Here is a 72089-nt window from a genome sequence, read left to right on the forward strand (position 1 = left end):
AACTTCTGAAACCATAGTCGCTATGACGACATCATGATCACTATTCCCCGACTCTATGCCAGTCCATTAATTTATAGCAAAATTTCCTTGATGATTCGTTCGTGCGTGCCATTTGGCTTCACTCCAAACAATTACGACCATTCTGAAAGTTGAACACTCTCTCACACTTCAAGTAAGGCTCCTCCAAGAACAAACGTCCACAGCGTAATACAGCTGCATGGCGGAACTGCGCAAACTCCACAAGTGGAGCTAAATTATGGGCTGTTAGTGCCCATGCCCTTTGAAAATGGAATGGATGTCTTACCTCCTTATGAATCCTCTCCCAAAGCGCTGTGTGGTTACTTCGTAATGCGTGTGCCGGAGAACGAATGCATAGGGACACGTCTGCAAAGAACCTAACCCGTCATCTTCAAATCGTAGCTGGTCCTTTGAAACCACCTGTTTCACCCTGTCGCGGGTGACTAGTCACAAATGTAGGACTGTTTGGCAGACACCTGTTTATATATCTTTGCTTCTAGATGAATAAAGCTGCATGACCTTTTTGTCTTGCCCAACTATGAGGTACATGAACATCGTGCTGTTCGGACAAACTGCAGTTCTCCACGATGCAGTACAACTGCAAGAGACAAGCTACGAATGAGCACTGCGTTTCTGCAGAAGAAAAACACTGTTGGGTGTCGATTTGCTTCCAGTACCTGCACACATGGTTACAGTCATGCTAAAGTCTTTCTTTCTTTCTTTTTTTGAGTCATCAGTCTTCTGTCTTGTTTGATGCAGTCCGCCACGAATGCCTCTCATGTAACAGCCTCTCCATCTCAGGGTAGCACTTGCAACCTATGTCCTCCGTCGTTTGTTGGAAGTATTCCAATCTCTGTCTTCCTCTACAGTTTTTGTCCTCTGATGCTCCCTCTAGCACCGTGGAAGTAATTCCCTAATGTCTTAACAGATGTATCATCTTGTCCGTTATTCTTGTCAGTGTTTTCCACGTATTCCTTTCCTCTCTGATTCTATGCGGAACCTCCTCATTCCTTCCTTATCAATGAACCTAATTGTCAACATTCGTCTGTAGCATCATATCTGAAATACCTTGATTTTCTTTCACTACGGTTTTCTCACAGTCCATGTTTCACTGCCATACAATGCTGTGCTCCGGACGTCTGCTTTTTATCTCCTTCTTTCTCTGTCTATCATTGGTTATTTTGCTGCCCACATAGTAGAAATCCTTAACATCATCTACTTCGTGACCATCACTCCTGCTGTTAAGATTCTTCCACTCTTACTAACCAATGTTCGGTCTTGTACGTATTTTATGCCACCCGTCTCTCCCTATAGCTTACCCCTATTTTTCTCAGAATTTCGAAAACCTTGCACTATTTTACATTGTCGAACACTTTTTCCATATCGACAAACCCTATGAACGTGTCTTGATCATTATGTTAAACTGCTTTGATTTGGTTAATCTCACACTGAGACAAATAGTTTAAAAGAAAGGAACGAAGTTTTTGAAATACAAAATGTACGTTTCTAACGTATAAAAGCGGGAATATAAACTGTTTACAAACAAATTGAAGGAAATTTATGTTAGAAACTGTTTTCGTTAGTTCTGAAAATTATCAACAAGTGTGAGCTGTCGTGGTTGTTTCTCCTCCTGTACGACTTGATAAATGATTTCATTCATCGAGTGATCGATGGGAAAATCGATTAGTCGTTTTACGTAGTAGTCACGCTCAATAATAATACGCTCATGTTGCACGAGTAACCGACAGTTCTGAAAATCTTCAATGAGCAGGCTTACGTGCCTACTGTGCAGAGCCCAACTAACAGGCAGTGAATCGTCCTAACTCAAGCTACCGTCAATATTAGTTTACGGGTTAACAATGGGCACCATATATTTGGATTTCATGGAAACCAAACTCACTTATCGCCCTAAAAATCCGAAAAATTCTCGACGGAAGTTTCAATAATTCAGTGTGCAGGGATCACAGAATCCTAAAAGAGTGAAGCAAAATTTCACTCCTTGTATTTGCTAATTTATTTACAATAAATCTACTAGCTACATGTCTTTTTCTTCTCCTTTGGTTTCAGTCCTCCCTCTAGAAGTGTTTCTGCTGACAAAGTTAAGGGTACACGTAAAACGTAAGTAAATTTTCAATTCTGATACTTCATTTCAATGACATGACGCAGAATTACAATCGAGGAAACAGACCAGTTTTGACCGGAATGGGAAGGGAATGACTAATAATCAATATCCATGAGTGGCATTCATTGTGAGAACTTCCGCAGTAAGACATCCTGTCGACTGTTTAGAAACTTTTTAGTTTGGTAATAGAATAAGGGGAATCTTCAGTATAAGCAAATCGTAAAATAACTTTCATGGTTACTTCAGTTGCTATAGTTCAGCAACCAGAGCGAGAATTTTGTTAATACCCCTCTAAGCTTCGCATATACACTGAGAAAAATGTTTCATGTATTCACCTCACTATCATGTTACACTTCTTACAAGAAGATGATAAAATGTGAACAATACTGGGGCTGTAATACGAAAGTGAATAAAAGGAGATCGAAAAGCGCTTTCTTTTTCACAGACAAACTATAAGCGAAGTTTAGACTCCGTAAAATTAGTTGCCAAATGAGTTAGATGTAACAGATATATAGAGAGGAAAATATTAGCTTGATGTAGTAAGATATGAATGATACCGAAAAGTCGAAAGACCGACACCTCCCAAATCGAAAACGGCTCATATGATTATTATTCAAAAGTCAGTCAATTAAGGAGAATTAACTCCGCTAAATGTTTTTGTTTAATCCATCCCTAAGCAATCGTTTGTTGAACCAGGTTAGTATGGAATATTTGATAAGCATGCAAAGCTTTTCCAACTGAATTCTACCTAGGCTGACTTCTGGCATCCATCAATAAACAAGCTGATATATCTGCTAAAGCAAAATTAAATTCCGAAAGCCCAGTGAAAATTGGCGACTTGCAGTAAATGCTAGTTAGAGCGATTTTTTTTTTCCTTCTTTGATGCGTGGAATTCTTTGTGAGCTGAATTAGAAAATTACATCAACTTCTTGAAACGAGGGGTTCATACACCCACGCTGTAAGCGCTTATGTTGTAGAAGTACACAAAAGGATCAATCATTTTATCTCACCAGGGAAAGACATCAGACACGACCAACAGATTGATATCAAATATGACAGGTCGCTTGTCGACAACCTGAAATGAAAAACTGTAAGGCATTTTAACATATTTTAATGGTTTAATGGCTCAGAATACTACGCGACTTAACTTCTCAGGTCATCAGTCGCCTAGAACTTAGAACTAAGTAAACCTAACTAACCTAAGGACATCACACACATCCATGCCCGAGGCAGGATTCGAACCTGCGACCGCAGCAGTCGCACGGTTCCGGACTGCGCGCCTAGAACCGCGAGACCACCGCGGCCGGCTAGTTCATAAGTTTCTGAAATTGGTCTCCAGGTGGGCGAACATAACAATCTGCAGTCAATGCCCGCCTCAGTTGGACCAGAGGCTCCTGTCCATTCCATGTAAACAGAACCCACACCATTATGGAGCCACCACCACTTTGCACTGTTCCTGGTTGGCGACTTGCGCAAGACTTCGTTACATGCCCACACTTTCAGATGGATGGCACTTGTCATATAAACATTTGAAGTAAATATACTCGTGGCACCAAGAACATCTAACGAAAGCCATCTTCACACAACTACCTCGTTCCTTCCAAAGATTTAGCGGGAAACACAACTGGTCTAAATTTTAAAATATTTCCATTCGAAAATTAATTTTAATGCACACCATGCATACGACATCCTCGCTTGAGAAATTAGTGCTAAAAATTGATTAAGAATTATGCTATGAATCGTTGTTGCGTCCGAGTCGTTACGCAATTCTGTCTGGATTTCCAGAAGGACAATGCAATTCTGAAAGCTCCAAATATCAAGACAGTACTACTCCTTGTTGTAGACATTCATTGTCCGGTTGGCAGTCTGTTTCTCCTCCTTACGTATTCGTAGCAGTATAGCTTGGAATTATTTTATACAGCAAGACTTAACATTTTAATTCCCTCGTAATCAGACCCATTTGACAAATGTATTTGCCTACGAAGTTATTATTCCTTATTGGTTGCCTTATCAATAGTGCTAGTCCTACTAGTTACGGTACGAAAAAGATACAAATTGAAAAGAAACTGCAGCATGCGGTAAAGAATGGAAGACAGGTTTTCTGCTCACGAGCTAACTGTCTTGGTTGCTACGGTAGAGGAGCTTACATGTAACTGTGTTTAGCTTATGGGTACGTCAGCGGCAGGGGGGGAGGAGCGATAACCTGATGACATGGTAGAAGAAACACGAGTCGATAAGAAGAGGTAGGGGATCGAGTATTCCAATCAGAATTTAGAAGAGCTTTAGAAGATTTATAATTAGATAAGGCAGAAGGGATAAATAACATTCCATCCGAATATTTAAAATCATTTTTGTCAGTGGCAACAAATGTTTTTTTTCATTTTGCTGTGCAGAATGTACGAGATTGGCGATATGCCATCAGACTTTCCGAAAAACGTCATTCACACAATTCCCAAGGTTTCAAAACCAGAAAAGTGCGAGAATTGTCGTCAGGTTTACAATTCTTGCTTCCAAACTGCTAACAAGAGTAATAAACAGAAGAAAGTAAAAGAAAAATGAGGATCTGTTAGATGATGATCAGTTTTGCCTTATGAATGATAAACCTACCAGTGAGGTAGTTCTGACGTTGCACTTGATAATGGAAGCAACGCTGTAGAAAAATTAGGACTCTTTCACACGACTGGTCGACTTGGAAAGTGGAAGACCAAGAAAGAAGTGCAGTGATTAAAAAGGTTGTAAAGCAGAGATGGAGCCTTTCCTCCATTCTGATAAATCTATTCATCGAAGAGGCAATGTCGGAAATAGAAGGAAGGTTCAAGGATTAGATTAAAATTGAAGGTGACAGATAAGAACGTTAAAATTAGCTCTGGACATTGCTATCCTCAGTGAAATGAAGAAGAATTACAGGAACTGGTGAATGGACTGAACAGTCTAAGGAGTACTGAATCGGAACTGGAAGTAAATTGAAGAAAGGCTGAAGTAATGAGAAATAGTAGCGACACACTCAACATTGTAATTGTTGATCACGAAGCAGACGAAGTTAAACAAACCTGGTACACGGGCAGCAGAATAGCTCGTAATGAACGGAGAAAGTAGGACATAAAAAACAGACTATCATTGGAAAAAAAAGAGAATATCTAGCCAAGAGAAGTCCACTGAACACAGGCTTTAACTTGAGGAAGAAGTGTGTGAGAATTTACGTTTGACGCATAGTAGTGTACAACAGTTAGACACAGAATGTGGGAAAACCGGTACAGAAGAGAATCGAAGTATTGGAGATATAGTGCTACATAAGAATGTCGGAAATTCGGTGGACTGGTATGGTAGGAAATGAGCAGAATCTGTATAGAATCGGCGAGATAACGAATATATTGTAGACACTGACAAGAAGAAGTGACAGAATGATAGCACATCTGTTAAGACATCAGGGTGTAGCTTCCATGCATGGTACTAAGCTGTAGAGAATTAAAGCTTTAAAGGAAGACACAGACTGGGGACACATACAGCAAATAATAATCGACAACATAGGATGCAAGTGCGACCCTGAGATGAAAAGGTTGGGAAAGGAGAAAAATTCGTCGGGGGCCGCATTAAACTAGTCAGAAGGCCAACGAATCTCGAAAAAAGAAAAAAAAGAGAAACATGTTCAATTTTCCTTAGCTGTCGATCCAGTCAGTCCTGATTTGGCTGCGCATCATGAACTTTATGAGTGGTTTTCTCAAAACCGCAGGGATGTTGAGCCAAAATATCCTACTGTCTTTGATATTAAGTTGACCAGAATTATTCTGTCAGAATTAGCCTAATCGGTTGGCCGCGCCTAAAGCCTCCCCCCCCCCCCCCCTCCCCCCATTCAGCTTTCAGAGATATTGGAAATTTCTCGGAAGCAGATAGCCGAAACCTGTGAAAGCGTTAAGCAAGTTTCGTAATGAAATAGTATACCGTGACTAAGTGGGAGACCAGTCATGTGGAATCTGTAACAGAGAAAGTGGCAATCCGGAGCCGCCGCAGGTATCTCAGCAAAGGGCCGAGAGGAGAGGGCGTGCGGTTTGAGCACCCATGCACTAATTGCGCTGCCCGTCCAGCCGGAGGTTCGAGGCCTCCCTCGGGCATGGGTGTGTGCATTGTTCTTAGCATAAGTTCAATTAAGTCAGTTCAACTAGTGTATGAGTTTAGGGGCCGTTGACCTCAGCAGATATGTCCCTTAGAAATTCACACACATTATCCCAGTAACGGGACTACGGCACTGTGATAGCTTGCTACGTCGGACGCGTCCTACTCCTAAAACTTGCGACATCAGGTGATAGGCTACGGAACACATAGCAATATGTCATTTTATTCTATTCAAGAGCCTTAGAAAAATTCAGTGATAAGTAATTTGCTATGCTCAAATGTAGAGCTGGAATGTGTAAAACTCGACAGAGGTCTTATACTATACATTAACGTACGTGCTGCAGCTAACCCCGAATGCTGCAAAACACGTTCTTACATGAAATACAGAATAGACCGGGGTAAAATCATGTAGTTCTGGTTTTACTAAGTATTTAAGAGAAATGTGCAATTATATTATAATAATTACGCATAGAACATCGAGTTTGAGATCTTGGTAACATCATTTAAGAGTTTCAGTGACATCCAGTAATCGTTGGAGGAGTAATAAAAGTTTTCCAAAAAAATTATTTTGCAACCTCTTACTCCATGCTGTGAGTTAGGAGGACGCAGGTCTGCGTCAAAAGTGCGCAGTGCGATTTTTACAACGACAAAACAAAAGAAAGGTTGCAAATAATTAATGGAAAAACAAATTAGGGGCTCTTTTTTCAAAAGAAAGCCACTTGAGTGTAATTATATTATAATTAGGAAAAGCGTTTAATGCATTGCAATTTCACGAACTGTAACTAGTTGACTAGCATGGATCGCTGCGCCTAACTTTCAATACAGACATAACTAAAACGAACAATGAAACAAGATACACATTCTTCTTGTAGAACAAGGAAACTAACAGACCAGAACCATTGTGAAATTAAGATACTTTAACATGATGAAATTGAAATGGGAAAACTGGAAAGATTAGAGGCTACTTGTACATATTCGCATTTGAACGATAGTTTAAGTAAATTGGTAAGACGGACAGATCGTCGCATAGCTAATAGCACTCGCAAACATTCGAGGGCATTTATAATTTAGTGTTTATACTTTTTTACAAATGTCCTTATTTTCCTTGTAATCTTCTTTATCTATTTTCTGAGATCTCGAAATGTCTGGGAGACGACTGTAGGAACTCCATCGTAACTACGACTGAAGCAATGAAGCACTTTCAATAGATAAAGAAGAAACGAAGTTTTAGCATTTCAGTTGATGTTACAACTGCGAATTCATCTGTCCTTGCAGCATCACTTCGTCTTCTGACAACTCCAATTCCAGGTCAGAGCAAATGTTCCGAAGATACACCTATGTTTCTGATTTCACAAAGACGACGGAAGAGTTTGTTTCTTTGAGAGTTTTTAGCAATAGAAAAGTCAGCTTCTTTCTACTAAGTGTAGCAAGGGCTTTCTTTTTCTTCTCGCCATCCAACGTCTTCTGTTCACCAGATTCTCCCTCCCGGAATGCCTTATGACTGCCAGAAGTGAACCAATTTGGTGAAAACCCCTACCTATGTTTCCGGTTTATTTGACCTTTTGGAACTGGAATTTAGGAAATTTGTAGCGAGAACTTATGGGACGAAACTGCTGAGGTCATCGGTCCCTAAGCTTACACACTACTTAATCTAGCTGAAAGTAACTTACGCCAAGGACAACACACACACCCATGCCCGAGGGAGGATTCGAACCTCCAACGGGGGAGACGCCCGGGCCGATACAAGGGGCCCCAGACCGCGCAGCTACCCAGCACGGCTGGAACTGGAATTATTTCCTCTGGTGATACCAAGGATACAATGGAGTTGTATGTTGCCTGTTTATGTGTGTGTATGTTGGTAGCGTGACAGACTGCATTAATAACTCCGACAGCGCTGTACGCCCTCTATAAGAAACTCTGTGTGGCTGGTCGGACTCGCAGTTGGAGGTGAATAGCTAGCGGTGATGCAGGTTAGATGTCTGCGCGAGCGGACGGTCTCGACGTGTGTCAGTCGTGGAAATTTTACTTTTTTAATCATTATATAGTTTTTGGAACTGGATGTCACGAACTATTCCATAATTTTCTTGAACTCGATCTCACATTAATAAGGTAAAACTTGCTAAATACATTGTTTGTTGTGCAACAAAATCTTTCCTTTGCTAAGTAGTTAGAGCCTATAGTAGTTAGAATCTTTTATTTAGCTGGCTGTATTGGTGCTTACTGTATTGCTGTAGTCCGTGTAATGAAGTTTTTCTGTGAGGTAAATGACTTACGAAATGTATGGTTTATTGTTAGGATTTCTTCTAATTCAGGGCAATTCGTTTGTGTTAACTATTTGCAGTCAGATTGCGTTGCGCTTGTATATTATGGGTTATAAGTATCAGGTGGAGACTATTTTCAGACCTACTAGGAAAATTAGTGAATGCCTAAGATCAACAAAAGATGCTCGTCACCCCCTAGCCACCCCAAGGGTATATAAAATTCCGTGTAGTTGTGGCAGGGTTTACATAGGAACTACAAAATGAAGCATCAATACACTGTTGACGGAGCACAAAAGAAACTGTTGCTTGGGACATATCGACAAATCGGCAGTAGCGGAACATGTTTTTAAGGATGGAGATCACGAAATAAAATTTGGTGAGACAAGCGTGCTAGCGAGGACGTCTCACAACGCATTACGTCAAGGTCACCTACCTTTCTTACCTAAATTTACAACAGATATTTCCGCCACAGTGACAGTTTGATAGAAATAAAATTTCACAAGTCGAGAAATTACATTAGAAATGTTTAGAACAAAATCCTATAAATATAACAATGTCGAAAAAATTTTCGCCGGCATTGTGATGCATTCACACATTTACACACATTTCGTAACTCTTAAAGTACGATTCTTAGTTTCCAACATCCTTTTTCACAAATCAGAGTCCCTAACCACTTCTCATAATTCCTTACCTTATTACACATATACATATTCATCAACACTTCTTTAATATTTAATCATAAAAAATAAGTAGCATAATCAAATTCCTCATATAGCATCAGCTTATTGATCATAAACATACCTCAACAGCATAATACACATCGTCCTCATAATAATAACATCATAACACCTCAGTCAAATCTCAAAATCGTCGTAGCTTCCTCCAATAATTTCAAAATCTAAAAAAATTCTCTGCTCATTTCAATAATGTCATCCACCTCAGACTTACGTTCAAATCATGATCCCACACCATACACATCATTCAAAGCTCTCATAGTATGAGAATGGTTCCAAAAAATATGAACAGTTCACAAAGTACAGACAAAATACAATTGCATAAGCGTCAAGTTATCCAACTGTGTAATTGTGTAAACATGTGTCACTGACATAGTAAAAAAATGTTTGTTTCTCTGTCAAATAATCAGATAGTTGTGTAATTGTGCTGGCCAGAGTGACCGAGTGGTTCTAGGCGCTACAGTTTGGAGCTGCGTGACCGATACGGTCACAGGTTGGAATCCTGCCTCGGGTATGGATGTGTGTCATGTCCTTAGGTTAGTTAGGTTTAAGTAGTTCTAAGTTCCAGGGGACTGATGACCTCAGCAGTGAAGTCCCATAGTGCTCAGAGCCATTTGAACCATTTTTTTGTGTAATTCTGTGTTAGAGAAATATGGTACCGATGTGTAAAGTTGTATAAGCAAATACCATATTAGCTAGGGCTCCTTGTGCTTGCAACACACATGGTACACGAAGTAGTTGTGTGCCCCCCTGAGGATTAATGTAATTATACCCTCAGGCGTTACAGATTACAGCAATGGAATGAAATATACCACGGAAAATCTTTGTATCTATGTAATTCAAAAATCTTTAAAAATAAATCTTTTAAGTACACAATTAATCACTCAAATACGTGTACTGTAGCGCTAAACTGTGCGTGTTGTAAGATAATTCTGTCGAAGTGTCGTAGTTATCATCGTCTGTAAGCAAAGTTCTGCAGAAGTCAATGTACTTACCTCGTAATAAACAAAAGTGAAATGCTATGCGTATAGATTTCGTAGTTATTACGTACATTCCCGTGATCAAGAAAGAAAGCCGGCCGAAGTGGCAGCGCGGTTCTGGCGCTGCAGTCTGGAACCGCGAGACCGCTACGGTCGCAGGTTCGAATCCTGCCTCCGGCATGGATGTGTGTGATGTCCTTAGGTTAGTTAGGTTTAACTAGTTCTAAGTTCTAGGGGACTAATGACCTCAGCAGTTGAGTCCCATAGTGCTCAGAGCCATTTGAACCATTTTGATCAAGAAATCAATACTGTAAAGTATTGTTGTGCTACGGAAAAGGCTGTCTCATTGTGGCTATACCACCATAGTTACTACTAAAATGTGCTTTCCTTTCCATAAGAATTCATAAAAACTGTGCAGATATGTAACAGATACAGCGCAAAAGCAATAATATAAATTGTGCCACTCATTAGTAACGTAGTGATATAATCGTATAGCTATCAAATAAACTAACCATTGTGTCATCTGGTATCTTTCAGAAAGTACTTTAAATCCAGAATGTATTTTCAAGTAAACGAAAATGTTGCATTAAACTCTCATTAGCAGTACTGGTATATGTTCTATGTATGTGAGCCTTATAGTCATTGCGTAATCGTGCAACTAACAAGCAAAAATGTACACACACAATAATACTGTGTCGTCTGTTCACTATAAAAATGCATTCGTAATTACTGTCTAGATATGTTCCCTAGGTTCTAGACTGGATAAGTTAACTTCAAAACATTGTTGCAAGTTAACAGTTTCTAAGTGTGTCAAAGTGTACTAGTAATGTGAAGTGAAAAATTTTATAGCATAGACTAAGTTAAAAAGCACATTATCTCTCAGTAAACGGTTTTACATGTGAAATGTGGTACAATCTTTTACCCTTCCTAGTACGCAGAGTTTCAATTTCAAAGCAATTATCATGTTGTATACGTCGATAAGGAATGCTAAAATTTTTCTCGAGGTTAGCGTCTATGTTATTTTTCTCTGAGCCAGCCAGCGCACGTGGCTGCCTGCGGTGCGAATCATTGTCTGTCTGTGTGTTGGCGCGCATCATTATTAGGATTTGGAGATTTAACTTCTACAAATTCACCTTGTCGAAAGGGCCCTGCCCTGTTTGAATCCCACCAGATCTGATGAAATTCAGGTCTGTCGTTCTGTCGGTAGTTTACATAGTTTCTTTTTTGTTGGTCATGTGGTGGAGAATTTCTCCCAGAATCGTAATTGCGTAGTGGACCGTTGCATCTGAAGTTATTCTGTCTCCCTTGATAATAATTATTTTGGTTCCCATATTGTCTGTTTCTCTGATAGTGTCTGTGATAGTCATTACCGTGGAGATGTGATCTTTCCCTGTAATTGTTACTACTCTGCCAACGGTTGTCATACGGGTGGTGTCTGTTTTGGTCACGATTTAGGTTGTAAGAATAGCCTTGTCGTGTCCAGTTATTATTTCTTTCATCGTGGAATTGTGACTGATGTGACCTGTAATTGTTGTGTTCCTGTTTTCACGTCCCGCAACTCTCAATGTAAATTTCCAATTTGTGTAACAGTCCCTGAAAAGCTTCAATGTCGTCTTTGCAACGTCCTGCCAAGATAATATGTTGTAAATGTTCAGGCAATTTGATTAAGCAAATGCGGATGAGTTCTGAGGAGCTGTATGGATTTGACAGGTACTGATTCTTATGCAACATGTCTTCAAAATATTTCACAAGACTGGAAAATTCAGATTGTTCGAAATGTTTCATCATTATGATGCTATGATTTACTCGGTCTTGTGTAGCTTGAGACCAATATGCTGAGAGGAAGGCATGATAAAATTCCCCTTCACTGTGACAATCATGAATGATCGATCGCTTTCTTACAGCAGATTCATTCTCTAAGTAGCCACACATAAACTATAATCTGTGCTCCAATGACCAGTTCGGAGGAAAACAATGAGAGAATTGATGAAGCCTCGCTTGTGGATGAATGTAGTTGCCAGAATTCTTAAATGTTTTGAATTTACGTGTAGTAATGAACAGCTTATAGTCAAAATCATTATGTCAGCGAGTCGCATATCGGTCATTGTTACTTGGTTTCGGCGGTTCCATCTCAAAATTCGGTGTACCTTGCCATTTTCTTTCATAATTTCTAAATTGCCCTGTGTTATTATTTTGTGGCTGTCCCGTATTTCTATGTCCCTCTTCCCGTATTGGAGCACGAGTGTCCTCTGAAATATGTGATTCTTGTATTACCTGTGTCAACTGATCTTGTACTTCCCGGATTTATCTTTTGTACTGTGTATTGATTTGATTTTGATTTTGTTTGAATTTTCTAATTTGTTGGTACTCTTCTGTGTCAGTGAAGGCTACCGGTCTTGTGTCATTCAGATCATCATCTGCCTTTGTAGATAAGTTAGTGAACTGATCCGAAAGTTTGGCTATTTTCTCCGATAATGAACTGATTTCCTCAGTGTATTTTTCTGAATCAAGTTTCAGAGTGTCCATTTGTGTTGAAATCGCATCTACCGTGTCCTTTAAGTTTTCCTGAGGGTTTGCATGTTGCGTAACCGAAACGGTAGATGCAACTGAGTCAATTTTAGTTTGCAAGGTGCCGTAAATTTCATGAACAATGGTTTGCAGTTCTTTTATGGCTACTTCGTGATTCTGTAAACCATTTTCATGACGCGAAAAAATAGGTTGAAAATGCTCACAAATTTGTGTTTTTACGTCATTACAGACTAATTGGCATTTCGATTCGATTTTAAGTAACTCAGCTGTGAAACCTTCGCGTGTTTGTTCAAGCGTTTGTTCCATTGAGTCTAACTTTTGAAGCTGTTGCTGTGTTTGTCTCTGATTTTGTTCCATTGTGTCTAACTTTTGAAGCTTTTGTCCCATTTGTTTCTGATTTTGACCAAGCGTTGTGTCTAACTTTTGTAGCCTTCGTCCCATTTGTTGCATTAACTGTAATAACAATGCACTGGTGTCTGAAACATGTTCCTCAGTGCTATTCGGCGGTGCATTTGAACCGGCAATATTCGCATTTTGAAAACCAGAAAATGTGTCTTGACTTATTTGAGAAAACGGTGAGGACGCAAAACCTGAATATACAGTATTTGCAAGATTGTGTCCTGTCATTTCGGATTCCTGAGGCGAGCTGTTGTCGACCGATCGATCGATAATGCTTCCCTGTTCACTAATTGTTTCACTGTCTGCACCATTATTTGCAGCCTGCTCCATTTCCCTATGCACAATTACCAAATTACTACTTTGAACATTAGTTAATTCACTACACGGTGGCGCCAACACACTGCTTTCGTCTTCACTGTCATTTCTCAGTTTACTTTGGAACCTAGTATTACGTTTTTCACCCGCCATTATTGTCACAATATTTCACACGATAACACAGAAAAGCACAATTTGAAGAGCAAAATAAGAAAACACATTAACATAGCATTGAGAATAATATCTCGTTAATTGCAAGCGCTGCTGCGAAATACTTGGTGCAAATCTACATGCATTCCACAACTGTTTTGCTGTACAACGATTAAAAACTACATCTACAAAGGAAACTCTATAATTACGCGCTAGCAATAATCAATAGCTACACTAATTACACAAACTACAAGAAAAATTCAGAAGACTCCAGGGAGGTATCCTCGGCTAAAGGTCGAGATATGAAACGTCCCCTTAGAAAAATCAGTGAATTACTGTGCTGATAAACCCCTTACGTTATTTGATTTTCAAACAGCTGAGCAAAATTGAACGTACTCAGACATTTCTCTCTTTACTTATTCTGATCAACACTGAAGTGACACTCAATATTTTTTTTTATTTTTTAGCGCAACGCAATCTGACTTTCAATAATCCCTACAAAAAAATGGCCCTGACTTACAGTAACCTACACCTTTCACTTACCTTACAAAATTCTTCATTACTCGAACTATTGCGATACAGTGAGCGCCAATACTGCCAGCTAAATAAAAGATTCTAACTACTGAAGTCACTAACTACTGATAGGCATAGTTAGCAAATTAAAGATTTTGATAAAGAACAAACAATGTATTTACCTTAATAGTGTTCAAAAGTCATAATATACACTCCTGGAAATGGAAAAAAGAACACATTGACGCCGGTGTGTCAGACCCACCATACTTGCTCCGGACACTGCGAGAGGGCTGTACAAGCAATGATCACACGCACGGCACAGCGGACACACCAGGAACAGCGGTGTTGGCCGTCGAATGGCGCTAGCTGCGCAGCATTTGTGCACCGCCGCCGTCAGTGTCAGCCAGTTTGCCGTGGCATACGGAGCTCCATCGCAGTCTTTAACACTGGTAGCATGCCGCGACAGCGTGGACGTGAACCGTATGTGCAGTTGACGGACTTTGAGCGAGGGCGTATAGTGGGCATGCGGGAGGCCGGGTGGACGTACCGCCGAATTGCTCAACACGTGGGGCGTGAGGTCTCCACAGTACATCGATGTTGTCGCCAGTGGTCGGCGGAAGGTGCACCTGCCCGTCGACCTGGGACCGGACCGCAGCGACGCACGGATGCACGCCAAGACCGTAGGATCCTACGTAGTGCCGTAGGGGACCGCACCGCCTCTTCCCAGCAAATTAGGGACACTGTTGCTCATGGGGTATCGGCGAGGACCATTCGCAACCGTCTCCATGAGGCTGGGCTACGGTCCCTCACACCGTTAGGCCGTCTTCCGCTCACGCCCCAACATCGTGCAGCCCGCCTCCAGTGGTGTCGCGACAGGCGTGAATGGAGGGACGAATGGAGACGTGTCGTCTTCAGCGATGAGAGTCGCTTCTGCCTTGGTGCCAATGATGGTCGTATGCGTGTTTGGCGCCGTGCAGGTGAGCGCCACAATCAGGACTGCATACGACCGAGGCACACAGGGCCAACACCCGGCATCATGGTGTGGGGAGCGATCTCCTACACTGGCCGTACACCACTGGTGATCGTCGAGGGGACACTGAATAGTGCACGGTACATCCAAACCGTCATCGAACCCATCGTTCTACCATTTCTAGACCGGCAAGTGAACTTGCTGTTCCAACAGGACAATGCACGTCCGCATGTATCCCGTGCCACCCAACGTGCTCTAGAAGGTGTAAGTCAACTACCCTGGCCAGCAACATCTCCGGATCTGTCCCCCATTGAGCATGTTTGGGACTGGATGAAGCGTCGTCTGACGCGGTCTGCACGTCCAGCACGAACGCTGGTCCAACTGAGGCGCCAGGTGGAAATGGCATGGCAAGCCGTTCCACAGGACTACATCCAGCATCTCTACGATCGTCTCCATGGGAGAATAGCAGCCTGCATTGCTGCGAAAGGTGGATATACACTGTACTAGTGCCGACATTGTGCATGCTCTGTTGCCTGTGTCTATGTGCCTGTGGGTCTGTCAGTGTGATCATGTGATGTATCTGACCCCAGGAATGTGTCAATAAAGTTTCCCCTTCCTGGGACAATGAATTCACGGTGTTCTTATTTCAATTTCCAGGAGTGTATATATCAGTTCATGACATCCTGCCTTACAAATTTACTGTCTTTGATGGACACACGTCCAGATCATCCACTCTCAAAGCACCGCCATCTCTCTCCCCACATCCACCACTGCTGGTGGCTCACCTCCAACTGCACAACACTATGCGCTGTTTACATCCAACTGCCCACCACTACATTAGCGGCTATTCCAACAATGCCACCCAGCCACAGACCGCACACAACATAGCCAGTGATTTTCATACAGAGCGCTACGTGTCGTTACCAATATAAAAACCTAAACAGCCTACTTACAAGTGCTTAAATTATAAAAATATAGCGAAGTGATATTACGTTCAGTTTCACTCAGCAGTTTCAGAATTAAATGAAGAAGTTTCGGGATCATAGTTACTGCAATTTAAGTAAAAAAAAAAAAAAAAAAGAAGTTTCAGAGTAAGAATGGCAGAAAAGGAGGATGTGCTCGGAGAGGTGCTAGCACAGCAGTTAACAGATGGGAATGACGATGTTTGGTTTGTGAGTCGCTCAAGGACGCAGTTATCAGAGCCCGTACAAATTCCCTATCTGTACACGGCCCCCGCGCCATTTATCACGGACAATTATATAATTTTTTTTAAACTAGATGTCACATTATTAGGGTAAAATTTGTTAAATACATTGTTTACTCTGCAACAAAATCTTTCCTTTGCTAACCACATGCCTAATAGTAATTAGAGGCTACAGTAGCTAGAATCTTTTATTTAGCTGGCTGTTTTGGTGCTTGCTGTACCGCTGTAGTTTGTGTAATGAGGATTTTCTGTGAGGTAAGTGACTTATGAAATGTATGGGTTATTGTTAGGACTTATTCTAATTCAGGGCCATTCTTTGAGTTAACTATTTGCAGTTAGATTGCGTTGCGCTTGTATATTATGGGTAATAAATGAATAGAATAACTTTGAGCTGTATTTGTCAAGGAGAATTCTGTAGGTCAGTGCTGAAATGATAAAAATACAGCAAAGTGATAGTACGTTCAATTTCACTCAGCAGTTTCAGAACTAAATTAAGAAGTTTCACCATCCCAGTCACTGCAATTTAAGTAAAAAAAATATTAAATTAAGAAGTTTCGGAGTAAGAATGGCAGAAAAGGAGCATGTGCTCGGAGAGGTGCTAGCACTGCAGTTAACAGATGGGAATGACAATGTTTGGTTTGTGGGGCACTCAAGGACGCGGTTATCAGCGCCCGTACAAATTCCCTATCTGTACACTCTCCCCAAGCCGTTTTCCCAAATGACAATGAAATAATAAGGACAACACAAAGACTCAGTCCTCGGGTGGAGAAAATGCACAACCCGGCAAAGAATAGAAGCCCGGACCCTATGATCCTGAGGTATCTACGTTACACACTAGACCACAATCTGCAGACAGCAAATGGATATGAAACTCCACTGTAGAACGAGAATTTCATTCTAGCAAATGGATAGTTTAGCGAAGAAATAGTTGAAGGTCTCTAGAATAGGGAGCCGTCAGTTCCGCTACCGAATTTATCTAATTTTCAGATAATTTAGTATCACCTAACACTCAGTGGGAACTGTACAAATTCTACATCCAGAATTGAGCTAAGGAGATGCTGAAGTCTACGCTGCCTGGTTGTGTAATGGTGAACTTCTGTTTTAGCGGCCTGAAAACTTGAGGCGTACACTTTCCCCAGGCATACTTTTCCCCCAACTACCTTATACAATACATAAAGTAAAATACTAGAAAATTATTCTTAGTGAAAAAGGAGGCATAACTTCTGTTTTTCTTGGCATTTGAGACACCCGTGTAATTCAATTACATGCCTCTATTTTAATACAACTCGTTTTACTATTTAAGGAAAATATTTTGTTACATCTTTCTAATTTACTAAGTTGTGTTGGTATTTGTTTGGGAAGTCAGTCTTGAATACTGAAATCACAGTTCAACGTCTTGTTATTCTGTTGTAATCTTCATTTAATGAGATAAAATACTGACCAATTATAACTTATATTATTTCTGTACAACCATGGTTTAAGACTGTGCCATGCGACATTTATAAGTCTATTCTGTCGACACTTGCTAATAATGAGTATTGTTCGCTGTTTGCACAATTTTTTTTTTTAGAAGATATACAGTGGTCACTTTAAAATAATCTTGTATGCCGTACTCAGGAAAAAAGGGATAGATGACGGCTGGAAAAATATGTGGATGGTCTGTATAAGGGAAACAAACTTCAGGATAATACCGAAACAGAAGAAGGAGTAAGTGATGATGAGATAGGAGATATGAAGTGCGAAGAGAATTCGGCACAGGTATGAAACACCTAGGTGGAAATAACGTCCCAGGTATGAAACACCTAGGTGGAAATAACGTGCCTAGAGTAGACGACGTGCACTTAGACTTAAAAGGATCCATTTGGAGACCCAGCCATAACAAAACGTTTTCACCTCTTCTATCCGTTGTATGAGACGGGAAATACCATCGGACTTCTGGAAGATAATAATAATTCCCATTCCAAAGAAGGCAGGTGCTGACAGATGTACAAAGTACTAAGCATCATTTTAATACGCAATGGGTGCATGACAGACACGAATTACTTGGAAAAGAAGTGAAAACTGGTATACCCTGACAACGGAGAAGATCAGTTTTGGTTCCAAAGAGATGCAGGAACACAAGAGGTAATACTGATTCTATGTCCCGTTACAGATGACAGACTGAAGGAAGCAAACAAATATTTATAGCGTCTGTAACTTCAGAAAAACCTTTTCGACAGTGAAAATTTGAAGACAGCACGGCTAAAATACAGGAAGCGTAAGGTTATTAATAAATATATTTTACAGCAACCCAACTGCACTTCTAACACTACAGGCTGTAGCCTCTCCCCTGTGCTATTGCGTCCGTGCCTTGAGCACGTTGTGAAGGAAACTAAGGGTAAATCTGGAAAGGGAAGTATTGTTCAGGGAGAAGAATTAAAAATTCGGTTGTTTTTCGATATCGTTGTAATCGTGTCAGAGACGGCTAAAGATTTGAAAGAGCAATTAAACGGAATTGATAACGTCTTGTAAAGTGTTTATGAAATAAACGTCTATAAAGGTAACGGAATGCACTTTAAGTACATCAGGCATTGAAGAAGTTAGATTAGGAAATAATGCACTAGAAGCGCCAGAAGATTACTATTATTTGGGCAGCAAACCAACTGATGTCCAAAGAAGAGATGACGTAAACTGCGGTCTGATAAAATAAAGAAAAGCATCTCTCCATAAGGTAATTGTGTTAACGTGTTTTATAAACCTAAATTTTTAACAACCTTCAAGGACCACGGTGATCGTACTTCATATTTTTACAAAAAAGCTCTCCATATACATATGGACCATTTCCCGATGAGTTGGGGACTTTAAATTTTCAACATTACTCAGAACTCAGCGGCAAGGCAATAGTAACACACTTTCATATCTGGTTGGTGTCGCAGGGTATTTTGTGTACCTCTGCTATTTTCCCCCTTTCTCTGTTCCACTTGTGACAGTTTCGTGGTGAGAACGGTTGCCTGGAAGTCCCCGTACCAGTTCGATTCTCTCTAATTTTTATCTTCGAGACTTTCCGTTAGATAACCATAGGAGGAAGAAGGAATGCATTGGCCGACTCAGGTGAGAAAAAACTCAAATAATCCCGATATTTATCAAGTGTCTCTATTGTAAGCTACTCAAAATGTTTAAATTCTCCACCGTCCAGTTCCGTCTGCAAAGGTTCGGCGTACTTTTATTTCCACTTGACGGGGAGAAATCTCGTCATATTCTACGACAAACTGTAGCTGGATACTGCGGTTTTCGAAAACATAAACAACAAGGCATGCTTAAAACAGAGCGTAGAAAGAAGAAATTTATGATCCTGTGCTTCCCTTCCATAGAAATTAGTCATAGAGCAGAGAAACTGCCCGTGGATGATAGCCTCGTGAAGGTGAACAATCGGATTCATAAAAATTATTAAAATAAACTTCTAAATATAACAGGTTTTTAAAACGGACGAATAAGTATAAAATTTTTCGTAGTCCCATGCAGATTCCTAACCCAACACAGCTATACCTGGAAATTTGTGGATGTGAATTTTTAATACCTATGAAAATACTTACAGAATTATAAATGAAAAACATGGGGCGGTAGCATCTATAGCTACTGAGAATTCACCAGCACATACTTTTAGGACTATCTATACGGGCTTAGGAAACTATATGGGCGAGGAGAAATTATTTTAAAATTTTTCGACCATTTTAAAAACGTGTTATATTAAAATGTTCTTCATTTAAATAATTATTTTCTGCCTTTTGGTCCTGTGTGTGTCAAATTTTTCAATCGATTTCTAACATTATGGTGAGATTACAGCAGAGACATTTGGGAAAATATGAGGAATACTTGAGTTTCTGCATGCTGAAAAATGTTACCCACGGCACCCATGTTGTCGTTAAATAGTGACACGGTATGTGTTGTATGACATTCTTTCATATCCACCACAGGGAAGCCAGAATGAAAATTTTACCAGATCTTGTAAGAGCATACCGGATTGGAATATCTTTCACCAGTGCCTGCCGTACTTCGATTTCTGGACAACAGTGATACGGTATTGAGTAAGAAACAAACTGTACATAAACTACCAAACAGATCTCACGATACAAATGTAATAGCAGTCGTTGACAGTGCGTTCGGTAAAACGCCGTGTTGGTAACGAAGAGCATAATTTGCATCCAATCAGATAGTGATAGGAGATGAGTGAGCTACAAGTATCAAGGAGTTTGTAACGTATTTTCTACCCGCGATCAAGGAGTTGTGGATATGACTGGTAATCAAAATATCCAAAGTCCCAGGTATGAACACAAATAGTGCGTAAATTTAACGTAAAAATCGTCAGCAATGGCGGCCAAAAAACTCCAGATATAAGGAGTCACCCACATTCTGACAACGGCAACGACAGGTAGGATGGAGAAGCGGGCAAAGTTTCAAGGCAACCTCTAGAACAGTAGTCGGATGCTACCCTCCAAGGACGGAAGAATCAGCAATGGTCAAAGACATGAAAATACACATAGAAACGGGAATCACAAAATGAAAAACTAAGAATGTGTAACTTACAGGACATAGGGCCTCTAATTGAAAAAAAAATATCATGATGATCACGCCATTGATAAAATATATGAATTACTTCCCTTCGGAGATTAGTGGGGGTACTGGCAAGGGCGAGACAAGGATGAGAATAATACTGAATACACAACGAACCAGCAAAATCAAGAGAAGCGGAGCACGGAATAACAGAGCCCTGAATGCTAGAGGGAAGCTAGAAAACCTGCAAAAGGAATGCAGAGAGACAGTCTGGATACGGCAGGGTCAGTGAAGTGATGTGACATAGGGATTTCCATTTCTGGCTAAGAAGTATATGATAATGTTAACAGCAGTTGAAAATTGTATACCGGGATTAGGTTTCGTTATGAACAGGAAGGTAGGGCAGAGAGTGCATTACTGACTACGTAGAGGTACATGTTTCACTTCATAGAATCCACAGCAAATCAACTGAGCTGTGCCGGTTTCTTCGTGTTAGAATTGTCCACTTCTTCATCTCGAGTAGGCGTTTCGCGTTGAGTTTCACAGAGGGCGCTGCGACAATCTGGTTCACTGAGGGAGGGAGTGGAAGGAAGAGTGTAGTGCGAGGAACGCCGGCGTTTGTACGGAGGCCGTCTGAGTTCTATTCGAGAAGTAAGGGCGTCATCCCGACGAGTCTTGGAGGGAATTTTACACCGGTACCGGGCGCGCGGATTCGTGTGTGCACGCTTGAGCTTACGATTTTCTCTTAGCAACTCGGTTATTGCTTTTGCGTGGCGGTTATTTCTGGCTCAGCAACAAACAGGTAAGTGTGCGAATGTGACACCTCATTAATGTCCGACCGATTAAGAGCGTTTATTGGGATCGGTAGATTTCTTGGAAGCGTCGGTTGATTCCTCGTAGAAGTGGAAACTGCATATTTCGGTCTGTAAGAGTGTAGTCCTATCGCATTCCCGGCCTTCTTGTCTTTCAAATTAGCTGTTATGGCGATCATGGATGAAACTTTGGTTAACTGCTCCTCACCATTTCGGCATCTGCTCAGAAGATTTCATATAATTTTTATGAGCCTGTGATTTCTCTGGTGTTTTCTTTGATTTTTGTTGTACGTTATACTACGCTTTGTACCTGTAGTTTTAGTTTGCTTAGGTACTGTACAGTGTACAGTAGGGCGAGTGAGTGCATGAGTGTGATCCCGGCAAATAGTAGCCCCAAAAATCGACACGCTCTTTGTGTGTTCACGTCACGAGTGTGGCAGCTAACTAGCTTGTTTTAGTCTTATTGGGCCCTACAGCCGACACAGCGTGTTTTCATTGGGATATCGATGCGGGCACCCTCCGCAGAGCAGATGTACGGCTCAGGAAGTTAAGTAATATTAATATTTCCTTGCAGGTTGTTGTTTGTCCGGAGACTCGGAATAACTTTAAAAACTCAAACACACTTTGGGTAAATTCTAATGGATACTTGCTGAAACTGTACAAACTGTAGCTCGGAAACTAGATCTTTTGCTCTGTTTGTTTTTACTTGTTTCTGATCTGTTTTGATTCAATTAGTCGACCCCGGAGTGCCGCGCGGTTTAGCAGCACGTTCTGAGGCAGCTTGTCACGGTTCGCGCAGCTCCCCCGTCGGAGGTTCCAGTTCTCTCTCGGGCATGGGTGTGTGTGTTGTCCTTAGTGTAAGTTAGTTTAAGTTAGATTAAACAGTGTGTAAGCTTAGGGACCGATAACCTCAGCCGTTTAGTCCAATAGGATCTTACCAAATATTTGCAAATTCCGATCCCTGAGTCGAATTTACTTTAAAACTTGTGCTTCCATTCTAAAATGTAAGTGCGTTAATGTCTTCAGTGTTCAGAAGTGATACTTGCTTCAATTTGATCTTGCCGTAATTTGAGATTCAACCGATCGGCCCCTGTGCCGACCGCAGCATTAAAACTTAGCCTTCCCTTTGAAATTTTACTGATCACTATGCCATACACGTCGAAATATTGCCACTCAATGTCAATATCAGATCTTTCGTCAAAAATTTGCCTTTTCTCTGTTTCTTTGCTAAAAAAATTGGTAATTAGGACCTTAATATTACACTGAATCCAACGTCTTTTGCGTAAACGTTTAGCGGACCACGGTGTCGTACCTTTTTAAAAGATTGTTCATGACTGTTACCTTTTGAAATATTTTTTATTTTTTTAATCAGTCGGTCACCGAGTCGAATTTAAGTTTAAATCTCAATGCATAATTCGGTTGTGACTTATTGAAACATTGTGCAGTACTTTTCCAAGTATTACTGCTCAAAACATAAAGCTGGCTCTAATAAGAGGTTTTGTATTTCTCTATCCGTTATTTCACACAATTGCCTTAATGATGGCGCATGAGGTCGGAAACAAGTCTTTTACAACGACGAATGATGTCTAACTGTACGTTGGTCCAGCCCTTTCTCGATTTTCCTGGATTATCTTCCTCAGTTAAAGTAGCTCGTCTGGATGTGCCGTTCCAACCGGCGTTCACTGTCTTGTCTTTTCTGTTTTAGCTGTTGCTCACAGTGCGGTCTGTTTATTTCTATTGTATTTTCAAGATCGCTGCTGTGTATGGCGTCTCACCGTTTTCTCAGTATCTGCTTCCTCAAGAGGGATCAATTATCCAATTATTTTATGAGGTTAAACTTAGACAGTTGTCTTGCGCGGGAAGCGTCGCTAAACTGATGATTCGGATATCGACGGTGCCTTGCTCCTTAACGATGGCACCGTTGGCGACGTAGGGACCGCTGAAGCTGAGTGCGCTGCTGCCCTGTCAGCCTTACACCAAAACGTCAATTGCCTTTAGAATAGCCAGCCCGCCGAAAAACAGGTATGTAGACTTCAGGCCCAATTATGTCAGTGGGAGAATGTTTTAAGTGATATCCAATACGTTCAGCTTAGTGCTGATCAGGTTGACAGTTATTTTCTCATCCTTGATCGTTCGTTCCTTCATGTGCATTAAAATGTTTGCCCGCTTTTTTACTCAAAACTTAAAGTACTGTCCACTGTTAGGAAAAGGTTGACCTGAGATTACTATTGCGAAGGCCGTGTCCCAGTGCACAAAATTACGTACAGACAAACCACTGGAGTTCTCTGTGCAGGAAATTCAATCAAAACTACTACTCAAAATCCACCACCAAATCAAGCTGTGCACTGCCCAGAAAAATTGGAACACTGAAATTATATAGAAACACTATGAAACGTACAATGTTCACTACCCCATTAACATTTTGAACTACAAAGAAAATGCTTAGAATTGGCGCAATGGAAACGAGCGATGAGGAGCGAAAGAAACAACAAAATACCAAAAGAATATCACTTGAAAAACTACAGAATTATCAACAGCATAGCATGAAGATATCACGCCAGGTGAAATGCGCTAAAGTAAAACTGAACGACTGGGAGAAAGGCTGGGATGATGTCCTCATACTAAAAGGAACTTCTTATATGAATTGTAGACACCAAACCGTTCATTATAACGACAATGCTGTATTTTAAACTCTTATTTCACAAGAATGTAAAACTCGCAGAAAAATAGAAACTTTACTTTCTTTACAAAGTCTTTCAAGGCAATGCTTTTATGATTCTGCGAACTGACATGATTTAAACTGAAATGCTCTAAACTAAGGTGGGGAAGTGGACTGCTGCAAAAATCGCTAACGTAATCTGTACGCGTCTGCAAAAAATTATTATTTGGAAGACATATCCATTCTCTCTGTTCCATAAATGCTGCGTATGTAAGTCCTTCCACCAGATTCATCATTCCTGACAATTTTGTTTAGAAAAATCCTCCTCCAGTAAACACTACATTAAAAGCTCTGCCAGCTTACTCCATGTCCAACACTCGACCACTCTCCTCTCTACAACCGAGCTAAATATACGCAAGTTTAGGGATAATACTGTCACTGCCGTAAGTCGACCATTCGATGTCGCAGGCGACTGCTCTGCTCTCGTAACATGGAATTTCCACTACTTCTGAGAGTACTTGCAAATAAATGTCCAGTTCACCTACATATGTCCTCCTTTCTTAATCCCCCACCCCATTTTATAAAATTTTCTTATGTTTTTATGTTGTCTTCCATTGTGAATACTACGAAAATCTGACAAGACACGCAAACACCAAATATTATACAAAACGTGTAAATTGAAAACATGTACATAACGAAATTGAACTTGTGGTTTTTCGTTAAAAGTCTTTGTACAGGGTACTATCAAGTTCTAGTTAGACACATAAATCCCCAAACACTTAATCGTCATACGAAAATATCATTGCAGAAAGGAAGTCACTGCAGTCCTCAGAAATTCCGGTCATAACTAACATCTTAACAGTCCATGATTTGCCTCAATCACTATGCATCACTGTATTAGTATATGAAGCTCACATTTCAGTCTCTCAAGTCCACTCATGAAGTAATATCATCAATATTGTAGTACAGTGACCAATGGGGTCTGGAGTTCATCCAAACGACCAGCAAAATCTCATCTTAAAGTGGAATGTCAAATAGTGTTTGGAGTATGAGCAAGTAATCAACAAAACTCCTCTTGCAGTGGAACACTACGCAATAACTCAAGTTCTACGAAGTGACCAGCATAGAAAATTATCTTCCTCCAACCATAACCCATGTTGTTAGCAGTGGTGAAGTTTCAAGATCAGGAATGTTACAGGAAGTCATTCCGTTATATAATATCTTTCATAACAAATTAAAGTCTTGTTCAATACAAATTCCTACACTCTTTAAAAATTGTCTCTTGCAATAACGACTGAGGTTTTTGGCTTACAAATACTCTGTCTCTTGTCTGCTAATGTCAGATATTGGAGGAAAAATTAAGTGGTGCACAGAAAATACGGTGCAAATGGCAACACACTTCATCATTCACTAACCAAAGTTATACCTGATCTGAGAAAGATATGCAATAATTGTTTTATCCCTGGCACTTCCAAATATATTACAAAGTATAAGAAACATTATGCTCAATCCTAAAACGTGATACATAAATTTATACAATAAGTAAATAACGACAAAAATTGAAATATTTGGAATAAACTGTTTATAATAAAAGAAGGGCTTTGACATATTGGGCAAGCAATGAAATTACTTAAGATACAAATATGAAATCTATAAGATAAGGAACATAATAGTGTAACAAGAAGAAATTCATGTGTGCTCATAAGAAATCGAAAATATATTATAAATTTGCATCTTAACATTTAAGCTGTGTAAAGCAAAAAAATATAACCTGTCACTAGAAACATATATCCTTTGGTACCAAAATTATCACTCCTTGGATTCATGATCATCTCTTTAGGGAATGGAAAAGAGGACTGTTATAGATTCATATGTCAACATGTTGTGTTCACCCTAAATAGTCAAATATCTCCATGCATGTCTCAGATATGTATTTCCTCACCTACACTTAAAAATTCCTCACATTATTTCCTTCATTCAACTTCTTAAATCTCACATAACTTAATTTCAGAACCTCTTATTTACACTTCCCTAAAGTTTTATCTTTCAAGCATGTAACTGCCCCAGTACTCACATTATATTTCAAGTATTTCTCAAGCTTCATACTTCAGAATATCCACATTATAAAAACTATAAACTCAAAACATTTTTTTTCTCAACCATGCACTCTGAAACCAGCACCTCATATAAAACCCTATTATTTTATGTCATATAATTTCTTTAGCACTCATTTTCTCATCCATGGTTAATCATCATCTTATGATATAGCTCTGGTAACTTATTGCTAACTCATCAGTTTCTACCTTACATCTAATACTTATACCTCACTAAAATTAAAGCAACACACCACACTTATTGACACAGCATAGGAAAAAGGCCAAATCTGTAACAAGAAGCAACAGAAATGCCAAGCAAAACATAACATCCAAAAGAAACCTTATCACTAATGCAGTTACAAAAATCAAAAGATCCAATACATAAAATCATGGAAAAGTAAGTTGTCATAGTACATGCAACAGCATATCACAACCTAGCAAAACTTGGTTTAACCAAAATTGATTGCATGCCAACGTAAGTCAACCTGCCTGTGAAGTGAAGAAATCTGACAACGAAATGTAAAACATGTACAAATATAAGATTATCTACCTACTGCACTTAGAATAGTGTACTGTGGTACTGCTTATATTACATATGTGTTATATACTAAGTTAAAGTATTTCCTGAGAAAGGCTGTTAATAATTATTAGAATTTTTTTCTTTTTCTTTGTGACAGATCTTCTCTCTCATTTCTCATAGTTTTTGAGTGAGTCTCCCCAATGATCTTTCAGAATGTAAACATTTTTCACTAAAATTTCTCATTATGAACTTTCTAGAGGTCTGGTGAATAGAAAAGGTCAAAAATTTGTACAAAGCAGTCAAACTATTTTTAAGTTTATGGAAGTATCTAATGAAAATTTGCAAGAAAAACAAAACATCATCCACAAGAAATATGGTACTGCTGGTCAGCATAAACGACAAAGGAGCAAACCTTATTCCATCTAACATTTTGCTAATTCCCACAACTCTTTCAGGTGTTGATGAAGAATTTTTCATATAGAGTATGTTAATTATTTCATATCATTCAAGTATAGCTAGCACTTCATACGGCATCAGTACTTGATCAGTTCTTAGCTTCCAAGCCAGTAAAGGTATAATTCTTCTAACAACATGTGTCAACAGAAAACAGAGTCCCCAACCAATCACTCATCATCACCTCAAGTATCATCAACATATATCAGCATACTACTCATCACAAACTTTACCATACATCATCATAAAAAAAATATAACAACAATGTCCTCAATGAACAAATATCATCATATCGAATTAAACTTCAATACTTTTCTAGTACAATGCTTGTTCTCTGCTTAGTTTTCACAAATTGCCAGATAAGAAAAACTACATCGTTTGCTGCTTACTAATTATATCGTAGTATTACGTCCATTCTTTACTCAAAACCAAGAAACTTGAATAATATTTACTGCTGTTATCTTACATACTTCATGGGACTGTATACAACACTCTCAATAAACTTGCTTACTATGTACTAACTTAGTGGAAAACAAAATTCCATTGCATGCCTAATGAGTTGTATAAAATTCCATACATATCACTGTCTACAGTAATATGTACTGCCAACACAGTTTTTACTCAACAAATCGCTTTGTGAGTGGTACGTGGTGCGTGTATTCCTTTGGATTTTCTTGTATGTAGTGTATAGCTTCGACTGCATTCTATCGCACTATTCTTTTAATTCTGTAGGATCCGTTGTAGAAATTGACGAATTTCTAAGAGACTTACCTTTACCTGATATCGGATGAGATTTGACCAAAACTTTTTCTCCTCTGTAAAATCTCCTGACTTGTGCCTTCATTTTACGAGATTTTTTGCGTTTTTCGGCTTTTAATGCAAGTCGTATGATATTTTTTGCCGTAATTTTCTGGTATGAGAAAACTGTACGAGCTCTTTGGTATTGTCTGGCAGCTGTTGGTTCTTTAACACTAAGACTGGTGGTTAAGAAGCTGAGTCGTGAGGAAGTTCATTTACGATATCTTGAAATAAAGTGATATATATCTATCCCAGTTTCTGTCGACGGTGGGAATAGAGTCTACGTAACTTCGTAAACTCTTTCATTATATGTACTGATATGTTTGAAAGTAAAGAATGTTATGAAATAAATATTGGCTAGATCTTGTATCTCTTTAATGTACGTAGCCACAATGGAGGATAGTAAACTGATATGACCTTGTCGACATGTCCTACATGGTGCAAAAAGTTCTTAATGAAAGCTTTGGACACTGTTTTAGATATAGCCTTACGCAAAGGGGAGAGTTGTACAAATTGAGACCTCAATATCACTGCTTCGAAAACATAACTAATACGACTTCTGGGACTAACTAGTGGTTCTAATAAAAATGTATGGTTGCTAACTCGTTTAGTTTGTGTGGTATGATTGGAAACAGGGCGTCAGTGGGGAACACTGTGAGACGGTGGAAGTTTTGGCTTTTTGACATTTCGCAAGTACTTTTTATATTTTTTCTCCATGTTGTTAAAATAGCACATACTCCATAATTTTTGGATCTATATACGTATGTGTATGTGTGTGTGTCTGTGTGTGTGTGTGTGTGTGTGTATGTGTGTTAATAAAGTTTTGTACAGTGGTAAAATATGTCTAATTGAATCTTGGCCGAGTCCTAGTTGATAGCATTTGACGAGTAATTCAGTATCGGAGACTGCTGTACCTTGGAACACTTTTCAGACTTCCATCTGTAACAAGCCCTGTAAGAGGAGATTTATATATTTTCTGATTTCGATTTTAAATTATTGCCTTCAATTTGCGTTTGCTACAGCCTTTTTCTTGTCTTATAAAGTTCAGCGATTATAAGTAATGTTTTGCGAACTGCGAAACAATATTTATAGATTAACGTGCTCATCTACCTATAAATAAAATTTCTGAGTCTTGAAAGTCTTTCGGTCGATAAAATCTTATCAATAATGTATTTTATAGCGCATGAGTTGTGCTGTTATTCTATCACATACAAGGAATACGTACGTTCAATGACTTTAAGTAGAATCAAGTTCAGTATAAACGAAAACAGGTTAAAAATTAAGTTAGAACGTTACAAAAAATTTTATTTATTTGAAGAGATCACAATTTCTATGACAGAAGACGTTATTTTGTTTCAAGATACAAGATGTCGCACGGCCAACGAAGAACAATAAGGTGACAAATGTCATCGGTACCGATACGCACATATACACGCTGGGGTATTATAATATACATAAGGTATAAAAGGGCGGTGTATTGGCGGAGCTGACATTTGTACTTTAACGGACTTCGAACGCGGAACGGTTGGAGCTAGAAGCATGTGACATTTAAATCCGGAAACAGTTAGGGAATTTAATATTTCGAAACCCACTGTCTGAACAGAATGTTGAGAATATCAAAATCAGGGATTACCTCTCACCGCCGACAATGCAGTGACCGACGGCCATCATATAACGACCGGTAGGAGCGGCGTTTGGGCAGTGTTGTAAGTATTAATAGACAAGGACCATTGCGTGAAATAACAGCAAAAATCAATGTTTGACGTACGAGGAATGTATCTGATAGGACACTGCAGCGAAATTTGTCGTTAACGGACTGTGGCAGAGACGACCGACACGAGTACGTTTGCTAAGAGCACGACATGACCCCCAACAGCTCCCCTGGGCTCGTGACCGTGTACGTAGAAACCTTAACGACGGGAAAACAGTGCCCTGATCACGTGAGTCACGATTTCAGTTGGTAGGAGCTGATGGTGTAGTTTCTGCGTGACACAGGACCCAAGAAGCAGTTGACCCAAGCTGTCAACAAGATACTGTGCAATGTTGTAGTGTCTCCATAATGGCGTGGGATGTGTTTACATGCAATGGACTGTGTCCTCTGATGCACCAGAATCGACCACTCACTGGAAATATGTTCGTGCACTTACAATTTGCAGCCATTCATGGTCTTCCGTGTTCCCAAACAATGATGGAATATTTATGGATGACAGTGCACCATGTCACCAGGCCACAATCGTTCGCAGTTCGCTTGAAGCATTCTGGGCTGTTCGAGGGAATGGTTTTGCTCCAGGATCAGCCGTCATGGTTTTCATCGAACATTTGTGACATGTAATCGAGTGATCGCTTCATGCACAAAATCCAGCACTGTCAACACTTTGTTAATTATGGACAACCTTAGCGTCAGCATGGCTCAATATTTCCGCAGGGGGCTTTCAAAGACTTGTTGAGTCCATGCCACGTCCAGGTGCTACATTACGCCGAAAAAAGGAGGTACGACAATGTATCAGGAAGGACTGCATGACTCTTATCACGTCACTATATGCCCTAAATGTCCAAGCTATTGATCTGGTGGTTATTTAGTTCACAGGCATAACAGGACTGTGCAGTGGGGGCTGAAACATGGATCCATAGGCGCCAAGGCATCGTGCACCAAACACAAAAACTCCAGAGGAAAACAACAACAATGGTTAGTTTTCATGTTGAACACAGGCAGCCGCTGCTGCGACCGAAGATGCGTCCGGCGGCAACAAGCATGATTGATCTTGGCAACAGGAAGCTTGGCAATTGTGGCACTACTTGCATCCACTATGAGACGTGACTCCAAGTAGACTGTACCGTATCCATCCCACAACACTGTATTTAGGATGGTGCATAGTCATAGAACGGCCGATCCAGGAGCAAAACCATCCTGGACACAATCACCTTCGAAGACGTTATTGGGCGCTAACAACGAGCCACGCTTAGACCTTGGGCTCCCGTGTCTCAGGCGCCAGGAGTTGGGACCGATCCATTTTAGACTTCTTTGTGACTTTGATTTCCAGACTTTTTTCTACATATAGATTTTGGACTATTAGACTGACAGTGATAGTGTCATGCTACGATATGTGTTCGAATTATCATCGAGTATGAATGTAGAGGACAGTTTCTTACTTTAGCTGAATACAGAAGTTTTGATTTGTTTCTGTGAATCAATAGCTGCAATCCTTGTGGATTCATGAGAAACGTCTCTTAATACTATATCAAAGAATGAACCCGCCAGGTTAGCTGAGAGCGCAAATGCGCTGCTTCTTGGACTTGGGTAGGCGTGCTGGCCCCAGATCGAAATAATGACAAGGGTTCGTGTGCCGGCCAGCCTGGATGTGGTATATATGCTGTTTTCCGGTCCCACTAGGAGAATGCCGGGCTGGTCCCCATTTCCCGCCTCAGTTATACAACTCGTAGACGTTTGGAAACGTTCACACTATTCCATAGCTTACACTAGACGCAGACAGCTGGGGTTCCCAAATTTCATCCCAGGGGTACAGGGTAGCGACAGGAAGGGCTTCGGGCCAACCCCTGACACTAACATCGCAAGATCCATAGTAACAAGACTGACCGTGCATTGAAGTGGAGCAAAGGCCTACGAAAATTGTGATGAATACTATATCTGAGAAATTATTACTACAGCATCTGGGATACCGTTCTTAATGGTTCAAATGTCTCTGAGCACTATGGGACTTAACATCTGAGGTTATTAGTCCCCTAGAACGTAGAACTAGTTAAACCTAACTAACCTCAGGACATCACACACATCCATTCCCGAGGCAGGATTCGAATCTACGACCGTGGCGGAAGCGCGGTCCCAGACTGTAGTGCCTAGAACCGATCGGCCACTGCGGCCGACTATAGTTCTTACTTAGAGACCTATTGGCAGGTCACTTTAGTCAATGGCTAAGTAGTGTTTCAAGCTTGGCTTCGTAGACATTGCACTTAAAGCAATTTTGGGCATACTTGGTGTATTGACGTTCAGTTCTCATGTGGCAGCACATGCTTGTCCGCTGAAGTGCTCTTACTATCAAGAAACATGAAGAAGACGTAAGATCTCATGTGGAAAATATTGCCGCCATTACCACGTCGCCAAAGGTTTCCAGTAACTTTTCGCACATTGATTCCGTAATGTAAAAGATTCCGCCGTTATTTACCCTATTTTTACAAGAAAGCGTAACAATGATCCATCTGCATGCATACATGGAACATATATCAGGTAACTCCAGTGAACGACCTAACTTGTTAGCATACTTGGTTACTGACGTGTGTCCTTCAGTAGTTGAATCCTGAAGAAGAACCACGGCACATGTCTTCTGTCCAGCTTAAAACTAAGTTATGAAGGTTTTGATTCCATAATCACTGTATCAGTAGCCTGCCACAACATCCTTAGCTGTCACAAAATCAAGGTTATATATTTATGAAAATATACAGCTTCCCAAACACCAGCTCCTTTCCACCATACAAAAACAGCCGGATCTTGATCCATCTAACGACGTCCACATGTCCTCAGAACAAAAGGTATGGCAGAGCAGTAATATTTATCTCCACTCCTCTTGTCTCCATCCGTCCATCTCCTCCTCCTGCTTTTCTCTCTCTACGTGATTATCCCAGCCCCAATAGGAGACTGGTGGTTCATACCCCTCGCAGAATTTCTTTCTTTATCGTAACAAATATGTATATCAAATTTGGCTGAAATTTTTTCAGAGGTTTAGCGTGAGCACTTTACGCATCGCTTTTTCTCGGTACGTACTTGTCAAATATATTTCACATAGATTGAACATACCTGAGACTTATTTGCACACATATTTCAGACGTAACTCCAGCGAATTTCGCCCTGCGGTTTCATTTTCCCGCAGCTCAATGTTTATGACGTCCTACCTCCTGAAATATGTGTTTTATAATGAAATAATTTTGACGTACATACAGTGGTATATTGGGCACTGTCTGCGGAAAGTATTGTGAAGAGAGTTTGCATTAAAGACTTAACAGCCGGCCGATGTGGCCGAGCGGTTCTAGGCGTTTCATTCCGGAATCGCGCGACCGCTACGATCGCAGGTTCGAATCCTGTCTCGGGCATGGATGTGTGTGATGTCCTTAGGGTAGTTATGATTAAGTAGCTCTAAATCTAGTGGACTGATGACATCAGATGTTAAATCCCATAGTGCTTAGAGCCATGTTTTTCTAAAAAAATAAAAACCAATTTTTTAAAAAGTATCACATTCATTTAATGTTTAGAACGTTCACCTTGTCAAAGCAACAGACTGACAACCAAGCTCTGAGGAGTTGTGCAGATTTTGTTTTGCTCCTACTCTCCATTCATGCAACACAACTCATTTCACAATTTTTCTTGTACTAAACCATATTGTGGTGAAACAAAATGTAAAGTCCCATAGTGCTCAGAGCCATTTGAACCATTTGAACCATAGTCTGTGTCCAGTCTTGAAGTCTTCGATGCACAGTAAATTCTTCTCAACGTTTTGGGATTGCAGCAGACGACGTCGACGATACTTGGGCTGTCAGATGTTCATTTATCTTCAAGTGAGTGTTTTGCACAGGAACTCCGTAGCACCGCAGTGCGACGGAGGACGTGCAGGCAATATCGCCGTTATACTTGTTTCTGTGCGGCTCAGATTGAGAAATATTCGACAGACGACGCTAAACTCGAAGAGGGCGTTTATGCAATGGTAACCTACACTGATATAACAACTCATGGGATACCTTCTAATGACATGTCGCACCTCCTTTTTTCCCGGTGTACTGCAGCAGCTCGACGTGGCGTGGAATCAACAAGTCGTTGAAAGTCCCCTGCAGAAATATTGAGCCATGTTGCATCTGTAGACGTCCACAATTGCGAAAGTGTTGCCAATGCAAGATTTTGTGATCGACTTGATGTCAGGATTACGACACGTTAATGTTCGATGGTATTCATGTCAGACCATCTGAGTAGCCAAGTAATTCGTTCGAACTGTACAGAACTTTCTTCATACTAATCGCAAATAATTGTGTCTCGATGACCTGGCACTTTTTCATCCACAAAAATTCCATCGCTCGTTGGGAGCATAAAGTGCATGCATGGCTCCAAATGGACCGCAAACAGCCGTATATAATAAAGACCCAGTCTATTCCACGTCAGCACAGCCCATACGATCATGGAGCCACCATCAGCTTGCACAGTGCCTTGTTGACAATTTCGGACCCTAGTTTCATAGGGTCTGCGCCACACATCACCTGAAATCAGGAGTCATCTGTCCGAGCTAGGGTCGAACTGATACCGTCACGACTCCACGAGATGCGCTGCAGACGATTCCGTGCTGTTAGCAAAGGCACTCGCGTCGGTCGTGTGCTGCCATAGCCCATTAACGGCAAATTTCGCCACACTGTCCTAACGGAAATTTCCGTCGTACGCCCAGCCTTGATTTCTGCGATAATTTCAAGCAGTGTTGCTTTTCAGGTAGCAGTAATGACTCATTGAACGCCCCTGCTTCTGGTCTTTAAGTGAAGTCCGTTGGCAGCTCTGTGGTCTGTGGTGAGAGGTAATGCTTGAAATTTGGTTTGCTCGGTACGCTCTTGACACTGTGGATTTCGGAATATTGAATTCCCTAATAATTTTCGAAATGGAGTGTTTTACGTATCTAGTTCCAACTATAAATCCCCGGTTACAGTCTTTTAATTCCCGTCGTGGGAGCATAACCACACTCCGGTCCATGGCTTCATGCGATCTGCGTCACACTCGAAACCTACACTCCTGGAAATGGAAAAAGAACACATTGACACCGGTGTGTCAGACCCACCATACTTGCTCCGGACACTGCGAGAGGGCTGTACAAGCAATGATCACACGCACGGCACAGCGGACACACCAGGAACCGCGGTGTTGGCCGTCGAATGGCGCTAGCTGCGCAGCATTTGTGCACCGCCGCCGTCAGTGTCAGCCAGTTTGCCGTGGCATACGGAGCTCCATCGCAGTCTTTAACACTGGTAGCATGCCGCGACAGCGTGGACGTGAACCGTATGTGCAGTTGACGGACTTTGAGCGAGGGCGTATAGTGGGCATGCGGGAGGCCGGGTGGACGTACCGCCGAATTGCTCAACACGTGGGGCGTGAGGTCTCCACAGTACATCGATGTTGTCGCCAGTGGTCGGCGGAAGGTGCACGTGCCCGTTGACCTGGGACCGGACCGCAGCGACACACGGATACACGCCAAGACCGTAGGATCCTACGCAGTGCCGTAGGGGACCGCACCGCCACTTCCCAGCAAATTAGGGACACTGTTGCTCCTGGGGTATAGGCGAGGACCATTTGCAACCGTCTCCATGAAGCTGGGCTACGGTCCCGCACACCGTTAGGCCGTCTTCCGCTCACGCCCCAACATCGTGCAGCCCGCCTCCAGTGGTGTCGCGACAGGCGTGAATGGAGGGACGAATGGAGACGTGTCGTCTTCCGCGATGAGAGTCGCTTCTGCCTTGGTGCCAATGATGGTCGTATGCGTGTTTGGCGCCGTGCAGGTGAGCGCCACAATCAGGACTGCATACGACCGAGGCACACAGGGCCAACACCCGGCATCATGGTGTGGGGAGCGATCACCTACACTGGCCGTACACCACTGGTGATCGTCGAGGGGACACTGAATAGTGCACGGTACATCCAAACCGTCATCGAACCCATCGTTCTACCATTCCTAGACCGGCAAGGGAACTTGCTGTTCCAACAGGACAATGCACGTCCGCATGTATCCCGTGCCACCCAACGTGCTCTAGAAGGTGTAAGTCAACTACCCTGGCCAGCAAGATCTCCGGATCTGTCCCCCATTGAGCATGTTTGGGACTGGATGAAGCGTCGTCTCACGCGGTCTGCACGTCCAGCACGAACGCTGGTCCAACTGAGGCGCCAGGTGGAAATGGCATGGCAAGCCGTTCCACAGGACTACATCCAGCATCTCTACGATCGTCTCCATGGGAGAATAGCAGCCTGCATTGCTGCGAAAGGTGGATATACACTGTACTAGTGCCGACATTGTGCTTGCTCTGTTGCCTGTGTCTATGTGCCTGTGGTTCTGTCGGTGTGATCATGTGATGTGTCTGACCCCAGGAATGTGTCCATAAAGTTTCCCCTTCCTGGGACAATGAATTCACGGTGTTCTTATTTCAATTTCCAGGAGTGTATCATCAAGTCTTACTAATTGAAATGGGGACTCATGACAGCTACCCCAACAGAAATCCATTTTATACCTTGTTTAAACGATACTACTGCCTTCTGTTTACGTCCGTATTGCTATCCCATGACTTACGTCCCCTCAGTGTACGTGCATGAACCTACGTAGCTACTTTTGGCATAAATTTAGCGGCGCCTTCCAGAAATTTCCAGTGTGAAAAACACGCATGAAGAAGTCAGAATGATTTTCAGCGGAAATATCGTGTCAATACGTCAAAGTCATCCGCGCTGCCACCCCAAAACCTTGTGAAAACAGTTGTAGTCCGTCAGTATTCCTGTGAATAACATTTGTGCAAATAGCTCCCTTGAGCTGGTCAGAGACGTTAACAGGGGAAACTACGGGGAATATTATCTTGGAAGAAGTTCTTCTATAAGACACATTTGTTTATAGCTATAGATGCCACCAGGAGGAGACACTGCTGCAAAACCAGGCCATTCAATAAGGCAAACAATAAAGTACACTCGAATCTGCAACCACAAAAGTAGTAGACGAAAGACTCAAGTGTTAATCACACAGGCACTGGTAAACACAGCCAGGGGAAGAGGCACGGCACAAGCTGAGTTGGTGATTGTTTCGTGATGGCCAAAGGAAATCTTGTTTATATATTTAGGAATTTCACGTCTCACGAAGTAATACTAACCGTAAATTTCCTTTAAGGATCTATGGAAGATTAGAGCTTAATGTTCCGTCGCTGATGAGTTCATTTAGAGCTGTATCGCAAGTTCGTGTTGGGGAAGATGGAAAAATAAACCCGTGGTACCCACTCTAAAGCAATATCTCTGGCATTTGCCACAAGCGATTTAGGGAAACGTACACGCCTTTGGTCAGGCATCGATTTGAGCAACCGTCATCGTCAACGTGAGCCCGCAGTTTTACAACTCTACTATCTCGTCTGGATCTCTAAAAAAAGAAAAAAAATGTCCTTTGGCCGAGCGGTTGTAAGTGCTACAGTCCTGAACCGCGCTGATACTATGGTCGCAGGTTCGAATCCTGCCTCGGGCATGAATGTGTGTGATGTCCTTAGGTTAGTTAGGTTTAAGTAGTTCTGAATCTAGTGGACTGATGACATCAGATGATAAGTCCCATAGTGCTTAGAGCTTTTTTTTCTAAAAAAGTAAAATCAATTTTTTTAAAAAAAGTATCACCTTCGCTTAATGTATAGAACGTTCACCTTGTCAAGGCAACAGATTGAAAACCATGCTCTGAGGAGTTCTGCAGCATTTGTTTTGCTCCTACTTTCTATTCATGCAACACAACTCATTTCACAACTTTTCTTACACTAAACCATATTGTGGTGAAATCAAAATATAGGTTTAAGCTTCATACATGTAGCGTACTGAATAGTCCTGCTAACAGATGCGGCCTAAAAAATACGATCAAGCCAATAATCAATAATTCGTGTAAGTTCTACGTAACGTAAGAGACATTAATAACTAATAGGAGAAAACTGAAAATTAGAAAATCTGTTCGTTCTAAAGGAGTAAACGTTGCTCCAACGTTATTCATATTCACTAATTCTTTGGCAAGCGCACCAAGTAAAACCTTCTAACAGCTATAAAAGAAACTGTCAAATCATTGTGAATCAATGTATTACGATTGGCTTACTTTATGTGACTCGTCTGTCAGCACAGGAATTCCATTCTAGGTACAGACTATGCTTTTACTCAGAGTTGTCGGATCTGTAGAGTTTACTAACTGGAAACAACGTGCTGACGAAAGTTTCGAAGGATTTGCGTTTTGGCTTCTTTCAGTGCCCCTTCATATGAGGTAGTGAACTTCGCAAGTTTGTCAATATGCCTACCCACATCTCTCAGAATATGCGAACGAGGTCAAGGTACTCGTATATGGCTCAATTTCACTGGCTCTGGTATGTTAGCACTGTTTCTAAAACTTTCGTCGTTTGTGTTGTTCTGTTCTTCCCTCCCTACGGCTCTTTCCCAACGTCTCCCTCGCCCACCGTCTCTCCCACTCTCCATCTTTCTCTCCAGCAAGGTATTTCACATCAAAAGCGAAGGCGAGGAAAGCGACTTCGGCAAGAACCTCGACAGGGCGCCACTAGAGGGCCATTGCCCCTGCCTTGCGGAGAAACTCAAGCGTCGGAGCTCGGCTTTCACAATGCCGTTCATTAACTGGCCTTTCACGTCAGAGAGGTGATTCATTTTTGTTTTGTTGGTATCGTAATTGATTTAATTTTCAGAATCTAAGGAAACGCTGGAATTATGTTGCACTACAACTGATTTGCGTTACCTCTCAGACAGCACATCGCAAGTGGGGAATGGGTTCAGGCAGAACAGCATTTTCAAGTTTACTTCCTTTCAACAAAGTAACAGAAATGTTTTGTGCCCAGTGCCATCTGTAATTGACTGTTATACGTTGCTTACCTTCTAGGACATTTTTATTAAAATTCATTAAACTACATAGATATTATACTGGCTACATGATTGGCACATAAAAAAATTTTATTTCCATCGTTTTTGAAAAGCCTAGTGGGTTGGAGCTCTTCACATGCGCACATGCTTGTTTGTTGCTTAATATGGTAACTTTGTCCATCTTCACAAATAATCTCTTACTTGTTTACATAATTCGTCTTTCCTAAGAACGCAAAAGAGTCTCTTGTTTCAAGGGTTTCCCTTCTTTCGTCCTTTGACGCAAGTGTAATACTTCCATATTTTCATAATTTTGGCTTTTTCTACACTGACGTTCGCTTCATATGTGTTACACATTTTTAGAATCCTCTCTTTCACAAATAGCGGTTCAAATTTGCACAGCACTCATCGCATAATATTTCCACAAGTATGGTTCTTGTTATTTTAGTAGGTTAACTGTTAACTGCCAACGGCCTTACCGCAGTGGTTACACCGGTTCCCGTCAGATCACCGAAGGTAAGCGCTGTCGGGCTGGGCTAGCACTTTGACGGGTGACCGTCCAGTCGGCCGAGCTGTGTTGGCAAGCGGGGTGCACTCAGACCCTGTGAGGCAACCTGAGGAACCACTTCATTGAGAAGTAGCGGCTCCGGTCTCGTAAACTGACGCACGGCTGGGAGAGCAGTGTGCTGACCACATGCCCCTCCCTCCATATCCGCGTCCAGTGACACCTGTGGTCTGAAGACGACACGGCAGTCGGTCGGTACCTTTGGGCCTTCCAGGGCCTGTTCGGATGGAGTTCAGTTTAGTTCGACTGTTAACTGCATTATCTGTACGTTTTGGTGAAACCTTTGCGTTTGCTATTCGGCAAAGGTCTTAGGATAACTACTGAAACGTCTGTGTAGATAATTCATAAAATAAATATCATAGACAAATCGACTGGAATCAAAGTGCTTGTTATTTTCGAGCTGCTTTCTTGTTGCTAAGAAACGTTTTCCTAACAAAAACAGACAACAGGTACATTATCTTTTTTCTTCAGTCTATCAATGAAACCGGGACTTTAATAGCTTTCTTACCCACAACCCTTGAACAGTATTGCCTTTAGCTCTTGCACTGTGTGCTAATATATCTGTCTTCTTCCATATAGTAGGTGTATGTACCTCCTCTATTCAGAGCCCATACTAACAGTTTCAACAGTCCCTAACTCGTAGCTATCGCTGGTTAGTTACGTTATACCCTTCAGTTGCTCCAACTTTCTTAAGAGGACAGTATTTTCTTATTCAGTATTCATAAATGGCCCTCCTCTTTAAACACAGAATAAAATTTAAAACATGTATTTTGTGTTTCGTGCACTAAGATTGGAAATAACAAAAGCAATGTATTTATGTCCATCGGGAATCACCTTCATTACGAAGCGTCATGAATTAAATAACTTTACATAGTCCATAATTTTAAAGTCTTTCCCTGGTAACTTAAGAGGTGTCCAATGCAGGTCAAATGGTTCAAATGGCTCTGAGCACTATGGGACTCAACATCTGAGGTCATCAGTCCCATAAAACTTAGAACTACTTAAACCTAACTAACCTAAGGACATCACACACATCCATGCCTGCGGCAGGATTCGAACCTGCGACCGTAGCAGTCACGCGGTTCCGGACTGCAGTGCCTAGAACCGCAAGGCCAAAACAGGTCAGTGTGCAATAGCTGGGAGGAACAGCAACAAGTAGGGAGGGCATAAAATAGTGTCAATTGCTACACACCATAACAGCAGAGGTGCCCAAGGTGCCAGCTTAGCTGAATGACTTCGTATATACGGAGGAGGCTGCCATTGTGATGACCCTGCATTGTGGAGCAACAGGACACTAACGTCGGGCTACTCCACAATGCACGGTATCACAGGAACAACAACTGTGAGTAATACGTTGGCCAGCACTTCTGAAAGGCTGAGTTAAGAGGACTTTCAGCTGAAATTTGGTTGTTCGGTGGAGCTCCACAGACAAGGAATGCACGGGAATTGACGTCATTGCTGTTTCACAGTAGCAAAATTCACTGACCACTCCGAAGCAAAAATTATTCCTTTTCTGGTGAGGAATCTGCTCAGTTTTCCGGCACCTATTCTGGAGGTTGGACCTATCATGGTCTACCTCCTGTTTTCTAGCCATATTTGATGAAACGTCAAGTCCCACCTTCAGGCGGTAGCTGCCCTGAGCCGCGCACTGCCGTCCGAGTCAAACAATGGAGGGCTGTGAGTTCGGTCATGCTGCACTCCTCCTGGTGACGTAACTGGTGAAATCAATGAACAGTCTATTATCGTGGGGCGTGCGGTTGGCACTGCCCGCCCTCCATCCCTGCAAGTTGACGTCGATGCTACCGGTTGTTGTCCTACTGAGTGGCTGCAGCGTGATTCCACACACGCAGTGCAGAGTTGGTGGTGTCTCTCCTGCGCGCCGTGTATAGTACAGTCAGGTGTGCCCTGGCCAACCACCTTCAGGAGCTGGTGGCAGCTGAAATCAGATTAAGTTGCGATACCCGAAAATGTTAAAAATACAACTATTTACCAAACAAACGATTTTTCAGCAAATGTTTTGGATACTTCGAGGAATTGCATATCTTCCCTGAAGGAATATGTGAGCTGAATATCCCTTCCACCCGATAGTTGTGAAGTTGTCGTTAAACAAGTGTTGCATCATATGAGAGACACAGAGGCTAGCGAGTTGCCGGGAATTACTCCATTTCACTGCTACTAGCGCCACATCATCATAACGCGCCTGTACGTAGCATACAAAGTATTGCGCCTTAATCTATGGATGAAATTAAAAATTAAAGCAGCTCTTCCAAACTTTTTAAAGATATGCTTCAGTATATTAATATTAAGCTGTTAAATCTCAGAGTAATCAGATGAATATGTTTCCCTAAATACAATGTTTTAAGAGAAAAACAAGTGGCTCTAAGTAATAAAGTTAGAAAGCCAAACATTGTTCAGAATGTGCAAATAGATGTCAAAATCAACTGTTACAAGTTTCAACAGAGCGAGGGAAATGGAGCAGTCGTTAGCACACTGGACTCGCATTCGGGAGGACGACGGTTCAATCCCACGTCCGACCATCCTGATTTAGGTTTCTCGTGATTTCCTTAAATCGCTTCACGCAAATGCCGGGATGGTTCCTTTGAATGGGCACGACCAACTTCCTACCACGACCTTCTCTAATCCGATGAGACTGTTGACCTCGCAGTTTGGTCTCCTCCCCGCAAATCAACCCAACCCAAGTTTAAACTTGATCAGAACAATATTTAGGTCAAAATCGGCGTTTTGAGAAAAATTGAAGGCGCTAAACATTAGACTCAGAAATATGATAATTGGTGTGAAGCTTCAGTTTGATATAAGAACATTGACTGTGTGATTTTATTAAGTTACCTCTAATAGTTTACAAGTAATTGACTAAGAACAACATTTAGAACAAAAAACGTCTCTATTTGTATTAGATTAAATGTCAGTTATATTAATGAGGTACAGTTCTGATAAAGCACTTGATTACATGCATTAAATAATGTAGCTGTAACCCGTTTCAAGACACTGATCTAAATACCAATCAGTACAAGCTCTCATAAAAGTTGTAGTTCAGAGGCCATGTTCCACTCGCGGTTCCGTCCTAAAAATTGTAGCTGGCAAAATTTAAATGCAGTCGAGCTAAAACTATTTCGTTGCTTAAAGCGAACTTAACTCCCTTCACATAAAAAATACGAAGATTGTATAGATATGTGCTGTATAGATATGTGCTGAGGGGCAGTGATTATCACTCTGCCCGCGTCAGTCAAACGACGGCTTACAAGCTGCCTTGGGTGACGTCACAGCCAGGCTGGTACTAAACGTGTGTTCGGTAAGAGTAGAAAGTGAACTCGCGAGAATCGTAGAGCGTCCTGGATCGGTTAACTTTCACAATACACACAAGTCGTACCGAGCTGTAAATCTGCCCGCGTCAGTCTAACGCCGGCATACGCCGTGCCTGGATGACGTCACAGACAGGCTGCAATTAAACGCATGTCTTTGATACAGACAGGATATGAACTCGCGAGGACTGTACACCGTCGTGGATCGCGTACATTTCGCGGTAGTAACTGTTTGTGTGCCGCTCGTGATGTTAACAAAACCGCGTGTCAAGTGGTGAGATTATCTTCCACGTTTATGGAGAGCAATTGACTATGATCATCAGAAGCCATGGTGAAAGACAATTTAATGGGAACTTCCCTTAGATATCGCCTCTGAACTGCACACAGTTCTGTGTATGACCGAGACATCACTATTATCATTATTCTCAGAAATATTACTATGTTGTGCATGTGAATTTTAATCAGATATATGAATCATTTAAAACTCAAAACTTTCATTTATGATCATAGTTCCTGATCCCGTTGAGTAAATAGCGAGTACAAATATTTCTTTCAGTGTGTACAAGAAGAAAGTGGACGTGCAGAGTGGAGTACATTCTCCATAGCTTTCTGGATGACCAGAAAAAATAATTTCCAGCCTCTTGTAAAAGACGGTGAAGCATAATATTCTTTTATAACAACCCGCCGGCCGACAAGATCCCCCGTGAACGAAGCTACTTCGTATGTTGTACCTGTACATTTTCTTCTGTCACTAAAATTGAAAGTATAATTTCCAAAAAACAGTAGCGTTATTTCTTAGTTCATCGATATACAATTATTTATAAAACAGTGATCCCATTGTCATATACACACCAACCTTCCTCATTCCATTGTATGAGGACGTCAATACAACATGACGGTGTAAAGCCTCACTTCAGTGTGGTTGTCCGCAACCTTCTCAGTAGGGTATTTCCTGGTCGCTGAATTGTAAGGGGAGGACCTATTCCAAGACCTGCAAGGTCACCTGACTTGAATCCCCTTGGCTATTTCCTAAGGATATATCTAAAGTCACTTATGTATGAGTCCCAAGTGGATACAGAAATGGAATTAGTTGCCCGAACCGGCCGGTGTGGCCGAGCGGTTCAAGGCGCTACAGTCTGGAACCGCGCGACCGCTACAGTCACAGGTTCGAATCCTGCATCGGGCATGGATGTGTGTGATGTCCTTAGGTTAGTTAGGTTTAAGTAGTTCTAAGTTCTAGGGGACTTATGACCACAGCAGTTGAGTCCCATAGTGCTCAGAGCCATTTGAACCATTTTGAACCCATAGTGCTGAGAGCCATTTTTTTAGTTGCCCGAATCGAAGGTGCCCGTGATGTGATTCTCGGGCATAAGAGTCGGCAAATTGTGTGCGTGATGTCATAGAGGCTTGTCTGGATTGTAAAGTAGAACAGCACACGAGACTTATTTGATTTCGCAAGTAGTGGCACAAACTAACGATTTTTGTTGTTCCCTATTATAAATACTGTTTACATAAAAATGCCAATCCCTGATCATAGAGCATAAGGCAGTGAAAACAGAAGAGATATTAATATATGAATTTATTTCTTACACTGAACTATTTCTGTTGCAGAATAACGAACAGGTTGATTGTTACGATAAGGAGATACCATTGGCCGGCCGAAGTGGCCGTGCGGTTAAAGGCGCTGCAGTCTGGAACCGCAAGACCGCTACGGTCGCAGGTTCGAATCCTGCCTCGGGCATGGATGTTTGTGATGTCCTTAGGTTAGTTAGGTTTAACTAGTTCTAAGTTCTAGGGGACTAATGACCGCAGCAGTTGAGTCCCATAGTGCTCAGAGCCATATGAACCATTTTTGAGGTACCATTCGTGTTGTGTACAGTTTTACCACAAATTGCGTTTCAGTGTCGTTTAGATTTTCTTAAGGCAGATACAGATATCAAAACCGTTGGGTAATGGAAGTGCCTCAAATATTAGCTGAAATTGTTACAAATAATTGTTTACAACTGATGATAACTGAACGTGTTGAAAATGATGATTATAATGATGAGCCAAAACATTATGACCACTGCCAGCCGTGACGCTGGATGCCGCCTGGTGGTGCTGCAGTCACGTGACGCGGTAGCAAAAATATGTAAGCGAAGCTCATACATCTGGTGAAGATATGGGCTGCAGACGGGGAAATTCATTCAGATGAGCGATTTTAACAAAGGTAAGAATATTATTACGGAGAGTTTGTGAACGAATATTTCGAAAACGGCGAAACTGGTCTAATGTTCACTTAGTAGTGTCGTGACCATCAGCGGAAAGAGGTAGAACAACAGAGAAACTACCACTAGGCGATAAATGATTGGACGTCTGCGACTCGTCACAGAACGTGGGGTTCGGAGGCTTGTCTCCTCTGTAAAGTAGGACAGTGGTGATCTGTGGCACCTCTGCCAAAAGAGCACAATGCTGGTGCACGCACAAGTGTTTGTATCCCACCGTTCATCGTCCACGGCTGAACTTGCAGCTCCGCAGCAGACCACCCATACGCGTTCACATGTTGACGCAACGACATCGACAGTTACATTGCAAATGGGCACGGGACTGTCGGAATTATTCACTTGATAATGGAAACGAGTCGACTCTTCGTGTGAATCACCTTCTTGCTACGCTAGGTCGCTGGTCGCCTCCACAAACGCTGTCATCGAAGTGAACGGTGCCTCGAAACGTGCAGCGCGCTATTCACGTAGGGTCGTTCAAATGGTTCAAATGGCTCTGAGCACTATGGGACTTAACATCTTAGGTCATCAGTCCCCTAGAACTTAGAACTACTTAAACCTAACCAACCTAAGGACATCACACACATCCATGCCCGAGGCAGGATTCGAACCTGCGACCGTAGCAGTCCCGCGGTTCCGGACTGCAGCGCCTAGAACCGCACGGCCACCACGGCCGGCTGACGCAGCGTCGTGGCAGCAGTGTTATGTTACGTGATACATTCTCCTGCGCTTGCATGGGACGTGTGGTAGTAATCGAAGAGACACTGACAACTAGGAAACCACCTGCATCCCTTCATGCTTGATGTCTTCCTCGACGGAAATATCATCTTTCAGTAGTATAACCGTCGTTGTCTCGGAACCAGAGCCGTGCTACAAAGGTTTGAAGACCATTATAGTGAATCCGTTTTGATGTCTAGGCTACCAAATTCGCCTGATATAAATTTTGCTGAACCAGTCGCTACCGGGCACCAGCTCTGTGTACGCAAATCAGCGGCCCGTTCTGAGGTGTGGGGTTGATCTCTTATTCTGTTATTCTGCGCAACGTATTAATCTGAGATGTACCCCTTACCCTGTGGCTCCTGCAAGATTCAATTTCCGCCCCCACACTACTACACAAGTCAGACAGACGCTCCTAACGTTCTAAAGAGAAATGCCTGAAAAACTTTCAGCAATAAATGTTCCGCTGTAAGGAAATGACACAAAAATTCACAAAATTTCTTACGTAACTAGTAGGATACTTGGGTGCTGGAGTAGTGCTAGTTAGTGTAAGAAAAACATGAAACTAACGCAAATTATTATTTATTTTGCAAAAATTCTGAGAAATCACAATGGCACTTTTAGTTACGAATTGAACAAGTTATATCCTGGTTCTTTTCGGAATGTGAAGTACCCTCTCAAGGATAGGATTCGCTAATGAAATTTCTATGCAAAGTTTAAGATGGTTGTTGACTTGGCAGAATGGCTGAGAGGCACGCATACTAAACTTGAATAATTATCCTTTGGAATGTTGCTAGGTACGGTCGAGTCTGTCGCGTGTGAAATGCAGGGAAGTGTACAGTTGTGGAGGAAATATGGGGTTCGCAATAGCTGTAGTGCAACAATACCGTAAGCTGCGATGACTGCTGTCTGCGCCGCTCGCTGCTGACAAATAAGATAACTCTCGTTCTATCTGGATTGACCTTCACCAATCAAACTCTCCCTATGCCTTGATGAAGTCAATGATTCCTATTCGCCCCTAGTCTAACTATTGGCGTGGTACACCGGTCAGATAACCAGTCCACCCCAATGCCACTCAAAATTTGCTCGCAGGCGTTAAACTATAGCTCTGTCTGTTCACACCGCACAATAAGTGTGTCAGCCAACACAGTGAACAACGCTTAATCGCAAGGACTCAGTATAGAGTAGCACTTTGATTTGCTCTCGACAGAGGTGCTCTCCCAGTGAAGTACTGAGGAGAGACTTGTTCCTCGATCCAAGAGCGACAACAAAATGGCGCCTCTCCACGCCAGACATGAAGGGGTATATCTTTCGGTGTCTTCCATTATTCCTTCAGCTCAAGGCGTCAGAAATATTGTCTGCCAATCAGCATTGCTCTTCTAAAATGGGAGAATGACGTTTCGTTTAAGGCGACCAATTTGGAAACCTGTAGCATTGGCGTTTGGCGTTTGCTGTCTCCCTGTGAAAATCTCTGAAACTGCATTCTGTGTATAAAGAATGCATAGGCTGGCCGCTCCCACACAATGTAGCGGAATTTGCTTTTAAGCCAAACACAGAGTGGTTTCCCCTTTTCACTCGGGCCCACGCTGTCCACTACATGGGCGGTCACTGGCCGACATAGGCTGGGTCGTCCTCTGAAGGGACCGGCGACCCATTGTGTGGTTTCTCTTCCGAACTAAAAGCTTCTGTGACCGTCGTGTCTGGAATGTATGTGTGTACACCAGCCTCGAGTATTTCAACCACGGTGCGCTTACTTGTTAATTGCATATCGTTTACATGAATTCGTACAACATTGACTTTATCTTATCGAGTTTGGGTTCGAATGAAGCGTCTTGATGTGTGGAATATGATTGTGAGGGCGGAATATGTAAGCAATGAAGGTCAGGAGACCACGACTTGTTACACCGTTAATTATGTGAATTATATGACCTGTGCGTAGACATGTAACGGCACCTCCAAAAACCTACCAAAATTTGTCGGAAACCTGAGACATAGAATCAGTGATTCATCGGTCATAATGTTTTGGTACATCAGCGTTTAGATTCGTACATTAGACTGTGTAGCAGCACAAGATGCCAAACGATTTGTGCTGAAGGCAAACAGTAATTTACTGCATGAATACGCAATAAATTACCATTTTCCCTAAATTTACTCTGTAATTCACTATAATGCTGTTACCTCACTAAAGTAAGCATTCCCTGCAAACAGTAATTTACTGCGTGAATACGCAATAAATTACCATTTTCCCTAAATTTACTCTGTAATTCACTATAATGCTGTTACCTCACTAAAGTAAGCATTCCCTGGGAAGGGGGTGGGGGGGAAGAGAGAGAGAGAGAGAGAGAGAGAGAGAGAGAGAGAGAGAGAGAGAGGGACGATATTTAATGTGGTGTGAAATTTACTGATTATGGTAATGAGGGATGTGGAAATATTGTATATTATTTTTACAAGTTGTGTGTACTTATGTGATATGAAGGTTAATGATGAAGCACCACAGTATTTACAGAGTTGGAACGCGAAGCAGTGTGTGTGTGTGTGTGTGTGTGTGTGTGTGTGTGTGTGTGTGTGTGTGTGCGTGTGTGTGTGTATGTGTGTGTGTGTCTTTGTTTGCGTGTGTAAGAGAGAGACAGAGAGAGAGACACAGAGAAAGAAGGAGAGAGAGATGGCGTTAATTTCCACCCTTCAGACGCAAGTATTTTGAAGCGTTTTTTATACAATTCAAGTCACTGACTGCCTCATTTTAATACTGCACTGAGATTAGCTATAGTGGTGAGGGAAGCAGGAAGGTGGTGCAGAGGGGGGGGGGGGGGGGGCGCATGAGAATAAGAGCTAGAACAGACGACTGCACTAGTTGCGTCATCTTTCATTTATTTTCAGCTTTTCCACCAACACTCTTACAACCAGTTTGCATTCTTTTAAAATTCCCTGCACCTCCTAGCCTGCATTTTCACATTTTCCACCACTGCCATTTTGGATTTTTACACTTCGCTGCAACACTGTCCTGCAGTTTTAAATTTCCCACAAGCTGTCATCTTAGATTATTTTAATATCAAGAACAGCAAATCCTCGAAGTCAAGGTCAGAAACGACTTTTTTTGCGACCTTGGCTTCGATGATTATATATCCTTAATATAATAAGATAGAGAAGTTACTGCAAACTGCTTGTCTCCAATGCTGACAATGCCAACAAACGTATTAAATTTTTTAATTGCTCTTAGCGCCAACTTATGTTCTTTTCGCGACAGCAGCACAGACTAGGGAATGGGAACTGAGCGCTGTGGTCTCGATATAAAGGGTGGTCCATTGATAGTGACCGGGCCAAATATCTCACGAAATAAGCATCAAACGAAAAAACTACAAAGAACGAAACTCGCCTAGCTTGAAGGGGGAAACCAGATGGCGCTATGATTGGCCCGCTAGATGGCGCTGTCATAGGTCAAACGGATATCAGCTGTTTTTTTTTTTTAAATATGAACCCCCATTTTTTATTACATATTCGAGTACATAAAGAAATATGCATGTTTCAGTTGGACCACTTTTTCGCTTTGTGGTAGATGGCGCAGTGGACTTTCCTCTGTTGAGTGATTTCAGTTGCTTTTCTATTCCTTGGACACTTATTTCGATATCAGGCATTTTTGCGTTTGTGCGAGGATTTAGAGAGGGAACTGCAGTGCGGTCTTCCTCTGTGAAACAGCTTTGGAAAAAGGTGTTTAGTATTTCAGCTTTACGGGTGTCATCCTCTGTTTCAATGCCATCATCATCCCAGAGTGTCTGGATATGCTGTTTCGAGCCACTTACTGATTTAGCGTAAGACCAGAACTTCCTAGAATTTTCTGTCAAGTCGGTACATAGAATTTTACTTTCGAATTCACTGAACGCTTCACGCATAGCCCTGCTTACGCTAACTTTGACATCGTTTGTCTTCAGTTTTACTGAGAGGTTTTGGGCTGCGTTTAAACTTGCAGTGAAGCTCTCTTTGCTTTCGCAGTAGTTTCCTAACTTTGTTGTTGAACCACGTGCCTCACAGTTTTACTCGGCACGTACCTGTCTAAAACGCATTTCACGATTGCCTTGAACTTTTTCCATAAACACTCAACATTTTCAGTGTCGGAACAGAAATTTTCGTTTTGATCTGCTAGGTACTCTGAAATCTGCCTTCTATTACTCTTGCTAAACGTATAAACCTTCCTCCCTTTTTTATATTCCTATTTACTTCCATATTCAGGGATGCTGCAACGGCCTTATGATCACTGATACCCTAGTCTGCGCTTACAGAGTCGAAAAGTTCGGGTCTGTTTGTTATCAGTATGTCCAAGGTGTTATCTCCACGAGTCGCTTCTCTGTTAAATTACTCGGTGTAATTTTCGGATAGTGCACTCAGTATAATGTCACTCGATGCTCTGTCCCTACCACCCGTCCTAAACATCTGGGAGTCCCAGTCTATATCTGGTAAATTGTAATCTCCACCTAAGACTATCACATGCTGAGAAAATTTATGTGAAATCTATTCCATATTTTCTCTCAGTTGCTCTGCCACTAATGCTGCTGAGTCGGGAGGTCGGTAAAAGGAGCCAATTATTAACCTAGCTCGGTTGTTGAGTGTAACCTCCTTCGATAATAATTCACAGAAATTATCCACTTCTACTTCACTACACGATAAACTACTACTAACAGCGACAAACACGCCACCACCGGTTGCATGCAATCTATCTTTTCTAAACACCGTCTGTGCCTTTGTAAAAATTTCGGCAGAATTTATCTTTGGCTTCAGCCAGCTTTCCGTACCTATAAATATTTCAGCTTCGGTGCTTTCTATCAGCGCTTGAAGTTCCGGTACTTTACATTTGCAGCTTCGACAGTTTACAATTACAATACCGATTGCTGCTTGGTCCCCGCATGTCTTGACTTTGCCCCGCACCCTTTGAGGCTGTTGCCCTTTCTGTACTTGCCCGAGGCCATCTAACCTAAAAAACTGCCCCGTCCACGCCACACAACCCCTGCTACCTGTGTAGCCGCCGCTGTGTGGAGTGGACCCCTGACCTATCCAGCGGAACCCGAAACCCCACCACCCTATGGCGCAAGTCGAGGAATCTGCAGACCACACGGTCGCAGAACCGTCTCAGCCTCTGATTCAGACCCTCCACTCGGCTCTGTACCAAAGGTCCGCAGTCAGTCCTGTCGACGATGCTGCAGATGGCGGTCATCAAGGCTAAGGGTGCGCTAACACTTTTGGGCTGATACTTTTGATCACATAGTGTATCATTTCTAATGGGCTATTTTGCAGGGACGTAGGGAATTCTGTTTTTGGTGGTTGGAACAGAAGTAAAAATATTAAGTAATCGCTATAGCACAAATGTACTAATACCAGTATTGCTGGTCTCTGTTTTCCTCACAACCGAGGTAGAAGCTACACGTCTGTATGGAGCCTGAAGATGGCGTAGTAAAACACTGAAACTGTTAGCTAAATAAAACAGGTTTGGAAACTGGACGGCTGAAAGGTGTTTAATTTGACATCCTGTATCGAACAGCCAAGTCCCGTAAACGTCTCTAAAAAGGTGGACATACAGAGATTAAATCTCTGTCTGCAAGGCACGTGTACCTGTGACCCAAAGAGAATCACAAACGACTCTCCTTCCCCTGGTTGGCAGGAGTCCTATTTTCTACGCTCAGAAACTCACTGGTTTGCGGACTGCCGCAACTCCGAGGCAATGGATGTCCAAACTGCAACCGACAGCGCCCTCACTGTCTCATTCGCTAAGTGAACAGAAACTAAAGATACACTCACTCCCAGCTCCAGTATCAGCGTAGGGTCGGTTTGAACCTCCTTTGTATATTTTTACGCAGACACTCGTTATTCGGATTCAGCTCTGTATTGGTGTATCCTATGTTACTTGGTATCGGTTCAGAGTCAGTGAAGACACCTCTGAGATCAAGTATGTCACTTTATTTTCGGAATATCACTCCCGTTGTTAATCTCTAACTTGTCCTTAAATTCGAATTATAACCTCTATCGACCTACCTCAGTTCCCTAATTAATTAGCAGGCAAGAAGCCGATGCTCTCTCAAGTCAGTCCTGAGCAGGACCTTAATTTAAATCCATGTAGGTTGTTGGTCAGGTTCCTTAGAAACTGCTGTCTGGAGGTCGCTAGTATCAACGGGACGGTTACCAGTTTGTCATGTTGAAAAGGTTCTGGAAGTTGTTTAAAATTGATGCATAGATTGTCATCACTTCCACTTTCACCTCTATTACAACACGCTGGTTTTCGTGAGCGAGGATCTGTACTTCCTTAAAGATTCCTAGTTCTGCGCAGAGAAATGGTCTGCCACTTCGTTCTTTGTCTTGTCTGATCACATTGGTAATGAATGCGACACATAGCCACTCCGTCATACGATGGTCATCCATCACCTCCAATTCAAAATGTATTATTGCAGTGTTGTTTCACAAAATATTCTACTTCAACAGTGGACCATATAATACCCCACAACATTTTCGTTTGGCGGCTGTAGTGCCATAATACGATTCTGTGGTAAACAAATTTCAATGTGCATCACTACCTGAGATACGTGCCAAAAGTTAATTACATTTTTTCATTGTGGTAATTAAATCTTTATTACTTTCCATTGTAAGCTGCTTAGCGCGTTTGTTTGGTATCTGTATAGTGAATGAGTATTATTTACGATGTTAATTGCAACATTTTATTTTCACTAACGAGGAGTACTCGTCAAGTGCCATAATCCATTTTCCCGGAAACTCCTCTCGGTAGAAGAGGGATCAAAACAAGTGAACACTTGTTCCGGCTTTCCCGTAGGCACTCGAACATTTCTGGGAAAATTACGGTCAAGGACTTCGACGTACTTTAACGGCCGTTAGCGTGTCGCAGTGGCTACCGTCGTCGCTTCACCGTTTTGCGCCCCGTGTTCGAATCCCGATTATTGTTTTTATTTTAATTTATTTTATATTTCATTAATTTTAGTTATTTTTATTTTATTTTTTAATTATTTGCCCATGTCTGTAGAAAGATACTACGATAATGTTTCTTATGAAGGTAGGGGATACTAGGGCGTTATATTAATTGTAAATTATTTAACTGTAAATTACAACTGGACGTCTCAGTCAGTGTCATACATTTATTATATACGGGCAGGTAGCTGCTTTCTGCTACGCATTGCTATTGCTCAGTGTTCAGAAAAGGAAAAGAAGACACGTTCTAATATGTATGGGAATTCGAATCTCCTTCTCCCTCCTGTGTCAGTCCAGTTCTCTCCTTCTCTTTGTCCATCTCCCCTTCTCCCGCCCTCGTCCTACGCATCAAAAAATGGTTCAAATGGCTCTGAGCACTATGGGACTTAACATCTGTGGTCATAAGTCCCCTAGAACTTAGAACTACTTAAACCTAACTAACCTAAGGACATCACACACATCCATGCCCGAGGCAGGAGTCGAACCTGCGACCGTAGCGGTCACACGGTTCCAGACTGAAGCGCCTAGAACCGCACGGCCACACCGGCCGGCTCTACGCATCACCTCGTCAGCATTTTTATGACCATCTCCTCTGCCCCCTCACTCCATCTCCTCTTGTTCCCTTTCTCTGCTCATCTCCTCCCATCCGCTTTCTATATCAGTTCCCTCTCACCCTCTGTCCGTCTCCTCTTCCACTTCTTTTAAAATATATCTCATCTATAACAGACGAAGACACCACGGACTACGGCAAATACCGAATTTTCAAAAGCAAAATTGACAAGCGCATTGCCAAACGCGCTCTACTGTTGGGGTATTGGTTTTTACATATTATGAAAAGTTTGAGCTAACGTTATTGTGCCTTGTTCACAACTGGTAATTATTTACGTCAGTGACTCAGTTGGGGTACTTCTCGCATTTAGTTTGTCCGGATCGGTATTTTTATACGAAAAGACACCACCATCCAACATATTTTCAGTATTTTTTGTTAAAATTGAGTTTGGTGGATTAATTTTGCTTTTGTGAAACTGGGAGATGCTCGTGATTTGGTTAAGCAGGGATCGAAAAAGTTTGCTGAACTCAGTTTGCTCAAATATGACTAAATATGGGAAATATTGATTACTTTTATTGTTTCAAAGGAAGAACCGCTGATAAATAGAAATCTCTTACATTTACATTTATTTTAATTGCCTAAATTAGCGAATACTAAGATATTTACTGCAACTCTAGGCCGATATCGCTTAGAACAATGGCGCTGACCTCAGTACCAGTATTCCCCTACTAAAATTTGCATAAACAATTTAAATTTACCACCTCATTAATGTGATACATATAAATATTAGCAACACTTTTAAGGAATATTTGATTATATTTAGGCAAAATATTTCATGAAACATACACGTTTTCGTGCCTCGTCACAAAATGGCTTCTTACACTACGAAGAAACAAAAGGGAAGAGAGCGATCTCTTTGCAAAAAAACAGAGATTGCAATTATATTCTAATATCACAATAATTGATTACACAGTCTTTGTAATTTTTCTGAGATAACATTTATGTTTCTCTACGAAGTCCGTTTTGGTATATTTGCGAAGTTATTCAATTTCATTTTTATCGCGTTATGTGGTGTACCACCACAAGGGCCTTCATGGTTCATGAGACCATGGTCGAATCCATAAAATAAATTACACCAGTAAACAACCGACTGATGACTATGCGGGTTCAATGCGCTAACAAAAATTACACACTGATCAGCGCACACGCAAGGCCGCAGAAAAATTCTCGAGAAAGTGATGTGCAGTGACTTCAGAAATGACGTCAAATTCCTCCTGGGCGACTTTAATGCACAGATGGGTAGAGAACAACGAGACAGGAAAACAGTCTGAGATTATCTAGCGCATTAATTTACTAACAAAAATGTCGACATCCCTCTAAAAAGACCCCAGAAGACAGAAAACCTGGCTCTGTGCAGTCCAGCAGTTAGGTGAGTTCCTAACTGACCATGTCGCAATCTCATACCCAGTACAGAAAGAGATCCACAATGCGCAGGTACGCAGGGAAGCCAACATCAACTCTGATCATTACCTCACACGTGTCAGAGTCAAATTAACCCCCAAAGAGAACTTTCATTAGGAAAAACCTCTTACCAAAATATGACACAAGAAAGATCGCAGAATATTGAGTGAAAGAAGCCTGGGAAAAATAACATGTAAATGACTGGCAAAACTTCCACCAGAAGAAGTATGGAAAAAGCATAAGCTGTCATTCCTCCGAAGAACACCATAAACACTTGGTGGGACGCCGACTGCGAGGATGTACTCATTACTAGGAAAGTTGCGTACCAGAAATACAACAGCAAAAAATCCACAGAAAATTTACAAGCTTTCAGCTAAACATAAAAAATAACCGAAGAAATTATCAGATAAGCAAAGAGAAAATTCATGAAAAGACAGGTGGATTCCATAGAGGAAAACTTCCGTAACTACAACACAAGAGTTTTCTTCAAGACGTTTGCAGTTCAAATCCGAGGATACACACCACCGAACCTCTGCTTCAGGAAAAGTGACGGAAAATTTTCACTGCCAAATCAAGATAACTGCCAGGTGCTAGAACAGCATTTTTCTCAGAATTTCTGAATTGCCCAGAAACCAGAGAGAGATTCCTAGAGGAAGAATCGACAGATAAGCACACAGACTCGCTACCTCCGACACAAGAGAAAGTACACAGACACATTCTCAAACTCAAAAACAATAGAACATCTGGTGAAGACGTTATCGTGACCGAACAACTGAAAAATCTCGGACCAAACTCACTTAGAAAACTCACACAGATTATCACAGACATCTGGACATCAGAAAAGTGCCAGATGACTGCAAATGCGAAATGATTCATCCATTACATAAAAAAAGACGACCGCACAGCCGTAAACAATTACAGGGGCATTTCCTTACTGCTTTCAGAATTCCTACTCAAAAAGAACACAGGACCAGCTGAAACACAAGATCGGCGAGTGCGAGGCGGGCTTTCGACCTTGTCGATCCTGCACAGAACAAATCTTCAATTTGGAGACGATGCTAAAAAGCGAAACCTTCAGAAATACTCCATGTGAGTGGTCACATGCACTTTCGTTGCTTTAAGAAAGCGTATGACTCCATTCGCCGCCAGTCATTGTTCAATATCCTATACGAACAAGGTTTGGACAACAAGACACTGCTACATATCAAACAGATACTGAGAAACACGATACCAAAAGTAAAATTTAGGGGGGGAATCTCTGAATCATTTGAGATCAGCACAAGCGTTCGTCAGTTAGTGGTCTTTCATCACTCCTCTTCAACCTATTGTTAGACGAAGTCATTAAGGAGTGGGAGAAAGAGCTGAAATAACAAGGATACTGGAAGCCACTGCGACTGGGACGATCCAAGGTTGAACTGGAGATTGGCTGTTTAGCCTTCGCGGGCGACCTGGCACTACTTGCAGAAAACGAAATCACAGCAATCAGGCAGGTAGAAGTACTTAGATAGTGCGCAGGAAAAGTAGGGCTACAGATCTCCGTCCAAAATCTCAGTTCTTCTGCACGTAATTCTACATACTGAATTTATACACAAAATATAGCAACATAAAAAGCGTAACGCATTTTAACTATATAGAGGTACTGCTAAAGCCGACAGGAAGGGAGTTAATCATGCAAAACACCAAGTTACTGAAGATGAACAGAGCCTTCTTCAAAACATAGTGTATCTACAACAATAAAGTCTGTGGATCTCCATCAAAATTCGTCAATACTGTAATCAAACCTCCAGTGCTATACGCCTGCGAGACACTGACACTACACACTTTGGGCGACCGGTTATCCAGTAAACAGTATTTAAGCGATCTTGGCTTTTGAAATATTTCTACAACAGTGTGATCACCCCACTACACACTATGTGTTCACTGCAAAATCAAGAAAAACTATCAAATATTTAATGTCTTGAACAAGCGAACGTTTACATTTTTGTATATATTTCTCCTGTAAGCATTGCACGTTTACTTATGTATTGTATGTAGCGCTCTAGTAGGTGCATAAAAAAGAGTTTGTTTTCGATTGCGACCGTTGTGTCAAAATTTCAAAGCAATCAGTGAATAATTTTTATGAGGTATACGATTTTGAACAAACGAAGATTTGAATTTTCCATTCTGGAAACATTCCCCAGGCTGTGGCTAAGCCTTGTGACCGCAACATCCTTCCTTCCAGGAGTCCTAGTTCTGCAAGGTTCGCAGGAGAGCTTCTGTGAAGTTTGGCAGGTAGGAGATGAGGTACTGGCAGAAGTGAAGCTGTGAGGACGGGACGTGAGTCGTTCTTGGATAGCTCAGATGGTTCCGTTGCAGATACCCTTCAAAGGCGCTGTTGGAGATACCAGATAACGAGGGCGAAGCACCAAGTGGAACCAGCTATATTTACTGAAGAACCTTTTAGTTGGAATTGCATCAGTGATTTACATTTTGATTAGTCTTTGATGCCACCTTTGTTGTTGTAACACTTAGTTACTAGAATTCTCATTTGTGCACCTTTCCTAAATGTAATCATGTAAAAAAAAAAATACATTTAAAAAAAGATGGTAGATCACTTGCCAGCAAAAGGCAATGTTCCCGAGTTCGAGTCTTGGTCCGGGACACAGTTTTAATCTGGCAGTAAGTTTCGTATCAGAGCACACTCCGCTGCAGAGTGAAAATCTCATTCTGGAAATGAAGATTTACATTTTCTTTTGTATAGATATACACTGAAGCGACAAAGAAACTGGTATAGACATACGTATTCAAAAACAGAGTTACGTAAACAAACTGGAAAAGGTGCTGCGGTCGGATACGTCTTTTGTCTGGCGTAGATATTAGATCGAGTGCTTCTGCTACAATGGCAGATTATCAAGATTTAAGTGCGTTTCAACGTGGTGTTATCGTCGGCCCACTAGCAATGGGACACAGCATCTCCGAGGTAGCGACGAAGTGGAGTTATACCCGTATGACCGTTTCGCGAATGTGTCTTGAATATCAGGAATACGGGAAAACATCAAATTTCCGTCAACGCTGTGACCGGAAAAAGATCCTGCAAGAACGGGACTAACGATGACTGAAGATAATCCTTCAACGTGGCAGAAGTGCAGCCCTTCCACAAATTGCTGCAGATTTCAATGCTGGGCCATAAACAAGTGTCAGCGTGCGAACCATTCAACGAAGCATATCGATATGGACTTTCGCAACCAAAGGCCCACTCGTGTACCCTTCATGACTCCACAACACAAAGGTTAATGTCCCACCTGTACCCGTCTGAACTGAAATTGGACTGTTGATGACTGGAAACATGTTGGCTAGTCGGACTAGTCTCGTTTTATATTGTATCGAGCCAATGGACTTGTACAGGTGTGGAGATTACCTCATGAATTCTTGGACTCTGCATTCAGCATGGGACTGTTCAAGCTTGTGGAGGCTCCGTAATGGTGTTGAGCGTGTGCAGTTGGACCCCTGATAGGTCTACATACGACTCTGACAGGTGACACGTGCGTATGCATCCTGTCTGATCAACCGCTCCCATTCATGTCCATTGTGCTTTCCGACGGACTGGGGCAATTCCAGTAGGACAATGCGACACCCCACACGTCCGGAATTGCTACAGAGTGGCTGCAGGAACACTGTTCAGAGTTTAAACACTTCCGCTGGCCTCCAAACGCCCCGCCAAGATCTAGCATATTTGGGATGCCTTGCAACGTGCTGTTCAGAAGAGATTTCCACCTCCTCGTACACTTACGGATTTATGGAAAGGCCCTGTAGGATCCATGTTGTCAATTACCTCCAGCACTACTCAGACATTAGTCGAGTCCGTGCCACGTTGTGTTGCGGCCCTTCTGCATGGTCGCGGTGGGCCCTACACGATATTAGGCAGGTGTATCACTTTCTTTGGCTCTTCAGTGTACTTGTTAACGACATTCTCATTGGTTTAACTTTTACTACTCTTATATTTCATTGTTATATAAATTCTTATGTTAAGTCTTATATTACATTTTGATGTTTATTCTTCAGTAAGGTTTGGGTCATTCCCCTGGATGACATTGATCGTTAATCTTTCGAAAGATAGATATTTCGAACGCAATGGGCATCTCGCGATGTCAGGTTTGCCACACTGACATTTCTTCATATGAATCTTACTCGAAGGAGAAAGGTTCTTAACGTTGCTGAAGATTCAACGTGTTGGCAATAATTTCTAGGCAAACCACGTATAACGAATATTGTTTTCGAATAATGGTGCGTGCAACTGATTATAAATCACGGCATCGATATTTACTGCGTTGCGTCTAGTCATGACATCTCTTTTCTGTACATTGAGCAATTCTTCAGTCTCTGAATGAAATGTTTTTTTTTTTTTTCTTCTGAAAAAGTATACGTCATACAGACTACATACCGGCATTCACTTCTTAGGAATTACTTTCTACGAACAAGTTGTATACTATCCACATCCATAACTGTCTTGTCGTGTTACGTAGGATCACTCTGTCCACCACTTTCTTTTATATTTTGTCAGTCATTCGCCTTTTGACGGGTTTGATGGGGCTTGGCTCTAATCCCCCCCTGTGACAACTTTTTCAATGTCAGAGTAGCAATTACATCCCACGTCCTCAATTATTTGGTGCATTTATTCCGATCTCTGTCTTCCACTACAGTTTTTACCTGAACAGTTGCTTCTAGTAGAATATAAACTATTTTCAAATGTCTTAACTGATGACCTGTCAGCTTGTCCCTTCCTCTTGTCTGTGTTTTCCATGTATCCATTTCCTCGCCAATTCAGCGGAGTATCTCCTCCTATCTCACCTTAAGAGTCCACTGATTCTCAACATACGTATGTAGCACCATATGTCAAATTTTTCGATTCTTTTCTGTTGTGGTTTTCCCACATTCCATGTTTCACCACCATGAAATGGTGTGCTCCAAACGAACATAATCAGAAATTTCTTCCGCAAATTGAGGCCTATTTTTGACAACAGTAGACTTCTGTTGTCCAGGAATGCCCTTTTTGCCAGGTCTAGTCTGTTTTTTGACTTCCTTCTTTGGTCCATCTTGCAAAATCTGCTACCTAGGCAGCAGTCTCCTTTACTACAGCTACTTCATGTTCCACAATTTTCATGTAAAGTGTCCCATTACCGTTACTTCATCTACTTCATGCTCCACAATTTTGATGTTAAGTGTCCCGTTATTGCCGGCCGTGGTGGCCGTGCGGTTCTAGGCACTGCAGTCCGGAACCGCGGGACTGCTACGGTCGCAGGTTCGAATCCTGCCTCGGGGATGGATGTGTGTGATGTCCTTAGGTTAGTTAGGTTTAAGTAGTTCTAAGTTCTAGGGGACTGATGACCTAAGATGTTAAGTCCCATAGTGCTCAGAGCCATTTGAACCATTTGTCCCGTTATTCTCATTTCTTCTACTTTTTATTACTTTAGTCTTTCTTCGATTTATTCTGAGTCCTCATTCTGCATTTGTTAGACTGTCGATTCCTGTAATTCTTCACTTTGACTGAGCATAGGAATGTCTTCAGCAAACCTTACCACTACTATCCTTTCGCTTTGTACATTAATCCCACTCCTGTACATTTCTTCGTTGTATAGATTGAATCCTATGAGGAGAGGACTTCATATCTGCCTTCCATCCTTTTGAATCTGATACTTACATTAGTACTATAGCAAAGAGAGCACGGCCCCACGTTCCATTATTGCCAAATTTATTCAAGATGGTGAAACCGAGATGGCGGCGATAGATGTGGCAATGTCGCAATGATGTCATGGTGGCAAGTTCAAATTTTGGGGGAAATAGGTCAACCTCTTCTTTGGAATTGGCACTAAACGAAGTAAGTCTGTGCTCAGCTGCTGGATAGGACGGACTTAAGTCTTTATTTTGTGTGCAATGTTTATTTAAGCAATTTCAGTTGTCATAGAGAGTAGCTCCACCAGGTGCGTTCATCGTGGGGTCCGAAGTCCAACTGACCTAGTATACACTACTAAAACTACAGGGTGAAGCCATCCCATTACCTCTCCTCCGAGGACGTAATCCAAGATGGCGGTCTGAGGAAAACTTGCGGGACAAAGACTCAGTCTATGTCCAACTGCTGGAGAGGAAGGAGTGAACTTTATTTATTTTCAGTGTGAAATTGGAACAGTTTATTTAGGATTAATTTCACGTAGTTTATATATTATGCTGATACAAAACACTCGCTCTGACGTGCTTGCGGTCGCAATAAATACCCTACAGACTTGCAAAGTACCAGTAAAGCGCCGAAATAATGCGGAACATTGATGTGCAGACACTCAAACAACTCGTAAATTGCGAACATAATGCATGTCAAACGCTCTGAATACACACTCAGTAATTGTAATCGAAATAAAGCATTGCACAGACTAAGGATATGTTCGCAAAATAAGGCAGTACATGTACAGACACGTTCACTGCTCGTAAAATTGGCAAAATTATGCATTCCTAACGCTCTGCAAACACGCTCACAATGCTTACACATCCGAAATAATGCACTGCACAAACACTCACTGAATGTAAAAACGCTTTCGAAATATTGTTAAGGAATTCGATCGGAACATATCACCGATCTGTTCCTCACAGAGAGCAAAGGCGGAATGATGACCAGATGTGTTGGCTCTCATGCTGGTCCAGTCTGTCCCACATGCCAGAGGTGTCTAGCCGCCCTCATGCTTACCTAGCTACCATGGATGATGCATCGACTTAGTGCCTGCGGATCCTGCGTTGGCCTAACTGCCAAACAAAATTTTATCTACCGACCCACTCTCGCAGGGGGAGCTAGAAGGTTATCAGTGTTATAGTGATGTCTCATGTCTATGTAAATAATAGCCAAGTCTCCCTCTGGATGCACCAAAGAAATCTTTTGATACGGTTTCGAAAACAGCTTACGAAAATATCCTAGAATAACACAGGATGCATTCTTTCTATCGATTCTAACGGGTAGCCTGTCCATTAAATATCAGCCCCTTCTCAGAAATAGTAAAGTACCACAAAAATAATTAACAGTCACTTTTGTTATAGGAACTTGCGTCATGTCTCAGCTGGCTTGCGTGGAAATTCCTGTCCTAACAGGACCTGTTTACAAAAGTATCATACAATAACACCGAATGCATTCTTGCTGATGGTCCTCACAAGGCCCCCTGTCAAAAATGGTTCAAATGGCTCTAAGCACTACGGGACTGAACCTCTGAGGTCATCAGTATCCTAAAAGTAGAACTACTTATATGTAACTATCCTAAGGACATCACACACATCCATGCCCGATGTAGGATTCGAACCTGCTACCGTAGCAGCAGCGCGGTTCCGGACTGAAGCGCCTAGAACCACTCGGCCACAGTGGCTGCAGGCGCACTGTCCATCATGTGTTACCTTTCCTGGAAATTGTAACGTGCTGCTTTCAACATATGTCTCAGAAACGGTCAACGTTTCGATCATGTTCTCACAACTAAAAGCCTTTACCATATCTGTGTGCATGCTTACGAAAACACCATTAATCAGAAAAGCTTTCTTGTTGTTTGGAAAGAGAGCATTGTCTAAGGACAGATGGAAAAATCAGAAGAATTACACAAATAGAATTCGAAGCTCTATCCTAGAGAAGAGAAAAATGGCTGGAATTTTTGGTGTCCTACAGCTGCTTGTCTGGAGATGCTCTCATGACAAAATGGCAGATGAGGGACAGCAACCAGACAGAAATGGATGGTCTGCTTCAACTTGTCCTTGAGCACTTGAGCATAGAAGACATCTCATTACTCTCAGAACTTTCCGTAGATACCTTGCTCCCATCTTGTTTGGAACAATCTGTAGAGGCTCCTACGGCGCAGCACAAAGGATGTATTGTGAATGAATGGAGCATTCTGACTGTCTCTTACTGAACTTACCCATCAAACTGCTTCTGCTGCTGCCGGTGTGGGAGCACTGTCCGCCATTTTCTTCTGCAGAGGCGACTGTTTTGTACAGATCGCCATGTTGCACTGACCATTGAACTTGGCGAAAGTGGTCTACAGATCGTCAAATGTGGAAAGACTGTCCACCAAATACATTACTTCGCTAGTGCTGAGCAAGGCTTGAATTTTTTGGCGTGAAACGCGCCAAACTACTGGAGCTGGTGTGGCAGCACTGTCGGCCATTTTCTGCAAACGAGACTTTAAGTGGCAAAACTAATTTGCACAAATCAGCCTATTGCACTGACAGGTGTGTTCAACAAATAATGAAATATGGAAAGACATTTCCTCAATTACACTGCGCTGCTACTGTCAAGGAAAGCTGGAATAGCCGGCCTGTGTGGCCGCGCGGTTCTAGGAGTTTCAGTCTGGAACCGCGTGACCGCTACGGTCGCAAGTTCGAATCCTGCCTGGGGCTTGGATGTGTGTGATGTCCTTAGGTTAGTTAGGTTTAAGTAGTTCTAAGTTCTAGGGGACTGATGACCACAGATGTTATGTCCCATAGTGCTCAGAGCCATTTGAACCATTTTTTGAAAGCTGGAATATTTCAGCATGAAGACAATCTCCAACCCAGCTATGTCACCACATACCATATCAATGTAGTAAACACACAATTCGTGTCCTGCGGCATACAAAATCACCACTTCAGCATCCTGTGTATAGCTGTCGATCACGAGACAGATGTACGTATACCAAGAAGACAGCATAAGCACATGCACCGTATATACTCCTCGGAGCACTAGATATTTCCTGCGAGATCTGGAGGTGATCCACCGCAGCAAATGGTCACAAGCCGTCGCCCCCCCCCCCCCCCCCCCGCACACACACACACTGGCCCAGCGGCGTGACGAGAACACTCTCTGACTATGGTCTGACTATCTGACTATGGTCACTTTCCACACTGTCGTACAAAGGCTGAGTCGGTTCCCCTTCGTTACTCTTTCTGATGCTGACCTTTTGGCTTCCTTTCTACACCCACCTCAAGACTCTGGGATTACAAGAACATACGTATTTTCACATGGTTTAATACAATATTATACCATTTACGTAATACTTCTCGATAGCAAACACATAGTAATATCACATCCATATCGCTTACACAGTATATTTCCGAAGATATCGACTGGGCATTATTTATCTAGAAATCCGAAACTTGAGGAAGGTGCAGAGGTGGAGCGCGCTGTAAGGCACGGAGAAGGAGAAACCTATCACGTCTGCAAAGACCTTTACGTGAAAACTTAAAAAAGTAGAGGAAACTGATAATTTCTCTCTCGAATACCGATGTCGGCGAAATAACAGATCCCAAATCATCCTTATAATTTACGAAGTCAACTAAGGTGTATCTCATTCGTAGAGAAACAGCTGACGTGTATTCCACCCGTCTTTCACCCGCTACATGCACACAACACACATCAATCTGTGTTCTCTCAACCAAATAAAGATGGTAAATGTTCAGAAGCAGTCAACTACAGAACTTACATGGGAGAGAATAATGGTCCAACGTAAACAAACGTCCACATTGAATCTCCTCAAATTTCCACAGAGAAAGCAGTAATCACGACGGCTGTCCAACACGTACTGAATATTAGTTCGCTATTGAGCCATCTAGAGGGCGACATGGTTAGGTCAGCTATATTCCAGTATCCGAACTGGCCTTTCCATTCGGATGGCACCTGCTATAAGCTGGAAGAGTGAGTCGCTCCTGCCACAGGCCACAGCCGCCACGTACTCCTCCCACACCAGGCAGAATCGTCCTAGAAAACCGGCCATACATATTTTATCACTGTACTTGCTATTAAATATTACGATTGCGGTCTAAATTGGACGACATTCGACAGTTAGCGAAGTATTACAAATACCCCCTGCTGACGTTTGTGGCTCATGAAATAGAAATAACCCTATTCGTTCTTATGATTTGACAAAATTTTCAAAGTAAAATAAATATTTCATTCCCTTTGCGACTGTTGCAGTATTCAACGTCTAACCCATACCTTCCTTATGACAAGACATATTTTCTTTGCATTTGCCAGAACACAAGCATGCTTTATAAGCCTGATGCTCAAGGTGAATCTAACACGTATCCCCTACTGCTATGCCTAGTACTTCACCAATAGCTGAATGCTGGCAATACAAAATAATACTGAGCGAAACCCAGCGATGGGTATACATGTCTCATAAGTTTTTCTTACGAGTGGTCCCACTGTGTCTCAGGAGAGGCGTTATTGTCCTACAGGCAGCCAGACGATAAAAACACGATCGCAACGACTATGTTACCGTGACAATCAGTCTTGGTTCTACAGCTGCCTACAGGTATCGCTAACGATATCATCGTTAAAAAATACACAAATTTTATAAATCGAGATATGGTGTTACTTCCAAATTAATTGGTTTTTCCACACAAATACCATGACACTGAATATAGACGGTGACCGCCAGAGTGTATACTAGTAGACCACCAGTGCGGTTACACTTCGGCGACTTTGTAAGCACATAATAAAATCACAACATTTAGGGAGTGATTCGACTAAGGAACCTTGTATGAAGCCAGTATTTGCAATTCACTCGTGCCGCTGGTAGATATTTCTCCACTATTTGTGATGCATTCTGCCTCGATGCCATGTCAGAGGTTCTGCAGTATATCCATTGAGAATGATCACACAAAATGGTAATACTGATTGAGGTTGTAAGAAACGTACACAGGCTTTTCAGATCTCTAGTGATACGCTTTCTGGTAGAAATGCTGTCTGCAATTTGGAATCAAGTCTTTCCATTCAGCCACACACCTGCGTCGGCTCATATGAAGAAGTCTTTTAATGGTTACAGCCGCTGGTGAATCACTTTCGTGGCACTCTCATATCTCGAACCGAGTCATCCTTTTCGAAACTGTCTGTTACAATGAAATTCCAGTGTGGTTTTAGATAGTATCTATGCATGTTGTAACAGCTCTTCAGACTCTGCCCTGCCATCTCTGCAGCTATGCGCAGGTGATCGTTCCAGTTGAAGTCGGTACTGTGCGGAAGTCAACCCACGTAAAAACAGGCTAAGCTGAGTTAGTGCGACAGGACCGCATTTTGACTGTTCGGTGGAAATGGGAACATGTTGCTGTAGCTCCACCAGCCCTGTACGTAAGGTCAGCACCAAACAAAACCCACTCCTGTAACTCAATGTCATACAGGTACTGCAGTCCGAAGCAGATCTACATCCTCCAGGGTGCATTCACATCTATCAACCCAACATTCTATCATCATTGTTCTGTATCATCCAACAGAGATAAAATTACGAACTATAAAAACCCTGCTAACTTCATCCGATAGAGAACTCGATATGATTTTTGCCGCATCTCTCTCTCTTGATACTTCAGAAACAACCGTATGCATGCCAGCATCGAACATATGCGGTGATCCTATTGAATATACAGGTACTGATCCATTTGACAGACCAGCGTATAAAGTGTCACGCCCGTACTGGCAAGGGTGTTTACGGATGCCATGAAGAGTACAGGGTGCAGCCAACTGCAGGTGGTGCCTCATGTCAGTACCAATAACGTGTGTCGCTTTGGATCGGAGGAGATACTCTCTGGTATCGGGTGGCTAGCGTAAATAGTAAAGACTCACAGTCTTGCTTGCGAGATGAAGCCGGAGCTCACCTTCTGGAGCATTGTCGATAGAATAGACTGTGGTCATTTGTGCAGAGCCGAGTGGTGGGTCTGAATCAGAGATTCAGGCGGTTCTGTGACCGTGTAGGCTGCAGATTCCTTGACGCGCCATTGGGTGGTGAGTTTCCTCGTTCCTCTTAATACGTTAGGAGTCCATTACACACAGGATGCGGCTAAGCGAGTTAACGGGACTGGGCGGTTTCTTCGGTTAGAAGGTCTCAGGAAACAACAGAAAGGGCATCTTTCTAAAAGGTGTCAGGTAAAACACAGTAAGATAGTTGCAGAAACGATCGGTATTGTAGTTGTAAATTGTCGTAGCTCTGTTGGGAAAGAACCTGAGCTACAAGCCCTAATAGAAAACAATGAAGCCCAAATATTTATAGGTACGGAAAGTTGTTTAAAGCCAGAAATAAGTTCAGCCGAAAATTTGCAAACGACCTAACAATGTTCTGACAGAATAGATTAAATACAGTTAGTGGAGTAGTATTTATTGCTGTCAGAAGTAACTTACCCTGTAGCGAAATTGAAGTAGATAGTTCCTGCGGAATGGTCTGGGTAGAGGCTATATTTGACAATCTGACTAAACTGTTAATTAGATCGATTTACCGACCCCTCAACTCAGAAGATGTAGTTGCTGAACAGTTCAAACAAAACTTGAGTGTCATTTCAAATAGGTACCCCAATCACACAATTATAGTCAGTGGTGACCTCAGACTACGCTCGATATGCTGGAAAAATTACACCTTTAAAGCTGGCGGCAGGCATAAAACGTCATCCGAAATTGTACTGAGTGCTTTCTCAGAAAATTATTTTGAATAATTAGTACATGAGCACACTCGAAGTGTAAATGGTTGCGAAAGCGTACTTGACCTCTCAGCAACAAACAATCATGGAAAAATAGGGAGTATCATGAGAGTTAAAGTCATTAGCGACGACAAGGCAGTTGCTGCAAGGCTGAATACCGTAACACCCTCAGCCATCAAAAAGAAACACAAAGTACATTTATTTAAAAAAGCTGATAAAAATGCTCTTAACGCCTTTTTAAGAGACAGTCTCCGCTTCTCCCATTCTGATCATGTAAAAGTAGAAAAGATGTGGAATGATTTCAGAGAGATAGTATCGACGGAAAGAGTAAGATATATACCACATAAATTAATAAGTGATGGTAATGATCCCTCATGTTGCACAAAACGTGTCAAAACAAAAAAGAATGCGAAATTTAAATGAACGCAAAATCTGATCTATATTAACGAAACAGGAGACAATCTGAGTATCCGTCTTAGATTATTTGCAGAAGATGATGTCATTTACCCTCTTGTAAAGTCATCAGATGACCAAAACGAATTGAAAAATGATTTAGATAGATATCTGTGTGGGGCGAAAAGTGGCAATTGACCCTGAATTATGAAAAGTGTGATTTTATTCATGTTGTTGTGGTCTTCAGTCCTGAGACTGATTTGATGCAGCTCTCCATGCTACTCTATCCTGTGCAAGCTTCTTCATCTCCCAGTACGTACTGCAGCCTACATCCTTCCGAATCTGCTTAGTGTATTCATCTGTTGGTCTCCCTCTGCGATTTTTACCCTCCACGCTGCTCCCTAATACTAAATTGGTGATCCCCTGATGCCTCCTAGATGCCTCCTACCAACCGATCCCTTCTTCTAGTCAAGTTGTGGCACAAACTCGTCTTCTCCCCAATCCTATTCAATACCTCCTCATTAGTTATGTGATCTACCCATCTAATCGTCAGCATTCTTCTGCCAGCATTCCCCTGCCAACATTTCGAAAGCTTCTATTTTCTTCTTGCCTAAACCATATATCGTCCATGTTTCAATTCCATGCATGGCTACACTGTATACAAATACTTTCAGAAACGACTTCCTGACACTTAAATCTATACTCGATTTTAACAAATTTCTCTTGTTCAGAAACGCTTTCCTTCCCACTGCCAGCCTATATTTTATATCCTCTTTACTTCGACCATCCTCAGTTATTTTGCTTCCTAAATAGCAAAACTCCTTTACTACTTTAAGTGTCTCATTTCTTAATCTAATTCCCTCAGCATCACCCGATTTAATTCGACTGCATTCCATTATCTTCGTTTTGCTTTTGTTGATGTTCATCTTATATCCACTGTCCTTTCCGTTCAACTGCTCTTCCAAGTCCTTTGCTGTCTCTGACAGAATTACAATGTCATCGGCGAACCTTAAAGTTTTTATTTCATCCCCATGGATTTTAATACCTACTTCGAATTTTTCTTTTGTTTCCTTTACTGCTTGCCCAATACACAGATTGAATAACATCGGGGAGAGGCTACAACCCTTTCTCACTCCCTTCCCAACCACTGCTTCCCTTTCATGTCCCTCGACTCTTATAACTGCCATCTGGTTTCTGTAAAAATTGTAAATAGCCTTTCGCTCCCTGTATCTTACCCCTGCCACCTTCAGAATTTGAAAGAGAGTATTCCAGTCAACATTGTCAAAAGCTTTCTCCAAATCCACAAATGCTAGAAACGTAGGTTTGCCTTTTCATAATCTAAATTCTAAGATAAGTCGTAGGGTCAGTATTGCCTCACGTGTTCCCATATTTCTACGAAATCAAAACTGATCTTCCCGGAGGTGGGCTTCTACCAGTTTTTCCATTCGTGTGTAAAGAATTCGCGTTAGTATTTTGCAGCCGTGACTTACTAAACTGATAGTTCGGTAATTTTCACATCTGTCAACGCCTGCTTTCTTTGGGATTGGAATTATTATATTCTTCTTGAAGTCTGAGGGTATTTCGCCTGTCTCATGTATATTGCTCACCAGATGGTGCAGTTTTGTCAGGACTAGCTCTCCCAAGGCCGTCAGTGGTTTTAATGGAATGTTGTCTACTCCCGGGGCCTTGTTTAGACTCAGGTCTTTCAGTGCTCTGTCAAACTCTTCACGCAGTATCGTACCTCCCATTTCATCTTCATCTACTTTCTCTTCCCTTTCTATAACATTGCCTCAAGTACATAGCCCTTGTATAGTCCCTCTATATACTCCTTCCACCTTTCTGCTTTCCCTGAGCTCTTGATAATCATGCATGTGGTTCTCTTTTCTCCAAAGGTCTCTTTAATTTTCCTGTAGGCAGTATCTATCTTACCCCTAGTGAGATTAGCCTCTGCATCCTTACATTTGTCCTCTAGCCATTCCTGCTTAGCCATTTTGCACTTCCTGTCGATCTCATTTTTGAGACGTTTGTATTCCTTTCTGCCTGCTTCATTTACTGCATTTTTATATTTTCTCCTTTCATCAATTAAATTCAGTATTTCTTCTGTCACCCAAGGGTTTCTACTAGCCCTCGTCTTTTTACCTACTTGATCCTCTGCTGCCTTCACTACTTCATCCCTCAAAGATACCCATTCTTCTTCTACTCTATTTCTTTCCCCCATACTTGTCAATTGTTCCCTTATGCTCTCCCTGAAACTCTACACAACCTCTGGTTTAGTCAGTTTATCCAGGTCCCACCTCCTTAAATTCCCACCTTTTTGCAGTTTCTTCAGTTTTAATCTACAGTTCATAACCAATAGATTGTGATCAGAGTCCACATCTGCCCCTGGAAATGTCCTACAATTTAAAACTTGGTTCCTAAATCTCTATCTTACCATTATGTAATCTATCTTAAACCTGTCAGTATCTCCAGGCTTTTTCCATGTATACAACCTTCTTTTATGATTCTTGAACCAAGTGTTAACTATGATTAAGTTATGCTCTGTGCAAAATTCTACTAAGCGGCTTCCTCTTTCATTTCTTCCCCCCAATCCATATTCACCCACTACGTTTCCTTCTCTTCCTTTTCCTACTATCGAATTCCAGTCATCCATGACTATTAAATTTTCGTCTCCCTTCACGATCTGAATAATTCTTTTATCTCATCATACATTTCTTCAATTTCTTCGTCATCTGCAGAGCTAGTTGGCATATAGACTTGTACTACTGTCGGAGGCATGGACTTCGTGTCTATCTTGGCCACAATAATGCGTTCACTATGTTGTTTGTAGTAGCTTACCCGAACTCCTATTTTTTTATTCATTATTAAACCTACTTCTGCATTACACCTATTTGATTTTGTATTTATAACCCTGTATTCACCTGACCAATAGTCTTGTTCCTCCTGCCACCGAACTTCGCTAATTCCCACTATACCTAACTTTAACCTATCCATTTCCTTTTTAAATTTTCTAATCCACCTGCCCGATTAAGGGATCTGACATTCCACGCTCCGATCCGTAGAACGCCAGTTTTCTTTCTCCTGATAACGACGTCCTCTTGAGTCGTCCCCGCCCGGAGATCCGAATGTGGGACTATTTTAACTTCGGAATATTTTACCCAAGAGGACGCCATCATCATTTATCCATACAGCAAAGCTGCATGCCCTCGGGAAAAATTACGGCCGTAGTTTCCTCTTGCTTTCAGGTGTTAGCAGTACCAGCACAGCAAGGCCGTTTTGGTTAATGTTACAAGGGCAGATCAGTCAATCATCCGGACTGTTGCCCCTGCAACTACTGAAAAGGCTGCTCCCCCTCTTCAGGAACCACACATTTGTCTGGCCTCTCAACAGATACCCCTCCGTTGTAGTTGCACCTACCGTATGGCTATCTGTATCTGTTATTCATATGAGCACTGAAAGAAATCCGCTAAATTTCGATTAAGCGATAAGTCACACAAACCTGAAGGCCGTAAATTCAACTACGAACTTAGGGATTACAAATACAAAGAATGTAAATTGGAACGATCATGTAGATAGTGTACTGCATGTAGATAGAGTACTGCTTTGCGGTGTGGGATCCACATCAGGTGGGACTGACGGACGGCATCGAAAAAGTTCAAAGAAGGCCAACTCGTTTTTTTTTTTGTTTTTTTTTATCGATAAATAGGAGAGATAGTGACACAAACATGATACGGGATTTTGAGTGGCAATCATTCAAACAAAGGCGTTTCTCGTTGCGATCGAATCTTCTCATGAAATTTCAATCAGCAGTTTTCTCCTTCGATTGCGGATATGTTGTGTTGGCACCAACCTACATAGGGAGAAATGATCGTCACGATAAAATAAGAGGAAACAGGGCTCGCACAGAAAAATCTCATTTCTCGTTTTTCCCACGCGCCGTTCGAGAGTGGAACGGTAGAGAGACAGCTTGAGGTGGTTTATTGAACCCTCTGCCAGGCACTTTATTGTGAATAGCAGAGTAATCATATAGATTTAGATGTAGATGTACTTGCTGGTTGCCCATCGTACCACCCTCCAGTCACTTGTCTGTTAGAAACTCGACTATGGGTGCTTTGTTTATGTACCTGCACGTCCATACCTCTTACGCCGTCTCAACACTGTCGACCATAGTGGGATCCGTTTTGCCACTGGCGCCTTCCACACTAGCCTAGTTGAGATTCTGTGTGGCCACCTATCCTCTACCACCTTCTTCGATATGTCCTTAAATCTGCAGTATGGGACGCGTCCCTCTTCTGTGTTACCTCCTGGAATCCGCTTTCGGCACTGGCTGCGGTGGCTTAACTTCACACTATCTGCAACTTCACCGAAGGATGTGAACCCTTCAACACCTTTGCTCTGTGAAGCGGCCCATGTTAACCTTGGCCTGCATTCGCTTCCTAAGGACATTACTTCAGCCTCGCTCTATTGTCTTCAGTTTCAAGACCTTCGCATGGAACTTCGTGATTGTACCTTTGTATACACTGATGACCCTCGCACTGACAGTGGGCTTGGGTGTGCCTTCGTTGTTGGCACCTGTGTCTTTCGATATCGGCTTCCGGCACACTGCTCAGCATTTACAGCCGAGCTCATCACCCTGTATCAGGCCACGGAG

Source organism: Schistocerca serialis, chromosome 1 (genome assembly GCF_023864345.2).
Source record: "Schistocerca serialis cubense isolate TAMUIC-IGC-003099 chromosome 1, iqSchSeri2.2, whole genome shotgun sequence".
NCBI classification, from domain to species: domain Eukaryota; kingdom Metazoa; phylum Arthropoda; class Insecta; order Orthoptera; family Acrididae; genus Schistocerca; species Schistocerca serialis.